This window comes from Medicago sativa, chromosome 7 (genome assembly GCF_051527215.1).
Source record: "Medicago sativa cultivar Bolivia chromosome 7, Bolivia_mono, whole genome shotgun sequence".
NCBI classification, from domain to species: Eukaryota; Viridiplantae; Streptophyta; class Magnoliopsida; order Fabales; family Fabaceae; genus Medicago; species Medicago sativa.
In genome coordinates, this window is record NC_140755.1 from 45,696,595 (window position 1) to 45,768,683 (window position 72,089).

A 72,089-nucleotide genomic window follows, 5' to 3' on the forward strand; every position below is an offset into this window, starting at 1 on the left:
TAGTCAAAAAATTTATGACAATTTATTTTTTTTGAACTCACATTTAAAAAAGTTAACTTTGGTCAAGATAATAACAATATTGTAATTATAGATATCCGATGAAAAATGAAAGGATAAAGTTCAAATGTCATATATGATATTTGTAAAATGACCACTAAAACAACAATTAATAATAATAATTTTCCATTGAGTAATTTTTTAATCAAATTATTTTAATTAAAATCCTAATTTTTTTAATGTTTTCATAAAAGAATTTTTTAGGCTTAATAAATCCCCCGGTTCCTTAACTTATATTAATTTCTCAGTTTGGTCACCTAACTATTAAGTGTTGTAATTTGGTCCCTTATGTCTTCTGCCGTTTACTATTTTGGTCCTCTCCGTTAGTTTTTAACCTTAAATATCTAACGTGAAACAACATTATGAGTAGTCCACCATAGACCTTATTAATTTTACGAAAATTTTAACCATTTGATCTTTTTTTTTTTAAAAGAGGACTGTTAAATCATTCAGATCTATTGTATGGTACAGTGAACTATCAACACTTAATTTTGTTTCCTTTTCTTCATCTTCTTCCATCATCTCTTCATCATCTTCAAAAACAACTTCATTAACCTTCATAAAAAATCCAGAAATTCATCACCTTCAAACACAAATTCAGAAATTCAATAAATCAAAAATAAGTGTAGGGTAAAACGAAATGAAGAAATATTTTGTAGCAACACTTTTACTAGGGTTGTTTGTGTAAGCTTTTCTTTGAAATATCGAAAAGTAGTTTACTTTCAGCTCTGTTTTGCTAAATAATTTTATACAATAATAAATTCACAATAAAATAGGTAGAAATTGAGACATTCATATAATGAAATGTATAAAAAGATCAAATACACATTATATTTGAAATTTTAATGAATAATCACTTCCTATTAATAAATAATATTTTAATTTAATACTTCATCAATTTGATTTGGTAATAAATTTTAGCTACAACACACAAGTGCTCCTAAACAGAAGGATGATCTGTCGAAACTCATCAAGTACACAAGGTAGTAATTTAACATAAATTATTGGTCAATCTCAAAATTGATTCGCATTAAAGTTATTTTCATCAAACTACACATGAATGAGTTGGTCGGTTAGTTCTTTGAATTTCGTCATTGTTCTTCAAATGAAAAAAAAAAAGAAAGCAGTTTCCACTTCTACTTGTTAAACCAGAAATAAAGCTAAATTGATAGCCGTACTCTAATTAGACACAAGACTTCCAAATTACATTAATCTCATACAATAAATCCTGACTAAATTTCCCTTTACTAACTCCATCTCTGTAAAATATAATCCTCTCAGGAATATTTACAATGTTTTTTCTTAATAATCCTATAGTACTCCATGCACAAGGGTATGAATCTTGAAATTTGTAAAACTAGGTCAATCAAATAAAAATCATGCAGGACGGCAAGTCGGTGTAAAAGAGCAATATTCAAGTTAAAAACCACATACTGAGTTTCAAATCTCAATTTCAAAAAAGATAATGTTTCAACCGTATTCATTTTGTCTTTCTATTTTCTTGTCTGTGCTTATATTTGCATGCACCCGTGCAATACCCCCAACTGAAAGGGACCAATGGACTTTTTCTACTGGTGAGATGGGGAGTAATTTTCCATGAGTTTAGCCAAGTCCTCTTCAGACTTCTTCTCCATCTCATCCTCTTCCACCCAATGCCTCTTCCTCATAGCAGCAAGGCTAATTTCACGGACTTGGCTGAATTTTTCCTTTTCTTCAACAAAGCTCTCCATTTCTTTGTCTTGGAGTTCCAAAAATTTAAGGGTATTTAGATGTTTTGCAAAGATCTTGGATAATTTCTTCAAGATGAAGCTAGGCAGAAAAAATTCCCCTACACTTTGTGACCAAGGACAATGCATGGATCCAATCAGTGCCCTATTGAAGGAAGAACCACTTCCGATTCAATTAAAAAACTATTTTGGTATTTCGTTGATTTGATGATAAGTTCTACGAGTTTTGATGCAAGTATAAGTAAGTGGAAGAAGAAATGAATTTGAAGGCTATATAAGCCCTCAAATACAACATAACGATAATATAACATGGGAAATGTTTATAAGAATTATGATTTTGAGAGATGTATTTATAGGCTTAACTCTACCATGTGTTTTGTTAAGATAACTTAACTCATAAGCATTGTTATTATGCAATATTTTTTCAACATGACTTAATTTATAAGTATTGTTTATATAAATACAAAACGAAATAAAAAACTAACTCTTATGAAAAAATTGGTCAAACTAAAAATTATATTTTTACAAAATTCAAAAAAATATTCTTTGGTCAATAAAGAATAGTTTTTAGTCAAAAAATTTATGACAATTTATTTTTTTTGAACTCACATTTAAAAAAGTTAACTTTGGTCAAGATAATAACAATATTGTAATTATAGATATCCGATGAAAAATGAAAGGATAAAGTTCAAATGTCATATATGATATTTGTAAAATGACCACTAAAACAACAATTAATAATAATAATTTTCCATTGAGTAATTTTTTAATCAAATTATTTTATTTAAAATCCTAATTTTTTTAATGTTTTCATAAAAGAATTTTTTAGGCTTAATAAATCCCCCGGTTCCTTAACTTATATTAATTTCTCAGTTTGGTCACCTAACTATTAAGTGTTGTAATTTGGTCCCTTATGTCTTCTGCCGTTTACTATTTTGGTCCTCTCCGTTAGTTTTTAACCTTAAATATCTAAGGTGAAACAACATTATGAAGTAGTCCACCATAGACCTTATTAATTTTACGAATTTTAACCATTTGATCTTTTTTTTTAAAAAGAGGACCGTTAAATCATTCAGATCTATTGTATGGTACAGTGAACTATCAACACTTAATTTTGTTTCCTTTTCTCCATCTTCTTCCATAATCTCTTCATCATCTTCAAAAACAACTTCATTAACCTTCATAAAAAATCCATAAATTCATCACCTTCAAACACAAATTCAGAAATTCAATAAATCAAAAATAAGTGTAGGGTAAAACGAAATGAAGAAATATTTTGTAGCAACACTTTTACTAGGATTGTTTGTGTAAGCTTTTCTTTGAAATATCGAAAAGTAGTTTACTTTCAGCTCTGTTTTGCTAAATAATTTTATACAATAATAAATTCACAATAAAATAGGTAGAAATTGAGACATTCATATAATGAAATGTATAAAAAGATCAAATACACATTATATTTGAAATTTTAATGAATAATCACTTCCTATTAATAAATAATATTTTAATTTAGTACTTCATCAATTTGATTTGGTAATAAATTTTAGCTACAACACCAAAAATCTAACAAGTGCTCCTAAACAGAAGGATGATCTGTCGAAACTCATCAAGTACACAAAGTAGTAATTTAACATAAATTATTGGTCAATCTCAAAATTGATTCGCATTGAAGTTATTTTCATCAAACTACACATGAATGAGTTGGTCGGTTAGTTCTTTGAATTTCGTCACTGTTCTTCAAATGAAAAAAAAAAAAAAAGAAAGCAGTTTCCACTTCTACTTGTTAAACCAGAAATAAAGCTAAATTGATAGTCGTACTCTAATTAGACACAAGACTTCCAAATTACATTAATTGTAACACCCATACCAGACGTATCTAGAAAGTCTGACACGTGCGTTAATATTAGTACTGGATACATTAAAATATACAACAATTAATACTTCGAATGAATAATATTTACAACAAGTTACGTTCGTATAAATAATAATACATCACAACTCATCCATACATAAAATTACATCCTTGATGTCTATAACGTCCTGCAACTTTACGAACGAACCCTTGAAGTAATATCCATCCGGCTCCGAACATGCATAAACATCCTGCTTATCTGAAACAAATAAGGATTGGGATGAGACATAATGTCTCAGTGAGTTCCCCTAAATCCTAGGCTATAGGCAACCTCAAGGGAAACCTACGGTCACCACGTGTCTACATTACAACCTGACGGTTGATTATACGTGTGTGGGGACTTGCATACTTAGACGGTAGTGCATACTAGAGCCGTCATAATCATATCATACTTGTTATAGGCTTCACTTCCTATACGTGTCATGGCGGCCGAGGGGGAGTCTAGGACCGCATTGCCAAGGATACGCTCTATGTATCAAGGCATAAGCATAACATGTCATGACACGAATCTAGACCGGACGATTAGGGGAAACCTAAGATCGTCACCGGTATCATAATCTTTACTTGCTCTATTCCATGTCTTATACTTGTCGTATAGCATCTAGTGCTCTTTTCTTGAACATAAACTTACATGGAATCATTCTTACATAATGATAGACATAATCATAAACATAACATGCATGGTCGTACATAAGTTCATTCATTAAGTTAGCGTTGAACAAACAATCATTATCTTGATTCATTTTACGGAGAGTCCCGGGTGGAGTAACCCCGAGAACAATCCCATCATGACCGATGTACGTACATCGGACTCCCTCAGTGTCGTGCGATCCCCTTACGGAGCCTTCCCCGTTCCCATCATGAGAACCCCTTGAATCCATACCTTCATGGATTGCAAGAGACACGAACACCTACATATTCATTACTCAGTACCATGTGATCCCCTTACGGAGCCTTCCCCGTTCTCATCATGAGAACCCCTTGAATCCATACCTTCATGGATTACAAGAGACATGGCACCTACACATTCATTAATCATAATCTTATGCATACATGAATGGTTAATCTATAACCTCTTGAGTTAATTTCCTGAACTCGGATCCTTAATCGATCCCTTGGGTAATAACATATAAGTTCATGAGCGTAGAAGAATATTCATCGCACTTTATCATACATATCAATTTCTGTTCAACATACTAAATCTCAACTTCTACGTCGAGGTTCTAATTCCATTCCCTTCCTTAGTTAATGCTTGCTACCCATACGATTCACGTACTAAACTCTTGTATGCCATGCTTATTATACGTTATGAATACTTGCTTAACTATCAAGAAACATTTTTAAAAGTCCAAGCCTTGGAGTCATGTATTGAGGGGTTTAGTACTATAAAAGCATGCTCGAAGAAACTGGACCAAAGTGCATTAAAAGGACCTGAAGCACGCAAACAGGGAGCTGGCACCCTGTCACTCGCCACTGCGAGTGCTTTACTCGCCACTGCGAGTAATCCTTACTCGCCACTGCGAGTTGTATGCGAGCTGGGGGCGAGTAACACCCCTCCTTCGACTTCCAGCTCGCCACTGCGAGTAGTTTACTCGCCACTGCGAGCTAGGACAGTCCAGACATCCAAAAATAGAGTTTTTGACCCAAAAACCTCAATACAAGTATCCCAATGCATGGCAAGTTGCTAAAGATCATATAGAACCTGTAAAATAGTCTCAAAACAAGTATTCACATGTACATTTATGCATGACACAAAAAGGGGTAACATATACATATAAAAACCCTAGAAAAGTTCATGGTTATCATACAATCATATATCACATAATCCCAAGGGTGGGAGCTATCTAAGGAACTCACCTAATCACTATCTTGAAGCAACTCCAAGCTCCAAGCATCAACATGCCCAAAACCTTAGTTTTGCTCCCTTTGCTTCCTTGCTCATACCATTCAAACCTATCATCCTTTTCTTGCAAACCAAGACACCATTTCAAGCTCAAAACCATACCTCAACATTACCCTCAAAACACATATTCAAAACATAATGTCAAAAGGAATTCTTGGTGAGGAAGGATAAAGATATTAACCCATTCAACCTTAACATTCTTACCTTGATCATGTAGAAACCATTCCTTGTACCAATTTGAATCCCTCTTCACCATACATCAAACCCTAGTTTTCCATACACTTCATCAAACAAATCTTAACTTGCCTTCTTGATTCCAAAACTCCAAGAATCACAATCCACACTTTAGTCCTTCAACCCAACCTCTAAACATCATCTATTCTCCTTCTTTAATCATAAAGGAACCACTTCAAGCACAACTTTATGTTTAAACTCCCAAACTACCAAAACCCTAACTTCTTGAAAGAGAGGAGAGTAGAGAAATTAAACCAAATTCAAGCTTTCCTTAACTTAAGAGATCTTGAGGAAACATAATCCAAAAACTTGCCATGAGAGGATGAAGATTTGGGAAGATTTGGTAGAGAGAAGAGAGGAAGAGGGCGTGTGGGAGAAGAGAGGAAGAAGAGAAAATTGCTTACTTCAACTTAGAGAGAGAAAGAAGATTACAAATGAGATATTTTGGGTGTCTTACCAAATAAATATCCTTCCCACATGAAATTACCATATTACCCTTGGTTATTGCGTGTTTAAAACGACTCTGATACTTTCCCCGTAAATAGCTGACATGTCATTTAAAATATTTCCAATAACTTACTTTCCATGAATTAAATTCATCTGACACGGTCAACGGGTAATATACCGATACTGTCAGGCGGGATATTACATTCTACCCCCCTTAAAAAAATTTCGTCCTCGAAATTTAGAGATCACCTACCGATCATCATAACAAAGACTTACCATTTATGGTCTGATCCATACATCTTCTATTCATACATATCCAAAAATTTTATCATTGCTTGTGTTTCATCTTGTTTCTCGATTCACATACATAAGCATATAGCTTTCTTGGTCTCAATATCACTTGAACTTGAAGTTATCTTAGTATATCATGTTTTGGAACCTATATTGCTACACATAAATTTATCGTCTCGGACTCATATCTTACCCGTTTAACTTAAACCATTCATACACAAATCCTATCATAAACATTAACACTCAGGATTTGCCTTTTAACTGGAATCCTACCGGAAACCAGGTTTGCCCTGCAGTGCTTACTTGTAACTTTAAAACATCTTTCCATGCATACATATTCTTATTGGGTAAACATATACTTCATACATCAATTTATTTACTGTACCTTGAGACACATGCCTCTTACCTGCATTACTCATATAAACGATTCCACGAATCTCTTATCTCTTTTCAGAGCCTTAGGAAATCTTCCGATTTCATTACAATCTCAATGCATTTTACCACACCCGAACTAATGGGTAAATCATATAACTTGACATAGAGGAGTGAAATCAACTTGCCACCTCATCTGACAATCTAATAACCAACGTTATGGTTCACAGGCTCTTGAAACTTTCTAGTAATTCCATGTGCTCTTACATTGCGCACTCTTAACCACGAATCCGTGTATTCCGTATAGTATTGGATTCATACAACATTGTCGTCTCCATAAACATGTGCATACTTTCAAATACCGCCTCTTATTAAATGATAACGATACGTGTTCTAGAATCTTTCTTAAAGAAATCTTCTTAAACTCTGGTATTAGGGTCCTTGGAACGTATAGATACATGACTGAAAAAGATTTTATCATTTCCTAAACTGATTTTGTAATGGTACCACAGAACCATCGAACGAGTTTCTATATTTTGAAAAAGGTTTAACATCTCGCTCCTAACTTGTCAACAACAAGTTGGTCCTGAAGTTCATACGTCTTAAGCGAGTTACTTAAAACGTATCTTATCAGCTTTGAAAATATATAATCTCATGAGGTTAGAAAAATAATCATCGTTTCCAAGTTCCATAATACCAATTTTAGCTTTAAAAGTTATAAAACTATGACTTGACATGTCTTAACAAGTATCGTTTTCATTCAACAAGCTTGCACACAAGGGTATGAAGCTCATTGCATAAAACTCAAGAGTTGTTTCTCCTTTCTTGATAACATGCTTAACTTCGTGAGTGGATTCGTCCATTATTAACTGATATACTTATTCGTATTACACTACCATAACCATATAAAATCCTTGAGCCCCTTGACATTAACTGGATTTTTCACATCATCCCATTCGTTTATCGCTTGAGCGTTAATACCTTTTCCGGAAACCGGTCATCATTCTTGATACTTTGATTCTTTACTTGAGTCGCAAGTCAAACCTTCTAAATCTTACATGTTTTCCATATTTCATGATTACCGATTAACTTTCATGGCGCTACTCTGATTCCCACCGGTTGGCTTAAACCATTACTCTAATCCGTTAAAGCAATTGAGACTTCAATTCATGCTTATCACTTGAATATTAACTTCTTGAATTATTTTCAAGATCTTCCATGGTGCATCCAACATCACAACCTTACATTATTGCTGGTTGCATTTACCTGTGGAGGTATACATAACATACTTGAACTTGGTTCCGATCAAACTTGAATTCCTTTAACAAACTCATCTAGCACTTGAACATATCTTTCTTGAACATCTAATCCTTGCATCCTCGCATTCTATATTTTGCTTAATCATACCAATGCTTGCTCGTCGATTTTTCTTTTAAAGAAAACTTCGCAAACTAGCGCACGGGTTATTGACGTTGAAAATCTTCTACTTTATATATAGATATTGAGTTTAGGCCCCGGTTGTTACTCTAAAATCATAGAACGAGTTGATAACACATGCGCGTCATCAAATCTAGATTTTTAATGAGTCTAGCTCGCTCTACGAGTATCGTAGCGAACCTGTTCATAGAAAATCTCATGAATTTTCAAAATGTCAACTTCAATTACCCATACGCGTAAATCTTTTTTTTTTTTTTTTTAAATAAACCTTATGATTCAACATCATATCGAGCATCAGCAAGTCTATTAAGCAAAACATAGGTTCGAGAGATACACCATAATTTCTCATAACTTTGCATCGCTTTAACTTCTTAATTCATACCTCATGCATAATCATCTGAGACTTTCCTTCTAAACGCTGGAACTTCTATACTCTCGATCTTGGCTCTTGACACATCAACCTCCAAAGCTACCTTAAACCGTATCGACTTCGTTGATGATTGCCCATGCCTTCTTCCTTGAAAATCTTAGGATATGATATGCATTCATTACTTGATATCGTAAAAGATTCTTGATCACATAAAATATTACGGTGAAGACATCTCCCCAATAGTTATTGCAAACCATAGGAACGAAATAGAAGATTTCATAAAAACGGAAAGTTTCGTCCCAGGCTTGCTATTGGTGAGCTTCTCCAACTCTATTTTTCATAAAACATTTATTGCATAAAATTCTTATTCTCAAGTACCCAATGCACATCATTCATTCCTATCATAGTAAAATATTTTATAACATATGCATGGCAACATCAACCTTTTCGATACAATTCTTGGCACGTCGGAAATCAATGCCTTAATCCTGATAACATAAACCTTTCTCTTGAATTCTTAACTTCCTTCACATATTGTTATTCCTGAGAACCTGCTGACTCTGTCATCATATGCCGACTTCTCACTATCTTGTAGCCTTATTCTGACATTCCATAATATCTTAACCTATACTGTCGGAACGTTCCTTCTTAACATATCTTACATTTTCGGAGGATTCACACTTCCACTTGTTTAGTTCACCGGCCACCTTTTGGCACGATCAACTACTTCATCACATACTTCATTCCTCCTGGGTCCTATTCAGCTCTCAGGCATCTATTCTAGTCGTCGAATGCTAAATTGAGTTGATCAGGCTCATCTAACAACAACAATTAGAACATTTACCCGGAACCCAATGGTCCCACTACCTTAGTTGTAATTTAATGACCCAAGGCACGGTCTGAATCGACCTGCTCTGATACCAAATGTAACACCCATACCAGACGTATCTAGAAAGTCTGACACGTGCGTTAATATTAGTACTGGATACATTAAAATATACAACAATTAATACTTCGAATGAATAATATTTACAACAAGTTACGTTCGTATAAATAATAATACATCACAACTCATCCATACATAAAATTACATCCTTGATGTCTATAACGTCCTGCAACTTTACGAACGAACCCTTGAAGTAATATCCATCCGGCTCCGAACATGCATAAACATCCTGCTTATCTGAAACAAATAAGGATTGGGATGAGACATAATGTCTCAGTGAGTTCCCCTAAATCCTAGGCTATAGGCAACCTCAAGGGAAACCTACGGTCACCACGTGTCTACATTACAACCTGACGGTTGATTATACGTGTGTGGGGACTTGCATACTTAGACGGTAGTGCATACTAGAGCCGTCATAATCATATCATACTTGTTATAGGCTTCACTTCCTATACGTGTCATGGCGGCCGAGGGGGAGTCTAGGACCGCATTGCCAAGGATACGCTCTATGTATCAAGGCATAAGCATAACATGTCATGACACGAATCTAGACCGGACGATTAGGGGAAACCTAAGATCGTCACCGGTATCATAATCTTTACTTGCTCTATTCCATGTCTTATACTTGTCGTATAGCATCTAGTGCTCTTTTCTTGAACATAAACTTACATGGAATCATTCTTACATAATGATAGACATAATCATAAACATAACATGCATGGTCGTACATAAGTTCATTCATTAAGTTAGCGTTGAACAAACAATCATTATCTTGATTCATTTTACGGAGAGTCCCGGGTGGAGTAACCCCGAGAACAATCCCATCATGACCGATGTACGTACATCGGACTCCCTCAGTGTCGTGCGATCCCCTTACGGAGCCTTCCCCGTTCCCATCATGAGAACCCCTTGAATCCATACCTTCATGGATTGCAAGAGACACGAACACCTACATATTCATTACTCAGTACCATGTGATCCCCTTACGGAGCCTTCCCCGTTCTCATCATGAGAACCCCTTGAATCCATACCTTCATGGATTACAAGAGACATGGCACCTACACATTCATTAATCATAATCTTATGCATACATGAATGGTTAATCTATAACCTCTTGAGTTAATTTCCTTAACTCGGATCCTTAATCGATCCCTTGGGTAATAACATATAAGTTCATGAGCGTAGAAGAATATTCATCGCACTTTATCATACATATCAATTTCTGTTCAACATACTAAATCTCAACTTCTACGTCGAGGTTCTAATTCCATTCCCTTCCTTAGTTAATGCTTGCTACCCATACGATTCACGTACTAAACTCTTGTATGCCATGCTTATTATACGTTATGAATACTTGCTTAACTATCAAGAAACATTTTTAAAAGTCCAAGCCTTGGAGTCATGTATTGAGGGGTTTAGTACTATAAAAGCATGCTCGAAGAAACTGGACCAAAGTGCATTAAAAGGACCTGAAGCACGCAAACAGGGAGCTGGCACCCTGTCACTCGCCACTGCGAGTGCTTTACTCGCCACTGCGAGTAATCCTTACTCGCCACTGCGAGTTGTATGCGAGCTGGGGGCGAGTAACACCCCTCCTTCGACTTCCAGCTCGCCACTGCGAGTAGTTTACTCGCCACTGCGAGCTAGGACAGTCCAGACATCCAAAAATAGAGTTTTTGACCCAAAAACCTCAATACAAGTATCCCAATGCATGGCAAGTTGCTAAAGATCATATAGAACCTGTAAAATAGTCTCAAAACAAGTATTCACATGTACATTTATGCATGACACAAAAAGGGGTAACATATACATATAAAAACCCTAGAAAAGTTCATGGTTATCATACAATCATATATCACATAATCCCAAGGGTGGGAGCTATCTAAGGAACTCACCTAATCACTATCTTGAAGCAACTCCAAGCTCCAAGCATCAACATGCCCAAAACCTTAGTTTTGCTCCCTTTGCTTCCTTGCTCATACCATTCAAACCTATCATCCTTTTCTTGCAAACCAAGACACCATTTCAAGCTCAAAACCATACCTCAACATTACCCTTAAAACACATATTCAAAACATAATGTCAAAAGGAATTCTTGGTGAGGAAGGATAAAGATATTAACCCATTCAACCTTAACATTCTTACCTTGATCATGTAGAAACCATTCCTTGTACCAATTTGAATCCCTCTTCACCATACATCAAACCCTAGTTTTCCATACACTTCATCAAACAAATCTTAACTTGCCTTCTTGATTCCAAAACTCCAAGAATCACAATCCACACTTTAGTCCTTCAACCCAACCTCTAAACATCATCTATTCTCCTTCTTTAATCATAAAGGAACCACTTCAAGCACAACTTTATGTTTAAACTCCCAAACTACCAAAACCCTAACTTCTTGAAAGAGAGGAGAGTAGAGAAATTAAACCAAATTCAAGCTTTCCTTAACTTAAGAGATCTTGAGGAAACATAATCCAAAAACTTGCCATGAGAGGATGAAGATTTGGGAAGATTTGGTAGAGAGAAGAGAGGAAGAGGGCGTGTGGGAGAAGAGAGGAAGAAGAGAAAATTGCTTACTTCAACTTAGAGAGAGAAAGAAGATTACAAATGAGATATTTTGGGTGTCTTACCAAATAAATATCCTTCCCACATGAAATTACCATATTACCCTTGGTTATTGCGTGTTTAAAACGACTCTGATACTTTCCCCGTAAATAGCTGACATGTCATTTAAAATATTTCCAATAACTTACTTTCCATGAATTAAATTCATCTGACACGGTCAACGGGTAATATACCGATACTGTCAGGCGGGATATTACATTAATCTCATGCAATAAATCCTGACTAAATTTCCCTTTACTAACTCCATCTCTGTAAAATATAATCCTCTCAGGAATATTTACAATGTTTTTTTTTTTTAATAATCCTGAAGTACTCCATGCACAAGGGTATGAAACTTGAAATTTGTAAAAATAGGTCAATCAAATAAAAATCTTGCAGGACGGCAAGTCGGCGTAAAAGAGCAATATTCAAGTTAAAAACCACATATTGAGTTCCAAATCTCAATTTCAAAAAAGATAATGTTTCAACAGTATTCATTTTGTCTTTCTATTTTCTTGTCTGTACTTATATTTGCATGCACCCGTGCAATACCCCCAACTGAAAGGGACCAATGGACTTTTTCTACTGGTGAGATGGGGAGTAATTTTCCATGAGTTTAGCCAAGTCCTCTTCAGACTTCTTCTCCATCTCATCCTCTTCCACCCAATGCCTCTTCCTCATAGCAGCAAGGCTAATTTCACGGACTTGGCTGAATTTCTCCTTTTCTTCAACAAAGCTCTCCATTTCTTTGTCTTGGAGTTCCACAAATTTAAGGGTATTTAGTTGTTTTACAAAGATCTTGGATAATTTCTTCAGGATGAAGCTAGGCAGAAAAAATTCTGTAACACCCATACTAGACGTATCTAGAAAGTCTAGCAAGTGCGTTAATTTAGTACTGGATACATTAAAATTTACAACAAATAAAACTTCGAATGAAAACATTATACAACTAAAAGTGTTCGTACACAAAATATAGCTCAACTTGATCAAAACATAAAAGAGGCAACCTTGAACGTCCATCTCATCCTTTAACGGTACGAACGAACACTTGTTGTATCTTCCATTCGGCATCTAGCTTGACGTCCCTCCTGTTAATCTGAAACAAATAAGGATTGGGATGAGACATAATGTCTCAGTGAGTTCCACCTAATCCTAGGCTATAGGCAACCACGGGGGAAAACCTAAGGTCACCACGTGTCTATTTTACAACATGACGGTTGATTATACGTGTGTGGGGACTTGCATGCTTAGACTGTGGTGCATACTAGGACCGTCATAAATCATTTTACTTGCTAAGGGCTTACTATAATCATATGTGTCATGGCGGTCGAGGGAACCTAAGACCACTATGCCAAGATACGGTAAATGCATCGAGGTCTTCATATAACATGTTCATGACACCATCCTAAGTCGGACGATTAGCGAAACCTAAGAACGTCATCGGCATCACATTCTTTACTTGTCCTAGTCTTGACTTGTACTTAACATTTCATACATAAGTTCATTCGTAATCATAATCATGTCATATCATAATCGCATCTAAGTTCATTAATCATTATGTTAGCGTTGAACAAACATTCTTATCTTGATTCATTTTACGGAAAGTCCCGGGTGGAGTAACCCGAGATCAATCCCATACATGACCGATGTACGTACATCGGACTCCCTCGGTGTCGTGCGGGTCCCTTGCGGCTTAAACTGTTCCCCTTAAGTCGAGAACCTCCCGTATCCCCCTGGCGTGGATAACAAGAGACACGAGCACCTACATCTTGTTAATTTCAGTGACATGCGGGTCCCTTACGGCTTGAATCGTTCTCATATTGAGAACCCCTTGTATCCCCCTGACGTGGATAGCAAGAGACATGCCACCTTCTTATACTTGTCATGGTCTTGTCGCTTATTTAGGTTAAACCTATTCATGCTTAAAGCTTACCTCGGAACCTTGATCGATCCGAATAGCGGTAAGTGTTCATACTTGTTCATTCATAACGTGGTGTAAAGATAACTATCTTGTCCACGACTTATGCATTGCTATATCTATCTTAATCATGTGCGAAGATAACATACTTCGCTCCTAATCATTCTAGTGATTCTTGCTATTATTCTAGTTCTCGACTACTATGTCGAGGCTCTAGTTTCCCTTTACTTAAGAAGTATCATGCTACCTGATTCTTATCGTATCATCTCTCGTGTACCATGCTTGAATACACTTGTCAAACACTTGCTTCATTTCTAAGGGAGTTTTCTTTCAAAGATTAACATTTAGGATCTTGGTTTGAGGGGTTCACTTTTGTAAAAAGATACTACGGAGAAAACCGCCTCGCGAAACGCCAAGCCTGCCAAAAGCAAGCAAAACAGTGAGTTTCCTCACTGTCTTACTCGCCATGGCGAGTAGATTTGCTGGGGAGGCGAGCAGGACCCTCTGTTCGGTCCTCTAACTCGCCGTGGCGATTAATAGCTCGCCGTGGCGAGTTGTGACAGTCCAGCAACCTCAAAATTGATATTTTTGACTTAAAAACCTCAATCCAAGCATCTCCAAATGTTATATGACCCTTAGAACCATTAGGAACCTTTAGAACATAAATTAAGCAAGTGTTCACAAGTCAAGCAAGCATGTCATACAATTGGGGTAATAATTTCTATGTATAAACAATAAATAACTACATGTTTTCTTGCAAGCATAATCACATAATTCCAAGGGTGGGAACTATCTAAGGAACTCACCTTGCAAGTTCTTAAAGCAACTCCATGCCTCAAGCTCAAGCAAGCATCATCCTCCACTTTCTATCTTCCAAAACCCTAGCTTGATCCTGTTGTGTCCTTAGCTCTTGCTATACAATCTCCATGTTACTTCTTCCTTTATGGTTCTTGACTTCAAGGAACCCAAAACCTAACCAAGCTACCACTTAACAATTAACAAACCCTAGATTCCCAAAATAACCTCAAAGCTTCATACCAAATCATAGTTGTTCTTGCTTGCTATGTTGTTAATAATTCATGCTTAGTTCTCTCACAATAACTTGAAAGAATTCTTGCTCCAAAGAAGAAAAGATGAAATGAACTTCATGGGAGAAAAGAAGAGATCCATCATAAAGCCCAGCTTCCACAACTTATAGTGACATGAGAGGGCAAGGGTGAATTCTTAACATGATAGGAGAAGAAATTTGGAAGGTTTGATGGAGAAGAGAAGAGAGGGTGGCGTGTGTAACACCCATACTAGACGTATCTAGAAAGTTTAGCATGTGCGTTGAATTTAGTACTGGATACATTAAAATTTACAACATAAAAACTTCGAATGAATTTATATACAACAAAACGCGTTCGTACAATATCAATACAACATAACTTGACTAATTTAGAATAAATGCATCCTTGGATTCCATATTCTTCATGCTTCGGGTACGAACGAGCTCTTGCTGAAAATCCATTCGGCTACTAGCTTGCCATCTCTCCTGTTTATCTGAAACAAATAAGGATTGGGATGAGACATAATGTCTCAGTGAGTTCCACCTAACCTTAGGCTATAGGCAACCTCGGGGGAAAACCTATAGTCGCCACGTGTCTACAATACAACCTGGCGGTTGATTATACGTGTGTGGAGTCTTGCTTTCCTAGACGGTAGTTCATCCTAAACCCGTCATAGGCTTATCTTACTTGTTATAGGCTTCTCATCTTACACGTGTCATGGCGGTTAAGGGGAAAACTAAAACCGCAATGCCAAGATACGATCTACGCATCAAGGCCTTCACTTGCTAAAGTCATGACACAACTCTAAACCGGACGATTAGGGGAAACCTATGATCGTCGTCGGTATAACTCTCTTAACTTGCTTACTTGAATATGTTGTATCTAACAACATATCATCTCTTGCCACAAAAGTGACTCTTTCTAGGTTGCTAGTTCTTGACTATTTACTTCTATATTCTTTCTAGTTCTTGACAGTCTATGCCAAGGCTCTATGACATAACACATAAATGTATGATGAATATGCATAGTCAGCTTCATTGATTATGTTAGCGTGTAACAAACAATTATCTTGGTTCATTTTATGGATTAGTCCCGAGTGGAGTAACCCCGGAAGATAATCCCTTACTACCGGTGAAATGCTTAGCAAGAGCGCACCGGACTCCCTTAGTGAACGTGCGGGTCCCTTATGGCTTACCCCATTCCCCTTGGAGAACCTTTTGTACCCAACCTTGGAAGGAATACAAAAGACACGACACCTTAACTTAGTGAAATGCGGCTCCCTTGCGGCTTAACCATTCCCCTTGGGGAACCCCTTGAATCCAATTTGGATAACAAGAGACATGACACTCTTTCTTTCTTAAAAGTCTTAGTCTTATGCATGAAAATTAACTTAAACATGCTAACTCTTTACCTCGGATCCCTAGACGATCCCACTAGAGGTAACTATATGCTTGCTCAACTTACTTTGTGAATGGATATAAAATCAATTCACGTCTTCCCATACTCGTATGGCACTTGCTTCTATGAGAAGATAATACTCTCATTACCTCGCGTCTATCAAGCATATTACTAATGCAAAGCATTCTATTCTTTCTAACTATTCTAGTTTTCGATAACTATACCGAGGCTCTAGTTCTTCCCTTTCCTTAAAGATTATCTTGCTACCCGAATCAACCTTCATACTCTCGCTTACCATGCTTTACCATACTTGCCAAACACTTGGTTCATTTAAAAGAAAGTCTCCTTTCAAAGCTTAACAATTAGGACCTTGGTTTGAGGGGTTTATTTCTCTTAAAAAGACTGCACAAGAAAAAACCGCTCGCGAAACGCCGAAACGACCTGAGGCGAACAAACAATGGGTTTCCCCACTGTGTAGCTCGCCTAGGCGAGTAAATTGGTGTGGGAGGCGAGCTCCTACTCGCCATGGCGAGTTGGGGGCGAGCAGGACCCCCTGTTCGGCCTCCTAGCTCGCCTCGCGAGCCATTTACTCGCCGTGGCGAGCTGTGACAGTCCTGCAACTTCAAAATTGATATTTTTGACTTAAAAACCTCAAACCAAGCATCTCCAAGTGCTATGTGACTCTTAGGATCATTAGAAACCTATAAAAACAGTCATGAAACAAGTGTATACAAGTATGACAAGCATGGTAAGAAAAGGGGCAACTAACTTATACTTTAAACCCTAGAATTCATATAGTTTCCTTACATGACTGAAACACATAAATCAAGGGTGGTAAGCTATCTAAGGAACTCACCTAAACAAGTTCTTGAAGCTTCACAAAGTTCCAAGCCCAAACAAGCTAAAACCCTAGTTTTGCTTCACATGCTCCCTTTGCCCAAACCATTGAATCTTGACAATTTTTCTTGCAATCCAAAGCACCATAATCTTTGCTTGATCATGAAGAAACCATAACTTGATTCATCTTGAACTTACCAAGTACCAACCCTAACTCTAGCTCTTGATTCCAACTTATAATCATCTCCTTTGCTCATGGAGGAACCACACCTTGCACAAGATCAAGCTTCCTCTTCCCACATAACCAAAACCCTAGATTTCAAACACTTATTCAAGAGAAGAAAATAGAAGAAAACAAACACAATACAAACTTCTCTTAGCTTGGAAGATCATGAGGAACATAACTTGGAAGCTTGGCAAGGACACAAGAAGTTTTGAGGAAAGTTTGATGAAGAGATGAGAGAAAAGGGTGTGGGAGAAGAGAAGAGAGAAGGGAGAGAAATGTTTTCCCAACTTAGAGAGAGAAAGGATAAGGGAAAATGAGATATTTTCCACCCAAAACATATAAATATCCTTTTCCGTGAAATTACCATTATGCCCTTGCCTTGAACGTGTTCAATACGACTCTGATACTTTAATCGTATTATGCTGACATGTCATAAAATATTTTCCATTACTTACCTTTCCATGAATTATTTCCTCTGGCACGATTAACGGGTAATATTTCCATTAGCTGACGAGCGGGATGTTACAGCGTGGATGAAGGGAAGAGAGAAGGAAGAGAAAGTTGTTCCCAAACCTAGAGAGAGAAAAGAATAAGACGAATGAAAATATCTTGCCCAAAAACACTTAAATATCCTTTATCCATGAAATTACTATTTTACCCCTGCCTTAAGCGTGTTAAATACGACTCTGAGACTTAGCTTGTATTTGACTGTAATCACTTAATAATATTCTCCATAAATTTACTTTCCTTTATATTAATCTTATGGCCCGATCAACGGTAATAGTCCGACACTGACAGGCGGGATATTACAAATTCCCCTACACTTTGTGACCAAGGACAATGCATGGATCCAATCAGTGCCCTATAGAAGGAAGAACCACTTCCAATTCAATTAAAAAACTATTTTGGTATTTCGTTGATTTGATGATAAGTTCTACGAGTTTTGATTCAAGTATAAGTAAGTGGAAGAAGAAATGAATTTGAAGGCTATATAAGCCCTCAAATACAACATAACGATAATATAACATGGGAAATGTTTATAAGAATTATGATTTTGAGAGATGTATTTATAGGCTTAACTCTACCATGTGTTTTGTTAAGATAACTTAACTCATAAGCATTGTTATTATGCAATATTTTTTCAACATGACTTAATTTATAAGCATTGTTTGTATAAATACAAAACCAAATAAAAACTAACTCTTATGAAAAAATTGGTCAAACTAAAAATTATATTTTTACTAAATTCAAAAAAATATTCTTTGGTCAATAAAGAATAGTTTTTAGTCAAAAAATTTGTGACAATTTATTTTTTTTGAACTCACATTTAAAAAAGTTAACTTTGGTCAAGATAATAACAATATTGTAATTATAGATATCCGATGAAAAATGAAAGGATAAAGTTCAAATGTCATATATGATATTTGTAAAATGACCACTAAAACAACAATTAATAATAATAATTTTCCATTGAGTAATTTTTTAATCAAATTATTTTATTTAAAATCCTAATTTTTTTAATGTTTTCATAAAAGAATTTTTTAGGCTTAATAAATCCCCCGGTTCCTTAACTTATATTAATTTCTCAGTTTGGTCACCTAACTATTAAGTGTTGTAATTTGGTCCCTTATGTCTTCTGCCGTTTACTATTTTGGTCCTCTCCGTTAGTTTTTAACCTTAAATATCTAAGGTGAAACAACATTAAGAGTAGTCCACCATAGACCTTATTAATTTTACGAAAATTTTAACCGTTTGATCTTTTTTTTTAAAAAGAGGACCGTTAAATCATTCAGATCTATTGTATGGTACAGTGAACTATCAACACTTAATTTTGTTTCCTTTTCTTCATCTTCTTCCATCATCTCTTCATCATCTTCAAAAACAACTTCATTAACCTTCATAAAAAATCCAGAAATTCATCACCTTCAAACACAAATTCAGAAATTCAATAAATCAAAAATAGTGTAGGGTAAAACGAAATGAAGAAATATTTTGTAGCAACACTTTTACTAGGGTTGTTTGTGTAAGCTTTTCTTTGAAATATCGAAAATTAGTTTACTTTCAGCTCTGTTTTGCTAAATAATTTTATACAATAATAAATTCACAATAAAATAGGTAGAAATTGAGACATTCATATAATGAAATGTATAAAAAGATCAAATACACATTATATTTGAAATTTTAATGAATAATCACTTCCTATTAATAAATAATATTTTAATTTAGTACTTCATCAATTTGATTTGGTAATAAATTTTAGCTACAACACCAAAAATCTAACAAGTGCTCCTAAACAGAAGGATGATCTGTCGAAACTCATCAAGTACACAAAGTAGTAATTTAACATAAATCATTGGTCAATCTCAAAATTGATTCGCATTGAAAGTTATTTTCATCAAACTACACATGAATGAGTTGGTCGGTTAGTTCTTTGAATTTCGTCACTGTTCTTCAAATGAAAAAAAAAAGAAAGCAGTTTCCACTTCTACTTGTTAAACCAGAAATAAAGCTAAATTGATAGTCGTACTCTAATTAGACACAAGACTTCCAAATTACATTAATCTCATACAATAAATCCTGACTAAATTTCCCTTTACTAACTCCATCTCTGTAAAATATAATCCTCTCAGGAATATTTACAATGTTTTTTTTTAATAATCCTATAGTACTCCATGCACAAGGGTATGAAACTTGAAATTTGTAAAAATAGGTCAATCAAATAAAAATCTTGCAGGACGGCAAGTCGGTGTAAAAGAGCAATATTCAGGTTAAAAACCACATACTGAGTTTCAAATCTTAATTTCAAAAAAGATAATGTTTCAACCGTATTCATTTTGTCTTTCTATTTTCTTGCCTCTGCTTATATTTGCATGCACCCGTGCAATACCCCCAACTGAAAGGGACCAATGGACTTTTTCTACTGGTGAGATGGGGAGTAATTTTCCATGAGTTTAGCCAAGTCCTCTTCAGACTTCTTCTCCATCTCATCCTCTTCCACCCAATGCCTCTTCCTCATAGCAGCAAGGCTAATTTCACGGACTTGGCTGAATTTCTCCTTTTCTTCAACAAAGCTCTCCATTTCTTTGTCTTGGAGTTCCAAAAATTTAAGGGTATTTAGTTGTTTTACAAAGATCTTGGATAATTTCTTCAAGATGAAGCTAGGCAGAAAAAATTCCCATACACTTTGTGACCAAGGACAATGCATGGATCCAATCAGTGCCCTATAGAAGGAAGAACCACTTCCGATTCAATTAAAAAACTATTTTGGTATTTCTTTGATTTGATGATAAGTTCTACGAGTTTTGATGCAAGTATAAGTAAGTGGAAGAAGAAATGAATTTGAAGGCTATATAAGCCCTCAAATACAACATAACGATAATATAACATGGGAAATGTTTATAAGAATTATGATTTTGAGAGATGTATTTATAGGCTTAACTCTACCATGTGTTTTGTTAAGATAACTTAACTCATAAGCATTGTTATTATGCCATATTTTATCAACATGACTTAATTTATAAGCATTGTTTGTATAAATACAAAACCAAATAAAAAACTAACTCTTATGAAAAAATTGGTCAAACTAAAAATTATATTTTTACTAAATTCAAAAAAATATTCTTTGGTCAATAAAGAATAGTTTTTAGTCAAAAAATTTATGACAATTTATTTTATTTGAACTCACATTTAAAAAAGTTAACTTTGGTCAAGATAATAACAATATTGTAATTATAGATATCCGATGAAATATGAAAGGATAAAGTTCAAATGTCATATATGATATTTGTAAAATGACCACTAAAACAACAATTAATAATAATAATTTTCCATTGAGTAATTTTTTAATCAAATTATTTTATTTAAAATCCTAATTTTTTTAATGTTTTCATAAAAGAATTTTTTAGGCTTAATAAATCCCGCGGTTCCTTAACTTATATTAATTTCTCAGTTTGGTCACCTAACTATTAAGTGTTGTAATTTGGTCCCTTATGTCTTCTGCCGTTTACTATTTTGGTCCTCTCCGTTAGTTTTTAACCTTAAATATCTAAGGTGAAACAACATTAAGAGTAGTCCACCATAGACCTTATTAATTTTACGAATTTTAACCATTTGATCTTTTTTTTAAAAAGAGGACCGTTAAATCATTCAGATCTATTGTATGGTACAATGAACTATCAACACTTAATTTTGTTTCCTTTTCTTCATCTTCTTCCATCATCTCTTCATCATCTTCAAAAACAACTTCATTAACCTTCATAAAAAATCCAGAAATTCATCACCTTCAAACACAAATTCAGAAATTCAATAAATCAAAAATAAGTGTAGGGTAAAACGAAATGAAGAAATATTTTGTAGCAACACTTTTACTAGGGTTGTTTGTGTAAGCTTTTCTTTGAAATATCGAAAAGTAGTTTACTTTCAGCTCTGTTTTGCTAAATAATTTTATACAATAATAAATTCACAATAAAATAGGTAGAAATTGAGACATTCATATAATGAAATGTATAAAAAGATCAAATACACATTATATTTGAAATTTTAATGAATAATCACTTCCTATTAATAAATAATATTTTAATTTAGTACTTCATCAATTTGATTTGGTAATAAATTTTAGCTACAACACCAAAAATCTAACAAGTGCTCCTAAACAGAAGGATGATCTGTCGAAACTCATCAAGTACACAAAGTAGTAATTTAACATAAATTATTGGTCAATCTCAAAATTGATTCGCATTGAAGTTATTTTCCTCAAACTACACATGAATGAGTTGGTCGGTTAGTTCTTTGAATTTCGTCACTGTTCTTCAAATGAAAAAAAAAGAAAGCAGTTTCCACTTCTACTTGTTAAACCAGAAATAAAGCTAAATTGATAGCCGTACTCTAATTAGACACAAGACTTCCAAATTACATTAATCTCATACAATAAATCCTGACTAAATTTCCCTTTACTAACTCCATCTCTGTAAAATATAATCCTCTCAGGAATATTTACAATGTTTTTTTTTAATAATCCTATAGTACTCCATGCACAAGGGTATGAAACTTGAAATTTGTAAAAATAGGTCAATCAAATAAAAATCTTGCAGGACGGCAAGTCGGTGTAAAAGAGCAATATTCAAGTTAAAAACCACATATTGAGTTCCAAATCTCAATTTCAAAAAAGATAATGTTTCAACAGTATTCATTTTGTCTTTCTATTTTCTTGTCTGTGCTTATATTTGCATGCACCCGTGCAATACCCCCAACTGAAAGGGACCAATGGACTTTTTCTACTGGTGAGATGGGGAGTAATTTTCCATGAGTTTAGCCAAGTCCTCTTCAGACTTCTTCTCCATCTCATCCTCTTCCACCCAATGCCTCTTCCTCATAGCAGCAAGGCTAATTTCACGGACTTGGCTGAATTTCTCCTTTTCTTCAACAAAGCTCTCCATTTCTTTGTCTTGGAGTTCCACAAATTTAAGGGTACTTAGTTGTTTTACAAAGATCTTGGATAATTTCTTCAAGATGAAGCTAGGCAGAAAAAATTCCCCTACACTTTGTGACCAAGGACAATGCATGGATCCAATCAGTGCCCTATAGAAGGAAGAACTACTTCCGATTCAATTAAAAAACTATTTTGGTATTTCTTTGATTTGATGATAAGTTCTACGAGTTTTGATGCAAGTATAAGTGGAAGAAGAAATGAATTTGAAGGCTATATAAGCCCTCAAATACAACATAACGATAATATAACATGGGAAATGTTTATAAGAATTATGATTTTGAGAGATGTATTTATAGGCTTAACTCTACCATGTGTTTTGTTAAGATAACTTAACTCATAAGCATTGTTATTATGCAATATTTTATCAACATGACTTAATTTATAAGCATTGTTTGTATAAATACAAAACCAAATAAAAAACTAACTCTTATGAAAAAATTGGTCAAACTAAAAATTATATTTTTACTAAATTCAAAAAAATATTCTTTGGTCAATAAAGAATAGTTTTTAGTCAAAAAATTTATGACAATTTATTTTATTTGAACTCACATTTAAAAAAGTTAACTTTGGTCAAGATAATAACAATATTGTAATTATAGATATCCGATGAAATATGAAAGGATAAAGTTCAAATGTCATATATGATATTTGTAAAATGACCACTAAAACAATTATTTTTCACTCTCCTTGCTTATCAAAAAAAAAAAACCACTAAAACAACAATTAATAATAATAATTTTCCATTGAGTAATTTTTTAATCAAATTATTTTATTTAAAATCCTAATTTTTTTAATGTTTTCATAAAAGAATTTTTTAGGCTTAATAAATCCCGCGGTTCCTTAACTTATATTAATTTCTCAGTTTGGTCACCTAACTATTAAGTGTTGTAATTTGGTCCCTTATGTCTTCTGCCGTTTACTATTTTGGTCCTCTCCGTTAGTTTTTAACCTTAAATATCTAAGGTGAAACAACATTAAGAGTAGTCCACCATAGACCTTATTAATTTTACGAATTTTAACCATTTGATCTTTTTTTTTAAAAAGAGGACCGTTAAATCATTCAGATCTATTGTATGGTACAGTGAACTATCAACACTTAATTTTGTTTCCTTTTCTTCATCTTCTTCCATCATCTCTTCATCATCTTCAAAAACAACTTCATTAACCTTCATAAAAAATCCAGAAATTCATCATGTAACATCCCGCTCATCAGCTGAAGGAAAATTTTATTAAACAAATGTATCAGAGGATTTAATTCATGGAAAGTAAGTATGGAAAATATTTATTATGTAATGTCAGCTAAGTACGATTCAAGTATCAGTGTCGTGTTAAACACGCTTGGAGCAAGGGCAAATTAGTAATTGCACGTTTAAGAGATATTTATTTGAATTGGGCTCAAAATATCTCACTTTCTCCTTTCCTCTCTCACTCTAGGTTTGGAAAAAGAGTTTATCCTCCTTCTCTCTACATCATCATCGCCCCTCTTCCTCTCTTTGGCACCAAATCATTTTGCTTGCAAGGCAAATCAAGGATTATGCAAGATCATTAAGGAGTTGGTGTTGTCTAAGAAAGAGGAAAGCTTGGAGTTAGTGCTTGGATCAAGATCAAAGCAAGTTAGGGTTTGAACTTTGGGGAGCTTGAAGCTTGAAGCAAACACAAGAAACAAGCTAGGTGAGTTCCATAGATAGATTACCCTCCTTTGGGATTGATTAATCTTGTAGAAAATCATGATTTATGCTAAGTTTAGTTTTTATGTAACTTTAGTACCCTAAGCCAATCCTAGGTGATTATAGGTTAAAATTGCCATGATATATGTTTAAATAAGTCTATACAAGTTGTTGGATGTGTTTGGTGCATTACAGGATCAAATTGGACGAGTTTTGGGTCGAAAATGGCGAAAACCCGCAGCCAAAATCACCGAAAACGCAAAATTCGCAGCGCTGCGCCTGTACAAGGGCGCTAGGCGCCCACACACAGAGAGGCCAGCGCTAGGCGCCCTCCCTCTGGCGCCAGGCGCCCCAGACAGGACAACGTTCGCGTTGTTCTGCGCTCGGGTGCTTGGGGGCAGTCGCGTGGGGGTCCGTAGCGATCGTTTCGGAGTGTTCTTTCACTGTTTTTACTTATCTTTCTACTGGAACAAGTTTGGCTTTATCAAATCATGAAATTTATAAACGGCTCGAAACTTGGGTTTATGGCATTTTCGGTCCTTAAAAAGTATTGAAAATTTGCACACATTGTCAATTGATCCTTGCATCATTAATCGTGGCAATCTTAGCATGTAACACGAGGATGGCTCAAGAGAGCTTAAGTATGATGGGGTAGTAATGAACTAAGAATGGGAATGTATTAGAGCCTCGACATAGTAGTCGAGAACTAGCATGTTTAACAAGAACTTCTAGGATGTTAAGACGCGAAGAATGTTATCTTCGCATATGAATAAGAATGATATGACAAGTATGTGAGCCATGGTTTGACTAGTTGATCTATCCACCATGATTAGGTATGTTTATGAACAAGTAAGAGTTTACCACTAATCGGTTCGATTAAGGTTCCGAGGTAAATACTCAAGTATGTATATGTTTAACTTATGCACGACAAGACCATGACTAATAAGTGTAGGTGACATGTCTCTTGATATCCACATCAGGGGGATACAAGGGGTTCTCATTATGAGAACGATTCAAGCCGCAAGGGACCCGCATGTCACTGAGTAACAAGACGTAGGTGCTCGTGTCTCTTGTTATCCACGCCAGGGGGATACAGGAGGTTCTCGACCTAAGGGGAACGGTTTAAGCCGCAAGGGACCCGCACGACACCGAGGGAGTCCGATGTACGTACATCGGTCATGTATGGGATTGATTTCGGGGTTACTCCACCCGGGACTATCCGTAAAATGAATCAAGATAATAACTGTTTGTTCAACGCTAACCCATGAATGAACTTAGACACGATTATGTTTATTATGATTATGATTATGTTATGTTTATGCTCATGATCGAGCCCATGTATGATATGTTTAAGAACAAGAATAAGAGCATAGAATGCTATTAGACGAGAGCAAGATATGTATAGAACAAGCTATGTACATGATACCGATGACGATCTTAGGTTCCTCTAATCGTCCGGTTTAGCATCGTGTCATGATTATGATATGTTTAGGCCTCGATACATAGAGTGTATTCTTGGCTATGCGGTTCTAGGTTCCCCTCGACCGCCATGACACGTATAGGTGAGAAGCATATAACACGTGAGATAGGACTATGACGGCCCTAGTATGCACTACCGTCTAAGTATGCAAGTCCCCACACACGTATAATCAACCGTCAGGTTGTAATGTAGACATGTGGTGACCGTAGGTTTCCCCTTGAGGTTGCCTATAGCCTAGGATTTAGGGGAACTCACTGAGACATTATGTCTCATCCCAATCCTTATTTGTTTCAGATAAGCAGGATGATTATGCATGTTCGGAGCCGGATGGATATTACTTCAAGGGTTCGTTCGTAAAGCTACAGGACATTATGGACACCAAGGATGTATTTTTATGTATGGATGAGTTGTGTTGTTTTATGATTTATACGAACGTAACTTGATGTAATTATTATTCATTCGAAGTTTTAATTGTTGTATATTTTAATGTATCCAGTACTAATATTAACGCACGTGCCAGACTTTCTAGATACGTCTGGTATGGGTGTTACAATTGGTATCAGAGCAGGTCGATTCAGACCGTGCCTTGGGTCATTAAATTACAACTAACATAGTGGGACCATTGGGTTCCGGGTAAATGTTCTAATTGTTGTTGTTAGTTGAGCCTGATCAACTCAAATTAGCATTCAACGATTAGAATAGGTGCCTGAGAGCTGAATAGGACCCAGGAGGAACGAAGTATGTGATGAAGAAGTTTGATCGTGCCAGAAGGTGGCCGGTGAACTAATCAAGCACCAGAGTGAATCCTCCAGTAATGTAAGGCATGTTAAGAAAGAACGTTCTGACAAATTCGAGTATGATGTTAGTGATACTTCATGTATCCGTAAGTGAAGAAATTAGATATATGTATCTAACCATGACCGAAAGTCTCAGTAAGAGTTGTTGTTGGAACAGGTTTATTGTATGCAAAGAGAATATATTCTGGGATGTAAGTACAAGACTACAAGTTAAGGATAAGTCGATATGTGATGATGGAGTTAGTAAGCTCTCAGGGATTGAGATACGAGAACAGAAGATTTATATGTTCAGTAAGAATAAGGTTCTAAGCAGTGAATGAATTAGCAGAGAAATAAGTTAAGTCGTTCGTGGTGAACGAAGTTGAAGTATTATGTGGAAGTTTTATGTTATGTGTTAAGATGAACAAGATATTAGTTTCTAATGTGTCGTGAATTGAATCGATTGATGTTAATGCTTGCCATGCAAAAGTTATAAAATTGTTTTAAGACGACTAGAGGGAATGATGTGCACTAGATTACTTGAGAAAAGGAGATTTTTATGTAAATTATGTTTTTCTGGAAAACTAATTTTTAGAAAATACTCCAATGGCGAAAATTTCACTAATAGCGAAAAATTGGGGCGAAAATTTTCAGTTTTTCCAAAAACTGTCATTTCATCTCTAGTGTTAGCAGTAGCTATTGGAGGTTGTTTTCACAATCTTTTATGTAACAAACACTCTCTATAACATCAAGTATCGAATGCACATCACTCCTATGATTTCTAAGGAAAAAAAAAAAGCATGGACAAGTATTAACAGAATCAATCCGGTTCAAGGTAACATTAGAAGTTAATGTGGCAAGAGCTGACAAAGAGCTTGGGTCAGAAGTTTAAGGTTCCGGCATATGAATGGATAAAGTGGATGCTCATGCATGAGATGAAAGGTAAGTGGTAAAGAATTATGCAAAGTCACGAGATTTTTCAGGTTTTATGAAGTCATGAGTACCCCCGGATCTATGTTTCGCTTGATTGACTTGCTAAGGCTCGTTATGATGATGAATTCTAAAGTTTGCCAAAATTTTGGAAATGAATACATGCATATGGGTGATTGGACATGGCGTTCATAGATTTAAAAGAAAATTTTTGCCAGTACCGGTTGTTACGACTCACGTAGAGTGGGCTAAACTCACCGAAATTAAGGTTGGATGACACAGTTGTGTTGTCAACTTATTCCGGGATTTTAGAGAAACGACTGGGGCCAAATTTATCACGTTTTTATATAAAGAGGAATCGTCAACGCCAATGACCCGTGTGTTAAAATTATGAGGTTTTCTTAAAGAAAGAAATTAACGAGCAAGCATTAGTTTGATTATGCAAAACATAGTACGCAAGAATACAAGAATGTATGAATTTATGATGAGTCTACCATGGGAATTCAAGATTTCTCAGAAACAAGTATAAGTGTATGTCATGAGGAGAATTCATCCAGTGAGAATATAAGAATCTATCCCCAATTAAAGTATTATGGTAATGTGACAAGTCTACCGTGAGATTCAATCTTGCAAGGTAATATGAGGTGCATGTTTATGGAAATGGTTGTCACATGAAAAGTTTTGAGAAAGGCTCAAGAAGATGATGTTTATATGGGAAAAAGAATGTGAAGTTCAGTCGTCTCAATGGATTGGAGTATTGGTTAAGGCCAACTGGTGGGAATCAGAGTGGCGCAACGAAAGTTAATTGGCTTAGTTGTTAACAGTAATTATGGAACATGGAATGAGATAGTAAGAGTCTTCGTTGGAAGCATTAAGAGACAAGTGAGAAGTTCTCAAAATATTAAGTAAGAAAGGAGACTTATGTAATTAGTCATGAAAAGGGATAAGGTATGTGGATGTGATTTCATCTAAGTATGATAGGGAAGGCTAGAGACACAACCAATGACGGATATGTACTATGATAAGGAAGATGCATGTAAGAATATGTGCTATTACAAGAGAAATACATGTAAGAGCGGAAGGATTCATTTTTGTGACTCGAAGTAGAGATTGAATTATTAAAGTATGTAACCGGTATTAAAGAAGAAATGTTATGCAGAATAAGGTAGTAATATGTGACCATAACCGGATATGATATTTTGAAGATTCAAGTTTATTGTTCTTAGAACGAGGAAATGGGATAATGTTACGAGGGTCAAGGATCCTATATGAATTATGTTATGCAATTATGCAAGTCTCCAAGATATGTATGTAAGTCAAGAAAGAAAGTATAAGAAAGAAGTTACTTTAAAGTTCAAGAATTTCATTCTGGATGAAGATATAAATCATGAGTTATGCACGATGAAGTGCATACCCTCTTATGTCAAATTTGTTAAATGATCACGATACTTGCTATGAAGATTTCGAACTATGATTTAAAAAAAAAAAAAAAAAAAAAAAACTCTTAAGTTTAAAATGGGTATTGAGGGACTTGGAAACGAAATTATTTAAACATGACAATTTTTCACAAAATACTTTTAAAAGATTATGTCTCTATTCGTCCCAAGGTTCCAAATACTCATGTTTAGAAAACTTTTAAAGTAATATGTTAGAACGAGTATCGTTATTATTTAACAAGAAGCGACATTTGAAAGTATGCGATTGTTATGGAGATTAAAAATGTGTTGATGTAGTCCACAAAGTTGTACGGGAAGTCTTATCAGATGCACAAGTATATGTTAAGAGTACACCAAACGCAAGAGGTTTAAGTCGGAAGTTTTCAGAGCGTGTAATTTACAAGATGGGTTGATGAATGTTATGAGTATAGGCGTAATTAATTTCACCTCTCTACGACAAGTTATATGATTCATCCGCGAATTTGGGTGCAATAAGAAAGGTAATGAGATCGAAAGATTTCTTAAGGCTCTGAATAGAGATAAGAGGTTCGTAGAATCGTTAAGATAAGTAAAGTAAGATAGAGGCACATGTCTCAAGGTACAATAAGTAAACTGATGTATGAATTATATGTTACCCGATAAGATTATGTATGCATGAAAAGATGTCTTAAAGTTACAAGTAAGCACTGCAGGGCAAACCTGGTTTCTGGTAGGATTCCAGTTAAAAGGCAAATCCTGAGTGTTCATGTTATGACAAGATACCATTAGGAATGGTGATGTTAAGCGGGTAAGATCCGAATTTGAGACAATAAGTTATGTGTAGCAAGGTAAGTTCTGAATCATGATATTAAGACCAAGAAGGCTATGCTCAGTTGCTTAAGGGTTAAGAAACAAGATGAGGACATGATATGACGAACCCTTTGGATGTGTATGAATGGAAAAATGCTTGACTCAGACCATAGATGATAAGTTTTATCATGATGATTGGTAGTTGATCTCTAAATTTCGAGGACGAAATTTTTTTTAAGGGGGGTAGAGTGTAACATCCCGCTCATCAGCTGAAGGAAAATTTTATTAAACAAATGTATCAGAGGATTTAATTCATGGAAAGTAAGTATGGAAAATATTTATTATGTAATGTCAGCTAAGTACGATTCAAGTATCAGTGTCGTGTTAAACACGCTTGGAGCAAGGGCAAATTAGTAATTGCACGTTTAAGAGATATTTATTTGAATTGGGCTCAAAATATCTCACTTTCTCCTTTCCTCTCTCACTCTAGGTTTGGAAAAAGAGTTTATCCTCCTTCTCTCTACATCATCATCGCCCCTCTTCCTCTCTTTGGCACCAAATCATTTTGCTTGCAAGGCAAATCAAGGATTATGCAAGATCATTAAGGAGTTGGTGTTGTCTAAGAAAGAGGAAAGCTTGGAGTTAGTGCTTGGATCAAGATCAAAGCAAGTTAGGGTTTGAACTTTGGGGAGCTTGAAGCTTGAAGCAAACACAAGAAACAAGCTAGGTGAGTTCCATAGATAGATTACCCTCCTTTGGGATTGATTAATCTTGTAGAAAATCATGATTTATGCTAAGTTTAGTTTTTATGTAACTTTAGTACCCTAAGCCAATCCTAGGTGATTATAGGTTAAAATTGCCATGATATATGTTTAAATAAGTCTATACAAGTTGTTGGATGTGTTTGGTGCATTACAGGATCAAATTGGACGAGTTTTGGGTCGAAAATGGCGAAAACCCGCAGCCAAAATCACCGAAAACGCAAAATTCGCAGCGCTGCGCCTGTACAAGGGCGCTAGGCGCCCACACACAGAGAGGCCAGCGCTAGGCGCCCTCCCTCTGGCGCCAGGCGCCCCAGACAGGACAACGTTCGCGTTGTTCTGCGCTCGGGTGCTTGGGGGCAGTCGCGTGGGGGTCCGTAGCGATCGTTTCAGAGTGTTCTTTCACTGTTTTTACTTATCTTTCTACTGGAACAAGTTTGGCTTTATCAAATCATGAAATTTATAAACGGCTCGAAACTTGGGTTTATGGCATTTTCGGTCCTTAAAAAGTATTGAAAATTTGCACACATCGTCAATTGATCCTTGCATCATTAATCGTGGCAATCTTAGCATGTAACACGAGGATGGCTCAAGAGAGCTTAAGTATGATGGGGTAGTAATGAACTAAGAATGGGAATGTATTAGAGCCTCGACATAGTAGTCGAGAACTAGCATGTTTAACAAGAACTTCTAGGATGTTAAGACGCGAAGAATGTTATCTTCGCATATGAATAAGAATGATATGACAAGTATGTGAGCCGTGGTTTGACTAGTTGATCTATCCACCATGATTAGGTATGTTTATGAACAAGTAAGAGTTTACCACTAATCGGTTCGATTAAGGTTCCGAGGTAAATACTCAAGTATGTATATGTTTAACTTATGCACGACAAGACCATGACTAATAAGTGTAGGTGACATGTCTCTTGATATCCACATCAGGGGGATACAAGGGGTTCTCATTATGAGAACGATTCAAGCCGCAAGGGACCCGCATGTCACTGAGTAACAAGACGTAGGTGCTCGTGTCTCTTGTTATCCACGCCAGGGGGATACAGGAGGTTCTCGACCTAAGGGGAACGGTTTAAGCCGCAAGGGACCCGCACGACACCGAGGGAGTCCGATGTACGTACATCGGTCATGTATGGGATTGATTTCGGGGTTACTCCACCCGGGACTATCCGTAAAATGAATCAAGATAATAACTGTTTGTTCAACGCTAACCCATGAATGAACTTAGACACGATTATGTTTATTATGATTATGATTATGTTATGTTTATGCTCATGATCGAGCCCATGTATGATATGTTTAAGAACAAGAATAAGAGCATAGAATGCTATTAGACGAGAGCAAGATATGTATAGAACAAGCTATGTACATGATACCGATGACGATCTTAGGTTCCCCTAATCGTCCGGTTTAGCATCGTGTCATGATTATGATATGTTTAGGCCTCGATACATAGAGTGTATTCTTGGCTATGCGGTTCTAGGTTCCCCTCGACCGCCATGACACGTATAGGTGAGAAGCATATAACACGTGAGATAGGACTATGACGGCCCTAGTATGCACTACCGTCTAAGTATGCAAGTCCCCACACACGTATAATCAACCGTCAGGTTGTAATGTAGACATGTGGTGACCGTAGGTTTCCCCTTGAGGTTGCCTATAGCCTAGGATTTAGGGGAACTCACTGAGACATTATGTCTCATCCCAATCCTTATTTGTTTCAGATAAGCAGGATGATTATGCATGTTCGGAGCCGGATGGATATTACTTCAAGGGTTCATTCGTAAAGCTACAGGACATTATGGACACCAAGGATGTATTTTTATGTATGGATGAGTTGTGTTGTTTTATGATTTATACGAACGTAACTTGATGTAATTATTATTCATTCGAAGTTTTAATTGTTGTATATTTTAATGTATCCAGTACTAATATTAACGCACGTGCCAGACTTTCTAGATACGTCTGGTATGGGTGTTACACATCACCTTCAAACACAAATTCAGAAATTCAATAAATCAAAAATAAGTGTAGGGTAAAACGAAATGAAGAAATATTTTGTAGCAACACTTTTACTAGGGTTGTTTGTGTAAGCTTTTCTTTGAAATATCGAAAAGTAGTTTACTTTCAGCTCTGTTTTGCTAAATAATTTTATACAATAATAAATTCACAATAAAATAGGTAGAAATTGAGACATTCATATAATGAAATGTATAAAAAGATCAAATACACATTATATTTGAAATTTTAATGAATAATCACTTCCTATTAATAAATAATATTTTAATTTAGTACTTCATCAATTTGATTTGGTAATAAATTTTAGCTACAACACCAAAAATCTAACAAGTGCTCCTAAACAGAAGGATGATCTGTCGAAACTCATCAAGTACACAAAGTAGTAATTTAACATAAATTATTGGTCAATCTCAAAATTGATTCGCATTGAAGTTATTTTCATCAAACTACACATGAATGAGTTGGTCAGTTAGTTCTTTGAATTTCGTCACTGTTCTTCAAATGAAAAAAAAAGAAAGCAGTTTCCACTTCTACTTGTTAAACCAGAAATAAAGCTAAATTGATAGCCGTACTCTAATTAGACACAAGACTTCCAAATTACATTAATCTCATACAATAAATCCTGACTAAATTTCCCTTTACTAACTCCATCTCTGTAAAATATAATCCTCTCAGGAATATTTACAATGTTTTTTTTTAATAATCCTATAGTACTCCATGCACAAGGGTATGAAACTTGAAATTTGTAAAAATAGGTCAATCAAATAAAAATCTTGCAGGACGGCAAGTCGGTGTAAAAGAGCAATATTCAAGTTAAAAACCACATATTGAGTTCCAAATCTCAATTTCAAAAAAGATAATGTTTCAACAGTATTCATTTTGTCTTTCTATTTTCTTGTCTGTGCTTATATTTGCATGCACCCGTGCAATACCCCCAACTGAAAGGGACCAATGGACTTTTTCTACTGGTGAGATGGGGAGTAATTTTCCATGAGTTTAGCCAAGTCCTCTTCAGACTTCTTCTCCATCTCATCCTCTTCCACCCAATGCCTCTTCCTCATAGCAGCAAGGCTAATTTCACGGACTTGGCTGAATTTCTCCTTTTCTTCAACAAAGCTCTCCATTTCTTTGTCTTGGAGTTCCACAAATTTAAGGGTATTTAGTTGTTTTACAAAGATCTTGGATAATTTCTTCAAGATGAAGCTAGGCAGAAAAAATTCCCCTACACTTTGTGACCAAGGACAATGCATGGATCCAATCAGTGCCCTATAGAAGGAAGAACCACTTCCGATTCAATTAAAAAACTATTTTGGTATTTCTTTGATTTGATGATAAGTTCTACGAGTTTTGATGCAAGTATAAGTAAGTGGAAGAAGAAATGAATTTGAAGGCTATATAAGCCCTCAAATACAACATAACGATAATATAACACGGGAAATGTTTATAAGAATTATGATTTTGAGAGATGTATTTATAGGCTTAACTCTACTATGTGTTTTGTTAAGATAACTTAACTCATAAGCATTGTTATTATGCAATATTTTATCAACATGACTTAATTTATAAGCATTGTTTGTATAAATACAAAACCAAATAAAAAACTAACTCTTATGAAAAAATTGGTCAAACTAAAAATTATATTTTTACTAAATTCAAAAAAATATTCTTTGGTCAATAAAGAATAGTTTTTAGTCAAAAAATTTATGACAATTTATTTTATTTGAACTCACATTTAAAAAAGTTAACTTTGGTCAAGATAATAACAATATTGTAATTATAGATATCCGATGAAATATGAAAGGATAAAGTTCAAATGTCATATATGATATTTGTAAAATGACCACTAAAACAATTATTTTTCACTCTCCTTGCTTATCAAAAAAAAAAAACCACTAAAACAACAATTAATAATAATAATTTTCCATTGAGTAATTTTTTAATCAAATTATTTTATTTAATATCCTAATTTTTTTAATGTTTTCATAAAAGAATTTTTTAGGCTTAATAAATCCCGCGGTTCCTTAACTTATATTAATTTCTCAGTTTGGTCACCTAACTATTAAGTGTTGTAATTTGGTCCCTTATGTCTTCTGCCGTTTACTATTTTGGTCCTCTCCGTTAGTTTTTAACCTTAAATATCTAAGGTGAAACAACATTAAGAGTAGTCCACCATAGACCTTATTAATTTTACGAATTTTAACCATTTGATCTTTTTTTTTAAAAAGAGGACCGTTAAATCATTCAGATCTATTGTATGGTACAGTGAACTATCAACACTTAATTTTGTTTCCTTTTCTTCATCTTCTTCCATCATCTCTTCATCATCTTCAAAAACAACTTCATTAACCTTCATAAAAAATCCAGAAATTCATCACCTTCAAACACAAATTCAGAAATTCAATAAATCAAAAATAAGTGTAGGGTAAAACGAAATGAAGAAATATTTTGTAGCAACACTTTTACTAGGGTTGTTTGTGTAAGCTTTTCTTTGAAATATCGAAAAGTAGTTTACTTTCAGCTCTGTTTTGCTAAATAATTTTATACAATAATAAATTCACAATAAAATAGGTAGAAATTGAGACATTCATATAATGAAATGTATAAAAAGATCAAATACACATTATATTTGAAATTTTAATGAATAATCACTTCCTATTAATAAATAATATTTTAATTTAGTACTTCATCAATTTGATTTGGTAATAAATTTTAGCTACAACACCAAAAATCTAACAAGTGCTCCTAAACAGAAGGATGATCTGTCGAAACTCATCAAGTACACAAAGTAGTAATTTAACATAAATTATTGGTCAATCTCAAAATTGATTCGCATTGAAGTTATTTTCATCAAACTACACATGAATGAGTTGGTCGGTTAGTTCTTTGAATTTCGTCACTGTTCTTCAAATGAAAAAAAAAGAAAGCAGTTTCCACTTCTACTTGTTAAACCAGAAATAAAGCTAAATTGATAGCCGTACTCTAATTAGACACAAGACTTCCAAATTACATTAATCTCATACAATAAATCCTGACTAAATTTCCCTTTACTAACTCCATCTCTGTAAAATATAATCCTCTCAGGAATATTTACAATGTTTTTTTTTAATAATCCTATAGTACTCCATGCACAAGGGTATGAAACTTGAAATTTGTAAAAATAGGTCAATCAAATAAAAATCTTGCAGGACGGCAAGTCGGTGTAAAAGAGCAATATTCAAGTTAAAAACCACATATTGAGTTCCAAATCTCAATTTCAAAAAAGATAATGTTTCAACAGTATTCATTTTGTCTTTCTATTTTCTTGTCTGTGCTTATATTTGCATGCACCCGTGCAATACCCCCAACTGAAAGGGACCAATGGACTTTTTCTACTGGTGAGATGGGGAGTAATTTTCCATGAGTTTAGCCAAGTCCTCTTCAGACTTCTTCTCCATCTCATCCTCTTCCACCCAATGCCTCTTCCTCATAGCAGCAAGGCTAATTTCACGGACTTGGCTGAATTTCTCCTTTTCTTCAACAAAGCTCTCCATTTCTTTGTCTTGGAGTTCCACAAATTTAAGGGTATTTAGTTGTTTTACAAAGATCTTGGATAATTTCTTCAAGATGAAGCTAGGCAGAAAAAATTCCCCTACACTTTGTGACCAAGGACAATGCATGGATCCAATCAGTGCCCTATAGAAGGAAGAACCACTTCCGATTCAATTAAAAAACTATTTTGGTATTTCTTTGATTTGATGATAAGTTCTACGAGTTTTGATGCAAGTATAAGTAAGTGGAAGAAGAAATGAATTTGAAGGCTATATAAGCCCTCAAATACAACATAACGATAATATAACATGGGAAATGTTTATAAGAATTATGATTTTGAGAGATGTATTTATAGGCTTAACTCTACCATGTGTTTTGTTAAGATAACTTAACTCATAAGCATTGTTATTATGCAATATTTTATCAACATGACTTAATTTATAAGCATTGTTTGTATAAATACAAAACCAAATAAAAAACTAACTCTTATGAAAAAATTGGTCAAACTAAAAATTATATTTTTACTAAATTCAAAAAAATATTCTTTGGTCAATAAAGAATAGTTTTTAGTCAAAAAATTTATGACAATTTATTTTATTTGAACTCACATTTAAAAAAGTTAACTTTGGTCAAGATAATAACAATATTGTAATTATAGATATCCGATGAAATATGAAAGGATAAAGTTCAAATGTCATATATGATATTTGTAAAATGACCACTAAAACAATTATTTTTCACTCTCCTTGCTTATCAAAAAAAAAAACCACTAAAACAACAATTAATAATAATAATTTTCCATTGAGTAATTTTTTAATCAAATTATTTTATTTAAAATCCTAATTTTTTTAATGTTTTCATAAAAGAATTTTTTAGGCTTAATAAATCCCGCGGTTCCTTAACTTATATTAATTTCTCAGTTTGGTCACCTCACTATTAAGTGTTGTAATTTGGTCCCTTATGTCTTCTGCCGTTTACTATTTTGGTCCTCTCCGTTAGTTTTTAACCTTAAATATCTAAGGTGAAACAACATTAAGAGTAGTCCACCATAGACCTTATTAATTTTACGAATTTTAACCATTTGATCTTTTTTTTTAAAAAGAGGACCGTTAAATCATTCAGATCTATTGTATGGTACAGTGAACTATCAACACTTAATTTTGTTTCCTTTTCTTCATCTTCTTCCATCATCTCTTCATCATCTTCAAAAACAACTTCATTAACCTTCATAAAAAATCCAGAAATTCATCACCTTCAAACACAAATTCAGAAATTCAATAAATCAAAAATAAGTGTAGGGTAAAACGAAATGAAGAAATATTTTGTAGCAACACTTTTACTAGGGTTGTTTGTGTAAGCTTTTCTTTGAAATATCGAAAAGTAGTTTACTTTCAGCTCTGTTTTGCTAAATAATTTTATACAATAATAAATTCACAATAAAATAGGTAGAAATTGAGACATTCATATAATGAAATGTATAAAAAGATCAAATACACATTATATTTGAAATTTTAATGAATAATCACTTCCTATTAATAAATAATATTTTAATTTAGTACTTCATCAATTTGATTTGGTAATAAATTTTAGCTACAACACCAAAAATCTAACAAGTGCTCCTAAACAGAAGGATGATCTGTCGAAACTCATCAAGTACACAAAGTAGTAATTTAACATAAATTATTGGTCAATCTCAAAATTGATTCGCATTGAAGTTATTTTCATCAAACTACACATGAATGAGTTGGTCGGTTAGTTCTTTGAATTTCGTCACTGTTCTTCAAATGAAAAAAAAAGAAAGCAGTTTCCACTTCTACTTGTTAAACCAGAAATAAAGCTAAATTGATAGCCGTACTCTAATTAGACACAAGACTTCCAAATTACATTAATCTCATACAATAAATCCTGACTAAATTTCCCTTTACTAACTCCATCTCTGTAAAATATAATCCTCTCAGGAATATTTACAATGTTTTTTTTTAATAATCCTATAGTACTCCATGCACAAGGGTATGAAACTTGAAATTTGTAAAAATAGGTCAATCAAATAAAAATCTTGCAGGACGGCAAGTCGGTGTAAAAGAGCAATATTCAAGTTAAAAACCACATATTGAGTTCCAAATCTCAATTTCAAAAAAGATAATGTTTCAACAGTATTCATTTTGTCTTTCTATTTTCTTGTCTGTGCTTATATTTGCATGCACCCGTGCAATACCCCCAACTGAAAGGGACCAATGGACTTTTTCTACTGGTGAGATGGGGAGTAATTTTCCATGAGTTTAGCCAAGTCCTCTTCAGACTTCTTCTCCATCTCATCCTCTTCCACCCAATGCCTCTTCCTCATAGCAGCAAGGCTAATTTCACGGACTTGGCTGAATTTCTCCTTTTCTTCAACAAAGCTCTCCATTTCTTTGTCTTGGAGTTCCACAAATTTAAGGGTATTTAGTTGTTTTACAAAGATCTTGGATAATTTCTTCAAGATGAAGCTAGGCAGAAAAAATTCCCCTACACTTTGTGACCAAGGACAATGCATGGATCCAATTAGTGCCCTATAGAAGGAAGAACCACTTCCGATTCAATTAAAAAACTATTTTGGTATTTCTTTGATTTGATGATAAGTTCTACGAGTTTTGATGCAAGTATAAGTAAGTGGAAGAAGAAATGAATTTGAAGGCTATATAAGCCCTCAAATACAACATAACGATAATATAACATGGGAAATGTTTATAAGAATTATGATTTTGAGAGATGTATTTATAGGCTTAACTCTACCATGTGTTTTGTTAAGATAACTTAACTCATAAGCATTGTTATTATGCAATATTTTATCAACATGACTTAATTTATAAGCATTGTTTGTATAAATACAAAACCAAATAAAAAACTAACTCTTATGAAAAAATTGGTCAAACTAAAAATTATATTTTTACTAAATTCAAAAAAATATTCTTTGGTCAATAAAGAATAGTTTTTAGTCAAAAAATTTATGACAATTTATTTTATTTGAACTCACATTTAAAAAAGTTAACTTTGGTCAAGATAATAACAATATTGTAATTATAGATATCCGATGAAATATGAAAGGATAAAGTTCAAATGTCATATATGATATTTGTAAAATGACCACTAAAACAACAATTAATAATAATAATTTTCCATTGAGTAATTTTTTAATCAAATTATTTTATTTAAAATCCTAATTTTTTTAATGTTTTCATAAAAGAATTTTTTAGGCTTAATAAATCCCGCGGTTCCTTAACTTATATTAATTTCTCAGTTTGGTCACCTAACTATTAAGTGTTGTAATTTGGTCCCTTATGTCTTCTGCCGTTTACTATTTTGGTCCTCTCCGTTAGTTTTTAACCTTAAATATCTAAGGTGAAACAACATTAAGAGTAGTCCACCATAGACCTTATTAATTTTACGAATTTTAACCATTTGATCTTTTTTTTTAAAAAGAGGACCGTTAAATCATTCAGATCTATTGTATGGTACAGTGAACTATCAACACTTAATTTTGTTTCCTTTTCTTCATCTTCTTCCATCATCTCTTCATCATCTTCAAAAACAACTTCATTAACCTTCATAAAAAATCCAGAAATTCATCACCTTCAAACACAAATTCAGAAATTCAATAAATCAAAAATAAGTGTAGTGTAAAACGAAATGAAGAAATATTTTGTAGCAACACTTTTACTAGGGTTGTTTGTGTAAGCTTTTCTTTGAAATATCGAAAAGTAGTTTACTTTCAGCTCTGTTTTGCTAAATAATTTTATACAATAATAAATTCACAATAAAATAGGTAGAAATTGAGACATTCATATAATGAAATGTATAAAAAGATCAAATACACATTATATTTGAAATTTTAATGAATAATCACTTCCTATTAATAAATAATATTTTAATTTAGTACTTCATCAATTTGATTTGGTAATAAATTTTAGCTACAACACCAAAAATCTAACAAGTGCTCCTAAACAGAAGGATGATCTGTCGAAACTCATCAAGTACACAAAGTAGTAATTTAACATAAATTATTGGTCAATCTCAAAATTGATTCGCATTGAAGTTATTTTCATCAAACTACACATGAATGAGTTGGTCGGTTAGTTCTTTGAATTTCGTAACTGTTCTTCAAATGAAAAAAAAAGAAAGCAGTTTCCACTTCTACTTGTTAAACCAGAAATAAAGCTAAATTGATAGCCGTACTCTAATTAGACACAAGACTTCCAAATTACATTAATCTCATACAATAAATCCTGACTAAATTTCCCTTTACTAACTCCATCTCTGTAAAATATAATCCTCTCAGGAATATTTACAATGTTTTTTTTTTATAATCCTATAGTACTCCATGCACAAGGGTATGAAACTTGAAATTTGTAAAAATAGGTCAATCAAATAAAAATCTTGCAGGACGGCAAGTCGGTGTAAAAGAGCAATATTCAAGTTAAAAACCACATATTGAGTTCCAAATCTCAATTTCAAAAAAGATAATGTTTCAACAGTATTCATTTTGTCTTTCTATTTTCTTGTCTGTGCTTATATTTGCATGCACCCGTGCAATACCCCCAACTGAAAGGGACCAATGGACTTTTTCTACTGGTGAGATGGGGAGTAATTTTCCATGACTTTAGCCAAGTCCTCTTCAGACTTCTTCTCCATCTCATCCTCTTCCACCCAATGCCTCTTCCTCATAGCAGCAAGGCTAATTTCACGGACTTGGCTGAATTTCTCCTTTTCTTCAAGAAAGCTCTCCATTTCTTTGTCTTGGAGTTCCACAAATTTAAGGGTATTTAGTTGTTTTACAAAGATCTTGGATAATTTCTTCAAGATGAAGCTAGGCAGAAAAAATTCCCCTACACTTTGTGACCAAGGACAATGCATGGATCCAATTAGTGCCCTATAGAAGGAAGAACCACTTCCGATTCAATTAAAAAACTATTTTGGTATTTCTTTGATTTGATGATAAGTTCTACGAGTTTTGATGCAAGTATAAGTAAGTGGAAGAAGAAATGAATTTGAAGGCTATATAAGCCCTCAAATACAACATAACGATAATATAACATGGGAAATGTTTATAAGAATTATGATTTTGAGAGATGTATTTATAGGCTTAACTCTACCATGTGTTTTGTTAAGATAACTTAACTCATAAGCATTGTTATTATGCAATATTTTTTCAACATGACTTAATTTATAAGCATTGTTTGTATAAATACAAAACCAAATAAAAAACTAACTCTTATGAAAAAATTGGTCAAACTAAAAATTATATTTTTACTAAATTCAAAAAAATATTCTTTGGTCAATAAAGAATAGTTTTTAGTCAAAAAATTTATGACAATTTATTTTATTTGAACTCACATTTAAAAAAGTTAACTTTGGTCAAGATAATAACAATATTGTAATTATAGATATCCGATGAAATATGAAAGGATAAAGTTCAAATGTCATATATGATATTTGTAAAATGACCACTAAAACAACAATTAATAATAATAATTTTCCATTGAGTAATTTTTTAATCATATTATTTTATTTAAAATCCTAATTTTTTTAATGTTTTCATAAAAGAATTTTTTAGGCTTAATAAATCCCGCGGTTCCTTAACTTATATTAATTTCTCAGTTTGGTCACCTAACTATTAAGTGTTGTAATTTGGTCCCTTATGTCTTCTGCCGTTTACTATTTTGGTCCTCTCCGTTAGTTTTTAACCTTAAATATCTAAGGTGAAACAACATTAAGAGTAGTCCACCATAGACCTTATTAATTTTACGAATTTTAACCATTTGATCTTTTTTTTTAAAAAGAGGACCGTTAAATCATTCAGATCTATTGTATGGTACAGTGAACTATCAACACTTAATTTTGTTTCCTTTTCTTCATCTTCTTCCATCATCTCTTCATCATCTTCAAAAACAACTTCATTAACCTTCATAAAAAATCCAGAAATTCATCACCTTCAAACACAAATTCAGAAATTCAATAAATCAAAAATAAGTGTAGTGTAAAACGAAATGAAGAAATATTTTGTAGCAACACTTTTACTAGGGTTGTTTGTGTAAGCTTTTCTTTGAAATATCGAAAAGTAGTTTACTTTCAGCTCTGTTTTGCTAAATAATTTTATACAATAATAAATTCACAATAAAATAGGTAGAAATTGAGACATTCATATAATGAAATGTATAAAAAGATCAAATACACATTATATTTGAAATTTTAATGAATAATCACTTCCTATTAATAAATAATATTTTAATTTAGTACTTCATCAATTTGATTTGGTAATAAATTTTAGCTACAACACCAAAAATCTAACAAGTGCTCCTAAACAGAAGGATGATCTGTCGAAACTCATCAAGTACACAAAGTAGTAATTTAACATAAATTATTGGTCAATCTCAAAATTGATTCGCATTGAAGTTATTTTCATCAAACTACACATGAATGAGTTGGTCGGTTAGTTCTTTGAATTTCGTAACTGTTCTTCAAATGAAAAAAAAAGAAAGCAGTTTCCACTTCTACTTGTTAAACCAGAAATAAAGCTAAATTGATAGCCGTACTCTAATTAGACACAAGACTTCCAAATTACATTAATCTCATACAATAAATCCTGACTAAATTTCCCTTTACTAACTCCATCTCTGTAAAATATAATCCTCTCAGGAATATTTACAATGTTTTTTTTTTTATAATCCTATAGTACTCCATGCACAAGGGTATGAAACTTGAAATTTGTAAAAATAGGTCAATCAAATAAAAATCTTGCAGGACGGCAAGTCGGTGTAAAAGAGCAATATTCAAGTTAAAAACCACATATTGAGTTCCAAATCTCAATTTCAAAAAAGATAATGTTTCAACAGTATTCATTTTGTCTTTCTATTTTCTTGTCTGTGCTTATATTTGCATGCACCCGTGCAATACCCCCAACTGAAAGGGACCAATGGACTTTTTCTACTGGTGAGATGGGGAGTAATTTTCCATGACTTTAGCCAAGTCCTCTTCAGACTTCTTCTCCATCTCATCCTCTTCCACCCAATGCCTCTTCCTCATAGCAGCAAGGCTAATTTCACGGACTTGGCTGAATTTCTCCTTTTCTTCAAGAAAGCTCTCCATTTCTTTGTCTTGGAGTTCCACAAATTTAAGGGTATTTAGTTGTTTTACAAAGATCTTGGATAATTTCTTCAAGATGAAGCTAGGCAGAAAAAATTCCCCTACACTTTGTGACCAAGGACAATGCATGGATCCAATTAGTGCCCTATAGAAGGAAGAACCACTTCCGATTCAATTAAAAAACTATTTTGGTATTTCTTTGATTTGATGATAAGTTCTACGAGTTTTGATGCAAGTATAAGTAAGTGGAAGAAGAAATGAATTTGAAGGCTATATAAGCCCTCAAATACAACATAACGATAATATAACATGGGAAATGTTTATAAGAATTATGATTTTGAGAGATGTATTTATAGGCTTAACTCTACCATGTGTTTTGTTAAGATAACTTAACTCATAAGCATTGTTATTATGCAATATTTTTTCAACATGACTTAATTTATAAGCATTGTTTGTATAAATACAAAACCAAATAAAAAACTAACTCTTATGAAAAAATTGGTCAAACTAAAAATTATATTTTTACTAAATTCAAAAAAATATTCTTTGGTCAATAAAGAATAGTTTTTAGTCAAAAAATTTATGACAATTTATTTTATTTGAACTCACATTTAAAAAAGTTAACTTTGGTCAAGATAATAACAATATTGTAATTATAGATATCCGATGAAATATGAAAGGATAAAGTTCAAATGTCATATATGATATTTGTAAAATGACCACTAAAACAACAATTAATAATAATAATTTTCCATTGAGTAATTTTTTAATCATATTATTTTATTTAAAATCCTAATTTTTTTAATGTTTTCATAAAAGAATTTTTTAGGCTTAATAAATCCCGCGGTTCCTTAACTTATATTAATTTCTCAGTTTGGTCACCTAACTATTAAGTGTTGTAATTTGGTCCCTTATGTCTTCTGCCGTTTACTATTTTGGTCCTCTCCGTTAGTTTTTAACCTTAAATATCTAAGGTGAAACAACATTAAGAGTAGTCCACCATAGACCTTATTAATTTTACGAATTTTAACCATTTGATCTTTTTTTTTAAAAAGAGGACCGTTAAATCATTCAGATCTATTGTATGGTACAGTGAACTATCAACACTTAATTTTGTTTCCTTTTCTTCATCTTCTTCCATCATCTCACTACAAAAAAACGCGTGTTTTCCGGCGGCTAAAAAATGTATGTTCCGGCGGTTTTAGCCGCCACTATGTACAATTGTGGCATTTTAAAAAATGCCGAAATTTTGCATGCCACAATGTTTAAAGCGGCAGTTTTTACGTAACCGCCATGTTGTCCGCCGTTTTGTACTTGGTTTAAAGTGGCGGTTATTTAATTGTATTTAACGGCAGTTTCAAACGCCATTATTTACATTATTGTGACAAAGCCAATAGGTGTTTCTGGCATTTTTGACCGCCGTAATATGCAGAAAGTACCGGCGGTTTTAACCGCCAGAAATTACTCCCGAGACCTCTGCATGTAGTGGCATGTCCAACTGCCAAAATTTACTTCTGATATTTAATCATTTAGCTGCCACAATTGACATATAAAATGCCACAATGCTCAGAAAATTGAAATTATTTTATTTATAATATTATTATTTCATAGGAATATATAATTGTACATTTCTATTTTTTGAACAAAATTAAAGGACAAACAAATTTTGAACATTGTCATTGATATAGTTATAATTCAACTCAAGTGGAGTTTGATACAAATACCCATACTCAAAATAAACCCATTCTCAAAATAAACAAGTCTCAAAATAAACAAGTCTCCAAACATAAAGTTACACAAACCATTGCTACCATCTTTAGCTATTCTCAAAATAACAAGTTTCAAAACATGAAAATGACTACACTACTGCTGTCACTAAAATTAGGACTCTCGTGCTCCACGTGCGTTGCTTTCATCTGATGATCTAGATATGTCATTAGGTGTTGGAGATTCACTTCCTACGTTTGATGCCTGCAAAAAAATATTATAATTGTTAACTCATATTGAGCAAGATATTATTGCCAATTCAACAACCTAAGCAAAGTAAAAGTTATTATCAAAGTAAAAGCTTGAAAGACAGTATTATCCAAAATCAATTTTTCATAATTGATGAATTTAAAGATTGATGATGAAAAACTTAAAGAAATTAATGCATTTAATTGATAAAAAAATTAGCAGTATTTATTTCATTAGCCCAATAGCATTAAGATCCATTTTGTAAAATATCATCAAATAATATCAATGCTTCCAAAGCTTAATGTAGCGCCGGTAATAGTGGTAGTGGTATAGAAATTTTGAAATCATATTACATAACAACATTTGGTCCGTAACCCTTAAAACTTTCATTTATTCTCGTCAGTTTCATGTTACATAATATCTTTTTCCACAAAATTGCGTTTTACTGATCATGTCTGAACGTGATGGATTAGTCATTATCAACTCTTGGTTATCTTCACTTATTTTATAACTTGGGCCTTTTGGATTCTACGCAACTAGAAATGCATCTCTATATATTTAGCAATGAGGAAGGTTGTAGGCTACTACTCCAGAAAGACACATGCACAAAATCATAAATGCATTGAGTAGTTGTTATACCTGTTGTGTATCATTGGGAAATAAGGCAGCAGCTAACTCTGGAGGTAGTGAACCACCTTCCTTCGCTTTAATGTAGCCAACAAGTGCTGCCATTTGAGCCTCCATAGTTGCAAGTTTTTGGTTCACCAATGCAGAACTGCCGCTTGAAGTACTACCTCGAAAAGAGCCAAACTCCATACCGCTAAGTCGTGTGGTAGTATGCTTAAAAGCAATAGTAGGAACCATTCCCATTCCCATGGAGGGCGATTGTATGGGATAAGAACCACCGGCCAAATGCTGTAGTTTGAACTCATAACTCCAAAAGGGTTAAAGCCATCGGTGGATAGGCCAAGTCGTACATTTCGAGGATCTGCTGCAAATTCAGGATGAAGTAAGTCAAACGTTTTCCATGCCTCGGAATCTTTAGGATGTCGCATCAGCCCATCTTGGTTACCATCCAATGCATGCCAACTCATAGACTCTGCGGTTTTGGAACCCATAAATAGCCTCTGCAATCTTGGCTTTAGTGGAAAGTAGCGCAATATCTTTGCAGGCTGTTTCTTCTTGTTATCCTTCCACTTAGATATCTTGCATATTTTGCATTCTTCCAATTCTTGATTTTCTTCACCCCAATATAACATACAATCATTTGGGCAAGCAGGTATCTTAATATAACCAAGACCAAGTTTGTTGATGATTTTCTTAGCCTCGTAGAATGAATTAGGAATCTTTGCATCTACGAACACGTCTTTTAACAATTCCAGAATCATAGTCATGGCTTTGTCACTCATTCTACACAAGCACTTTATATGATACAATTTAACTATAAATGACAATTTTGAATACTTTGTACACCCTTCATATAATTCTTCATTTGCGTCCTTTAACAACGCATAAATCTCGACATCGTCAGCATCACGTGTCGAGTTATGCCCTTCATTGTTATGCACAGAGGATGGAACAGCATCGTCCAGGTTGTTTCGACCAATTCCAAATGCATCATTGACCATGTTTTCCATTGGATTTTGTGGTTGAAAAGTATCTTCTGCAACACAGGTTCTTTGAACTGCCTCAGACGCGATTACATTTGGTCTTTCACCATGCCAAGTCCAAATTTTGTAATTTTTCGGAAAAGGTCTATTTTTTAGGTGTATGTAAACTTCATCCCATGTTCCCCCCTTCTTGAAACCACATTTTGAACACGGACACTTAATTGTAAGTACATCAGCAGGTTGATGTTCAAATGCAAAATTCAAAAAGTGAATTATCCCATTTTCATATTCAGGTGTGCTTAGTGGTTTGCAAATCCATGATTTATCAATTGACATGACTACAAAAAAAATATATTAAAGCATTGCATCTTAAGATTCATAACTACCAAATTTTAATAATCACTGATGATGAATTAAGATATAGAATTATATAGACAATGTATAAAGGTACAAGGAACGCATCTCATACCTCCTCCACAGTTTTGAGATTTCAGACGGCAATTTTGGTGCAACGGCAATTGATGTGCTGACAGTTAAAGCAGTTCTATGGGACAAACAGAAAATGAAGTGTTAAAAGTATAGTACAGAATGAATTGAAGTATATTTGAATCACAAGGAAACTAAAATCAATGATTTGGCAAGCAAAAAATCATGTATTTGATTTTTTATGTTATCCAGAAAAGCCAAAAAAAAATAATAATAATAATATCCACTGTTATCTATCTGCAGATTATGGCAGCAAGCCAACAATCCACCATAAAACATGGTGCTGTGGTCTATGTTAGATATAATAGGTGTTGTGGCCTATGGCAGCTGCCACAGGACAATGGTGGTGCTCATCTAATTTTACAATATGAAAAGTGTAGTTTGAGAAAATGTTTGAAAAATGCAAATGAAATTTATAACAAAAATGTAATTATTTGAAGAATCAGACCACTATATATTGACTAGATTTGGATGCCGAACTCCCACATAATTGACTTGATTTTAAACTAATCAGAGCATCAATACAAGAGATCAAACAAACAATTATAGAAGACTACAATGACTAGCTTTATTTGTATATGCATTAAATTATTTCTTATAAAACTAGAAATTCAGCAAGTTTTGAATTGCGCAAGAAACAAAAGTATAGAAATATTAAAACTAATATATATAATGGATAAGATCTATGTAACTTCAGTTAGTTGAATTGTATGTGACAAAATAAGTCATTGAGAAACTGTTGCACTTCTAGAAGTAGACTCTAGAGGAAGGAAAAATTTTCTGGAGGAGGAGGAGGCAACAAGTATAAAGTATAAACATACTTTGGCTACAATTAATTTGGCTTATGACAGAAAGCTCAGCTACGAAGGATATGCTTTTTTTTACAATACTCAATGATCATCTCCATCCTTGTATTCTCTACCTAACCAAATAGCTAACTAACTACTCAAACAAGTAACAAATCTTAACTACTCTTTTTTCCCTTTATTTTATCCCTTATCAACTACAGAAGTTGTAGCAACTGCACACATCAGCTGTTACACAACTTACTATCATGCCTAAAACACCAAAAAAATCACATACAAGGACCCAAAATGCAATCCAAGCCACAACAAAGACACACCATAGCAGAAAAACAACAGAGGCCTGCCACTTCTGCTGGACCAGCAGCCAAACAGCACCACCCAGACACCAAAAACAGGCACAAACAGAGACGAAAAAACTCCACTACCTCCTCTTAACTACTCTTATTTTCCCTTTATTCTATCCCTTATCAACTCCTAACTACTAAGATAAGAACAATGATACTCTATCATTTGATTATACAGTAGAAAGGTTCCACCAACAAACTAAAATGAAGTAATAAGTATAGTTGAGCGGTTCCCACTTATCAATGACTATGAGCCATGCTCAACACAAACAGGAAACAAATATATATACAAAACAAACACCAATTGTTGAGGAGAAAAGTAGGGTGGTTTGATCATGTTGAAAGAATTTCAATTAAGGCTCCGGTAAGAAAAGTAGATCAAAGAAAACTTTAGGAGAAACGATTAAACAAGGCCATAGGATAAACAATTTAACCGAAAATTTTGACTTTTCTAGAGTCAAATGGCATCAATTCAGAAGATCTTTATAGGCAAAAAAAATTAAGGTTACAAGTATGTTTGAACTCATCTCACACAAATTGAAACCATTTAAGGTACACAAATTGGAAAAAAATCACCTTAGTTCATTGGTCATCTAAAGTTGTTATGACATCCCAAAAAAAAAAATAGAACTCAACCAAAATTAAAATAACCAAGCTAGAGAGTAATTATTCAACAAAACATAAAAAAAAAATGGAAATAAAATAAACATAAAACAAAACAAAAAAATCATAAACGTGTTATTTGATGGAACATATTGTATAAACATAAAAAGTGAAACACATAAAACAACAGTAATAAAAAACATGTTATTTGAAAGGATCCTTTTCACAAACCTCTAGATCCTCCTGATTTGGCAGCAAACCCCCTCAAATAATCAAAATCTCTAGCTTAATCAAAACCTCCTCAAATAATCAACAGTAGATCTGCTTGTTTCTTGTCACAAACCTGAGTTTTTCTACCAGTAAAAGAAAAACAAAAAAATCAATAACGAAAACAACAACAAATTCCAACAGCATAAAGTCTTAATCATATAATCAAAATTGAACCTTATAATCAAAATTGAACCTTGTTAACCAACTAAAATCAAGAATAATACAAAGATGAGGGTTTGGGTATTTCAGACTAAGCAATCTTCAAACTCACCAAGTTGAGAGAAGACTTCGACAGGGACCAAAGATGAGGGTTTCAGAAATCGGTTGAAGATTGGGTTTGAGGGAATCGAATGGGTTGGGTGTTTGAGGGTTCTGTAATGAATTGAAAAAGATTGAGGAATCAGTGAAGAAAAGGACGGGAATCAAAGAAACATTGAGGAAGAAAGGGTTAGTTATAGTTTAGAAGAGATGGAAACGTGTTTGAGGGTTTTTGGAACATGGAGAAGGTTTGGAAAAAGATATAAGAGAGAAGGTTTGGAAAAAGATATAAGTTTTGTTATAAAATAGTTTTGTTATAAAATAGTTTATGTCAACAGAAAAGGACAAAAGAAAAGGATGGAGGGATTTTCTAAAAAATTGGGAAAAAAAAGAGGGAAGTTAGTGCGCCAAATATTGTGAGGTTAGGAAAGTTAAAATGGTTGATTTCGGCAGTCAAAAATGCCATAATATATAATGTAAATTATGCAACAAAATTTTGTTAATACTGGCGGTCAAAACCGCCGCAATGTACTGTAGATAGCGGCGGCTAGAAAAACGGCCGCAATACACCGGATATAGTGGCGGGTTACAGGGACCGCCAGTACAAAACCGCCGCAATTAACGCGTTTTTTTGTAGTGTCTCTTCATCATCTTCAAAAACAACTTCATTAACCTTCATAAAAAATCCAGAAATTCATCACCTTCAAACACAAATTCAGAAATTCAATAAATCAAAAATAAGTGTAGGGTAAAACGAAATGAAGAAATATTTTGTAGCAACACTTTTACTAGGGTTGTTTGTGTAAGCTTTTCTTTGAAATATCGAAAAGTAGTTTACTTTCAGCTCTGTTTTGCTAAATAATTTTATACAATAATAAATTCACAATAAAATAGGTAGAAATTGAGACATTCATATAATGAAATGTATAAAAAGATCAAATACACATTATATTTGAAATTTTAATGAATAATCACTTCCTATTAATAAATAATATTTTAATTTAGTACTTCATCAATTTGATTTGGTAATAAATTTTAGCTACAACACCAAAAATCTAACAAGTGCTCCTAAACAGAAGGATGATCTGTCGAAACTCATCAAGTACACAAAGTAGTAATTTAACATAAATTATTGGTCAATCTCAAAATTGATTCGCATTGAAGTTATTTTCATCAAACTACACATGAATGAGTTGGTCGGTTAGTTCTTTGAATTTCGTAACTGTTCTTCAAATGAAAAAAAAAGAAAGCAGTTTCCACTTCTACTTGTTAAACCAGAAATAAAGCTAAATTGATAGCCGTACTCTAATTAGACACAAGACTTCCAAATTACATTAATCTCATACAATAAATCCTGACTAAATTTCCCTTTACTAACTCCATCTCTGTAAAATATAATCCTCTCAGGAATATTTACAATGTTTTTTTTTTATAATCCTATAGTACTCCATGCACAAGGGTATGAAACTTGAAATTTATAAAAATAGGTCAATCAAATAAAAATCTTGCAGGACGGCAAGTCGGTGTAAAAGAGCAATATTCAAGTTAAAAACCACATATTGAGTTCCAAATCTCAATTTCAAAAAAGATAATGTTTCAACAGTATTCATTTTGTCTTTCTATTTTCTTGTCTGTGCTTATATTTGCATGCACCCGTGCAATACCCCCAACTGAAAGGGACCAACGGACTTTTTCTACTGGTGAGATGGGGAGTAATTTTCCATGACTTTAGCCAAGTCCTCTTCAGACTTCTTCTCCATCTCATCCTCTTCCACCCAATGCCTCTTCCTCATAGCAGCAAGGCTAATTTCACGGACTTGGCTGAATTTCTCCTTTTCTTCAAGAAAGCTCTCCATCTCTTTGTCTTGGAGTTCCACAAATTTAAGGGTATTTAGTTGTTTTACAAAGATCTTGGATAATTTCTTCAAGATGAAGCTAGGCAGAAAAAATTCCCCTACACTTTGTGACCAAGGACAATGCATGGATCCAATCAGTGCCCTATAGAAGGAAGAACCACTTCCGATTCAATTAAAAAACTATTTTGGTATTTCTTTGATTTGATGATAAGTTCTACGAGTTTTGATGCAAGTATAAGTAAGTGGAAGAAGAAATGAATTTGAAGGCTATATAAGCCCTCAAATACAACATAACGATAATATAACATGGGAAATGTTTATAAGAATTATGATTTTGAGAGATGTATTTATAGGCTTAACTCTACCATGTGTTTTGTTAAGATAACTTAACTCATAAGCATTGTTATTATGCAATATTTTTTCAACATGACTTAATTTATAAGCATTGTTTGTATAAATACAAAACCAAATAAAAAACTAACTCTTATGAAAAAATTGGTCAAACTAAAAATTATATTTTTACTAAATTCAAAAAAATATTCTTTGGTCAATAAAGAATAGTTTTTAGTCAAAAAATTTATGACAATTTATTTTATTTGAACTCACATTTAAAAAAGTTAACTTTGGTCAAGATAATAACAATATTGTAATTATAGATATCCGATGAAATATGAAAGGATAAAGTTCAAATGTCATATATGATATTTGTAAAATGACCACTAAAACAACAATTAATAATAATAATTTTCCATTGAGTAATTTTTTAATCAAATTATTTTATTTAAAATCCTAATTTTTTTAATGTTTTCATAAAAGAATTTTTTAGGCTTAATAAATCCCGCGGTTCCTTAACTTATATTAATTTCTCAGTTTGGTCACCTAACTATTAAGTGTTGTAATTTGGTCCCTTATGTCTTCTGCCGTTTACTATTTTGGTCCTCTCCGTTAGTTTTTAACCTTAAATATCTAAGGTGAAACAACATTAAGAGTAGTCCACCATAGACCTTATTAATTTTACGAATTTTAACCATTTGATCTTTTTTTGTAAAAAGAGGACCGTTAAATCATTCAGATCTATTGTATGGTACAGTGAACTATCAACACTTAATTTTGTTTCCTTTTCTTCATCTTCTTCCATCATCTCTTCATCATCTTCAAAAACAACTTCATTAACCTTCATAAAAAATCCAGAAATTCATCACCTTCAAACACAAATTCAGAAATTCAATAAATCAAAAATAAGTGTAGGGTAAAACGAAATGAAGAAATATTTTTAGCAACACTTTTACTAGGGTTGTTTGTGTAAGCTTTTCTTTGAAATATCGAAAAGTAGTTTACTTTCAGCTCTGTTTTGCTAAATAATTTTATACAATAATAAATTCACAATAAAATAGGTAGAAATTGAGACATTCATATAATGAAATGTATAAAAAGATCAAATACACATTATATTTGAAATTTTAATGAATAATCACTTCCTATTAATAAATAATATTTTAATTTAGTACTTCATCAATTTGATTTGGTAATAAATTTTAGCTACAACACCAAAAATCTAACAAGTGCTCCTAAACAGAAGGATGATCTGTCGAAACTCATCAAGTACACAAAGTAGTAATTTAACATAAATTATTGGTCAATCTCAAAATTGATTCGCATTGAAGTTATTTTCATCAAACTACACATGAATGAGTTGGTCGGTTAATTCTTTGAATTTCGTCACTGTTCTTCAAATGAAAAAAAAAGAAAGCAGTTTCCACTTCTACTTGTTAAACCAGAAATAAAGCTAAATTGATAGCCGTACTCTATTTAGACACAAGACTTCCAAATTACATTAATCTCATACAATAAATCCTGACTAAATTTCCCTTTACTAACTCCATCTCTGTAAAATATAATCCTCTCAGGAATATTTACAATGTTTTTTTTTAACAATCCTATAGTACTCCATGCACAAGGGTATGAAACTTGAAATTTGTAAAAATAGGTCAATCAAATAAAAATCTTGCAGGACGGCAAGTCGGTGTAAAAGAGCAATATTCAAGTTAAAAACCACATATTGAGTTCCAAATCTCAATTTCAAAAAAGATAATGTTTCAACAGTATTCATTTTGTCTTTCTATTTTCTTGTCTGTGCTTATATTTGCATGCACCCGTGCAATACCCCCAACTGAAAGGGACCAATGGACTTTTTCTACTGGTGAGATGGGGAGTAATTTTCCATGAGTTTAGCCAAGTCCTCTTCAGACTTCTTCTCCATCTCATCCTCTTCCACCCAATGCCTCTTCCTCATAGCAGCAAGGCTAATTTCACGGACTTGGCTGAATTTTTCCTTTTCTTCAACAAAGCTCTCCATTTCTTTGTCTTGGAGTTCCACAAATTTAAGGGTATTTAGTTGTTTTACAAAGATCTTGGATAATTTCTTCAAGATGAAGCTAGGCAGAAAAAATTCCCCTACACTTTGTGACCAAGGACAATGCATGGATCCAATCAGTGCCCTATAGAAGGAAGAACCACTTCCGATTCAATTAAAAAACTATTTTGGTATTTCGTTGATTTGATGATAAGTTCTACGAGTTTTGATGCAAGTATAAGTAAGTGGAAGAAGAAATGAATTTGAAGGCTATATAAGCCCTCAAATACAACATAACGATAATATAACATGGGAAATGTTTATCAGAATTATGATTTTGAGAGATGTATTTATAGGCTTAACTCTACCATGTGTTTTGTTAAGATAACTTAACTCATAAGCATTGTTATTATGCAATATTTTTTCAACATGACTTAATTTATAAGCATTGTTTGTATAAATACAAAACCAAATAAAAAACTAACTCTTATGAAAAAATTGGTCAAACTAAAAATTATATTTTTACTAAATTCAAAAAAATATTCTTTGGTCAATAAAGAATAGTTTTTAGTCAAAAAATTTATGACAATTTATTTTTTTTGAACTCACATTTAAAAAAGTTAACTTTGGTCAAGATAATAACAATATTGTAATTATAGATATATGTTATACCCTAATTTTGGACCTAAAAATACTTGTTTAATTCTTCTTTTCTTGCATTTCAAGTCATTTGATATGTCTCTGATCAATTACATCTTTCTCTGCATTTTATTTCAATATTACTTGCAAAACTCACATAAAAGGGTATTTTAGTCATTTCCTATGTTAAAATTTCTTTCAATCTTTGAAAATTGTTTGAGTCTTTTCAACTGGTTTGAATAAGTCCTTATTTCAATTCTATGTCAAAATCCATTTTTAAAAATTGCATTGGAAGTCACTTTGAGTCAGTTTTGCCCCTAGGGGCATTTTAGTCTTTTCATGTGTTAAAGCTCTGTTTAATCTCTTAAAATTGTCTCTGAGTCTTTTAATTCGTTTAAATAAACTCTTGCTTTAATTCCTTGTTAAAAATCACTTTAAAATTGCATTTGAGTCGTTTCGAGTCGTTTTAGTCCCTAGGGGCATTTTGGTCATTTCACACAAAATTTCTGATTCATTTTTGTTGTTTTTAATCGTTTAACTTTACGTTATTTTCAAATTACTTTTTTTTACCAATTTTATTTTAATTACATTTTAGTCCTTTTGTTATTTTGCATTTTTAGTCCTTAAAGTTTTGTTATTTGCATTTTAATCCCTTTTTAAGTTTGTTAGAGTCAAAGTCAAGGTTTGTTACAAGTCAAGTGCCACATGTCATCACATCATTGGTCTAAGCATTCCCACATCACCTATAAATAAGTCAAAGTCATGGTCAAGGTTCATATACACTAATCATTTTTACACCAATTTTATTTTTTAATCATTTTTACACAAAATCACAAAATTCATAATTATTTTTCCCCCACTTTCTCTCTCCTCCAACTAACTTCATCTTCAACCTCCATAACCACCACATCTCCACCATAACCACCTTCAACCACCACCTTCAACCTCCAAAAACCACCATAACAACCTCCATAACCTCCCAATTACATCACAAACCCTAATTCTCTTATATTTCCTCAATTTGAAAATCAAACACTCAAAATCCTCAAGAACAAGCACGAATATCACTGACATTTTCCAGATCCATTAAAAACCCTCATCAACAGAAAATTTCCAGCAACCTTTTCCTTTGATTTCAAAGAACAATCGCATAAACCGTTGCATTACCACTGTTTATCTTTCATCACTAGCTCGTTTTTTCAAACTGAGCAACAATAACGTTGAAGCAACAAACCGTTCATTACCATACAAGACCGAACCGGCCAAAATGTAACCGGAATCAAGCAAGAACGAACCGAATCTGAATCGAGAGCACATAAGATTCTTCCAATCTCATCGATAGCGAAACCTCAATACTCCAAGGTTCATCGTTGATTCAATTCAACCAATACCGGATTCAGATTTATCCATGGCGATTGAAGCAAATGCTGTGACTGAGATTGATCTATGCGAAGATGATGATGAGTTCGAAGAGTTTGAAATCAATGAAGAGTGGGATGACATGGAGGAGGGGAAAGAAGTAACTCAACAATAAGAGGAATGAGTTTAGGTCCGATGAAGATTGCCGCCGGTGATGGCGATTACTCCGTCGACGGTGAATCGAAAGAAGGCTTGTTTTGTGAAACTGCAAGAAAGTTGGGAAGAAAATCGAAGAAAAACGATTTGCAAGCCGAATTCGAATTCAGATTCAGTTAATTCTGCAGTTCGGAAGAAGAAAGATGATGACGAGAAGAGAGTGATGATGGGGGAAGAAGGTGGTTCTGTTTGTTAGGTTTTGGAATTTTGCTAAAGAGGAGGAAGAAGATGCTGCGTGGGCCTGGGCTTGGTTCTTACACATTGCTACATTTTTTGCTACCTGCACCCTCCTTCTTGCCAAATAGGCCTCTGTTTGCCTCAAATTGCTTGGTAAGATTCCTAAAACTTTTCTCGTTGTTCTTCTTGATGATTTTATTAACTCTTGATGCGTTTTACATATTAGAATAGCTTAGGAAAATATATGTGTAAAGCGTAATTGATATCGTTACCTTTTTTAGTTCTTGATAAATGTTTTGTTAAAATGTAGATAAAAGGTCCATATGCTTTGTTCCTTTTGATTGTCCCTTGATCATTTTTAGGATTGAATCTCGTTCTTGAAAACATAAAAAATGTGTATGCTATCTCTTGTAAGTTTCAATTTTCTTTGCAAGTTGTTAATAATGGTTCTTTTTTACTTGCACTTTGTTCGATTTTTCTTGCCTATGAAAAATGCCCCAAAAAAATAGACACTACGCCTTGTAAATTTGTCCTACCTTTTACTTGTGATTTGGTTAATTTTTCTACACTTGAAAATGATCCTAAAAGTGTGTTATGATGGAATTTTTTCTACCCTATGTTTTTGGTACTTTTTCGTGCCTTAAAAATGCTTCAAACATGTACTTGATTGCAATTCTCTTGTTCTATGACTTGGTTGAAATTTTTGCTTCCAAGATGTGTGAAATGCCATATGTGAATTTGCCTCTTGTATTTTCAATGTTTCTATGCTCTTTGTCATTTCTTTTATGCCACATTTCCATCATTTCATGCATTTTTGTTCACTAACCCCTCTATTTCCATCTTGTGTCTTTAAGCTTTACTTTCCTTGCCATTTAAGTTTTCTTGCAAAAGACTTAGCATGTATAACCTAGGGTTCTTGTATTTTATTTTATGCAATTTTAATTTCTTGCAAGACCATAGAATGTATCTAGGCCGATGATGTAAAGGACAATGGACTCTAATAATGTACACCGACACAAGCACCGACACATGCACACACCTCACTCTAGATGTATGGCTAGGATATGCATGTTTAGATGTATGTTTAGGATTGTATGTTTAGATGAATGCTTAGGATTTATACTTAGAAAAATCAACTTTCCAAAAAATATAAACAACATCACTCAAATACTTTTCTTAATAAACCTTGGGATCAAAATCCCATTGAATTTTCCTTTTCTTTTCTTAAATAAAAACTTAATGAATTCTAATCATACTTGACCTTTTTTGCAAATAACTAATTCCACCTCACATTTTCACAATCTCATGCCTTTGAGGCCTCTCAATCTCCATTCTTCAAAATTCCAATTTTCAAACTTAAAATCAACAAACAAAAACAAAAACATTTTTTGGAAGAGAACTACGGTGGATTTGATCCCTTAAACGGGTACGTAGGCAAGGAATCAAAATTCCTTCAATTCAAATAAAACAAAAATTCAAGCATTCTTCTCCCTCCAATTCTTCACTTAGAAACTCTTAGGTTTAAATAAATACTTTCAAATAGCATTTAAAAATAAAGCGCGCGCGTAGAAATTAAAGACGGTTCCTATAGGATACTATAGTCGTTATGGGTGCCTAACACCTTCCCGTAGCGAAAACAACTCCCGGACCTCGATTCTCAAGGGTTTTGCTTACTTTTTCCCTTCCCAAGAAAAAATGAGATATCACCGGTTAAAAAGGTTCAAACGTAATCAATGTTTGACACCCGAAAACCAAGATAAAACAGCTGGCGACTTCACTGGGGAGATTCGAGAGTTACGCCTAGTCTTTATTTCCACGCTTGCGCTTTCGTTTTTACTTGCTTCTTTTTTGCTTTCCTATGTGCATAAATGTTTAATTTCTTGCAAACGTGTGGGGTGAGAATATCAAAAGTCCTGCACCCGGGCTGAGTGAACTTAGGATTTAGGAGGGATATAATCGACAATTCATTCCGGGGGTTGCCTCGTGTTTTGGATTATGCGATCAATCCCACATAGCTAAGGCATTTTGGAGGTGATGTTGTCGGCGCGTGTTGTCGCGTTTAGGCACTTTACTTCTAATTGTTCTATGACGCTATGAACCATAGATAACCGAACCCATCCATGGCCATTTTCTAGGATGTAGTGCGGAGGCTAAACCGAGTGTTGTCTCGAGTTTTAGTCGTCACGCGATACTACACTCAAGTTAGACCTTCTTATGTATAATCATGGAGCGAGTGTTGTCTCGTGACACCGTGATATACGTCGGAGAGGTTGCAACTTGGGAACCTTTTTAGAACCCGGTTACTATTATCCTAAAGCCCTAGATTCACCGGACACCGTGTCCACCCATGACTCCTTGACTTTGAACTTCAACCCACTATGTTTTCTCCGACCTTGAACATAATCATGCATTCATGCATACATGCATAAACTTTTTCCATGCATTGTTATCGAAGGGCTTAGACAAATTGAATTTGTAAACATTGTAGGAATGGGAAAGACTAAGTCCTACAAGTTCAAGGAAGTGGATTTGGCTAGTTTGAGAGATTTGGCACTCAAGATTGAGGATCCGACTGGTTTCCGACATCGTTACGGGGCGTTACTTACTCTCCTCCAGACTAATGTGGATGAGAAGCTTGTGCACACTCTAGTGCAATTCTATGATCGGGAGTATCGGTGCTTTACTTTTCCTAACTTTCAGTTGGTGCCTACTCTAGAGGCTTATGCCCACTTGATAGGTCTATCTATTGATAAGGGGGTACCCTTTGCGGGACTTGAGAATCCTCCTACTCCATTGGTTATTGCTAAAGATCTCTATCTCAAGACCACTGATGTCTCCAAGAATCTTGTCACTAAGGCCCGTATTCGAGGGTTCACTTCAGAGTATCTTCTTGAGAAAGCCAAGCTCAATACCACTTGTCAGGACACTCTCGAGGCTATTCTTGCACTTCTCATCTATGGGCTTATTCTCTTTCCAAATCTTGACGACTTCGTGGATATGAATGCTATTATGATCTTCCACTCCAAGAATCCGGTTCCTACTTTGCTAGCTGACACATACCATGCTATTCACGATCGATCCGGCAAGGGTCGTGGATACATTCTTTGTTGTATGCCTCTCCTCTATAGGTGGTTTATTTCGCACCTTCCGAAGTCTTTCCACGACTATCCGGAGAATTGGTCTATTTCACAGAGGATTATGGCTCTCACTCCTAATGAAGTGGTTTGGCTCACTCCCGCTTCTAGAGTTAAGGAAATTATCTTTGGTGGTGGAAAGTTTCTTAATGTACCTCTTCTTGGTACCAGGGGTGGAATCAACTATAACCCGGAACTCGCCTTGCGACAATTTGGTTTCCCGATGAAAGAAAAGCCCATCAATCTTGCTACAGCTCCTTACTTCTTTCACTACTCTAATGCTCCCACGGGAATAAGAGAGGATTTCATAGGAGCTTGGTCCAAACTCCGGAAGAAAGAGGTGAAGCATATGGGTATAAGGTCCGGTGTTGCTCATGAGGCATATACACAGTGGGTGATAAACCAAGCTGAGGAGATTGGTATGCCTTACCCCTCTATGAGGTATGTGTCTGCATCTATTCCTACCATGCCTTTACCTCTACTCCCACCTACCCAGGAGATGTATCAGGAGCATCTAGCTATGGAGAGTCGGGAGAAGCATCAGTGGAAGACTAGATACTATGAGGCTGAGAACTTGATCATGACTTTGGATGGAAAGGATGAGCAGAAAACTCATGAGGTCTTGACACTGAAGAAAGAGTTAGCTAAGGCTAGGGGAGAGATTGAAGAGAAAGATAGGTTGCTTATGAGAGACTCCAAGAGGGCTAGGAGTGCCCATAACTTCTATGCCCGATATTGCAGCTATGAGTCTGGGTCTGAGTCTGAGGATGATGCTGCCACTTCCTATGCTTGAGGATCTCCATTTCCAGTTGTTATTTCCATTTGTTTATGTTGTTTTACATTTCAAAGTCTACCCCTTGGCTTAGCATTTCAAAGGGAATCGTCCTGTAAAACTATATGTTGGTTGTTTGTTTCCCGTTTATGTTAATCGTTGTTTAGTAATGTTCACAAACTTCTCATTTGTCTAAAACCCTTCGATAACACAAAAAAAAAGAGTCTTTTTGCATATGCATTAACACATTTCATGCATCATATGCATTCATTGGTCACAAAAAACTTCTCTCGTGCTCATTGCCTCCTGGTTTTGTCCGCCGCAGTCTGAAAAGTGGCTTGTGTTCGCAAGGTTTACCAGCCAGATAGAGTTCATCAAACAAGATTTCACAAGAGAAGGATTTTGGCTAACTTTGAAGAAGAAAATGCTCAGCTCCGTGCCGAATTGGCTGCTATGAAAGAAGACTTGGCTAAGGCTCATGACACTATGTCTGCTCTGATGGCTGCACAAGAACAACCAGCCACATCTGTCCCAGCTTCTACCGAAGCGATTCCATTTATCCCACTGTCTACTGTGGCTACCGATGCTCGGTTTGTTATGCCCAATGGGCGTCCTTATGGGCTCTCAGCTTACTATTCTCCTAATACTGCTGCTGGTGTCTCTGGTTTTGCTGGTCAAGGACAGATTCCTGTATCCGCCACTATGCCTCAGGTGACTACTGTTACCGATCCTATTGTCCACACTGTGCAACAAGTGATTGATGTCGATACTCCGCGTGGACAAGATCCTGCAATGGAAGCTATGAAAAGACAGTTAAGGGAGTTGGCTGGAGAACTTCGTGAGGTCAAAGCTAGCCGTGGAAACAATGTCTCTGCTAAGGCTCGTGATCTATGTTTGGTATCCCGATTTGAGATTCCTAAGAAGTTCAAAGTGCCAGATTTTGACAAATACAATGGATCTTCCTGTCCACATAGCCATGTCATTCGGTACGTCCGAAAGATGGCCAATTATGCAGATAATGATGCACTAATGATACACTGCTTCCAAGACAGCCTAGCAGAAGATGCAGCTGATTGGTACACTGGTTTGAGCAAAGACAATATCCATACTTTTGAGGAACTTGCTGCTGCTTTTGAAAGTCATTATGAATTCAATACCCGTCTGAAGCCAAACAGGGACTCTCTTAAGTCCTTGTCTCAGAAATCAGATGAAACTTTCCGTGAATATGCCCAGAGATGGAGAGGGGCAGCTGCCCGGGTTTCTCCTCGGCTTGATGAGGAAGAATTAACACAGACGTTCCTGAAGACTCTGAAGAAGGAATATAAGGAAAGAATGATAGTCTCTGCTCCAAACAATTTCTCTGACATGGTTACTATGGGAACTCGTCTAGAAGAGGCCGTTAGAGAGGGTATCATTGTTCTTGAAAAGGGTGAATCTTCAGCCAGTGCACCAAAGAAGTAAGGTAATGGCCACCATAAGCGGAAAGAATCCGAAGTAGGGATGGTATCGGGTAATCAGTCTACACCTGTTAATGCTACTCAATTACCTCTGCCCTATCAATACATGCAGTACTCTCAACATCCTTTTTTCCTGCCATTCTATCAGCAATATCCTCTGCCACCGGGTCAACCACCAGTGCCCGTTAATGCCATTGCTCAGCAAGTACAACAGCAACCTCCTGCTCAACAGCAGCAGCAGCAACAACAGGGTCCTCGGCCCAAGACTTATTTTCCACCAATACCAATGCGGTATGCTGAGCTGCTCCCAACTCTACTTGCTAAGGGGCACTGTGTCACTAGACCAGGCAAGCCTCCACCTAATCCTATGCCTCCCAGGTTCCGACAGGATCTCACATGTGAATTCCATCAGGGTGCTCAAGGCCACGATGTTGAAGGCTGCTATGCTCTGAAGTATATTGTAAAAGACCTGATGGAAAAAGGACGGTTGACTTTTGAAAATAGTGTTCCTCATGTTCTTGACAATCCACTTCCAAACCATGCTGCTGTTAACATGATTGAAGCTTTTGAAAGGATCCCCGTTCCTCAAGAGGATCCCATGTTGGATGTCCGCAATGTTGCTACTCCCTTGATACCGCTACATGTCAAACTCTGCCAGGCTTCTTTGTTCAATCACGATCATGCTTCTTGTTCAGAATGTCTGCAAAATCCCATGGGTTGTTGTGTGGTGCAAGATGATATACAGAGTCTGATGGATGACAAACACTTGATTGTCAGTGATGTATGTGTGATTGTGCCAGTGTTTCACGACTCTCCTGCTGAAGGTACATCTCAGACAAGGAATGTTGAACCTTTGGTGATCAGGTTACCTGGTCCTGTATCTTATGCCTCTACGAAAGCAATCCCTTACAAGTACAATGCAACCATGATTGAGAATGGAGTAGAAGTTCCTCTGGTATCCCCAGCAACAGTTGATAATGTTGCAGGAGAAATTACAGCCCTGAGAAGCGGAAAAGTCCGTCCACCCTTGTTCCAAAAGAAGGTGGTTACACCTATTGCCACAATAACTCCACCAGTTGCTCCTCCTGTTGACAAGAGCCCCGACCCATCAGGCCAGTCTCTTGAAGAGTCTAATCTGGATGAAATTCTGAGGCTTATCAAAAAGAGTGACTATAAAGTTGTTGACCAGCTGCTGCAAACTCCGTCAAAGATATCCATCTTGTCTCTGCTCATGAGCTCAGAGGCTCACAGGAAAGTGTTGACGAAAGTACTGGAACAAGCTTATGTTGATCATGAAGTCTCTGTGGATCAGTTTGATGGGATAGTGGGTAACATCACTGCTTGCAATAACTTGGGGTTTGGTGATGATGAACTCCCCGAAGCAGGAAAACACCACAACCTGGCTCTGCATATCTCAGTACACTATAAGTCTGACATGATATCCAATGTGCTGGTGGACACTGGATCATCCTTGAATGTAATGCCTGAGTCTACACTAAGACAGTTGAGTCATCATGGAATTTCTCTGAGGGGAAGTAGCTATCTGGTTAAGGCTTTCGACGGATCTCGCAAGGATGTTCTTGGGGAAGTAGACTTGCCAATTACCATTGGTCCTGAGACATTTCAGATTACTTTCCAGGTCATGGACATCAATGCTTCTTACAGTTGTCTCCTCGGAAGACCGTGGATTCACGACGCTGGGGCAGTCACTTCTACTTTGTATCAAAAGCTCAAGTTTGTGAGGAATGGTAAGATTGTCACTGTACATGGTGAAGAAGCATATCTAGTTAGCCAAGTGTCATCTTTCTCTTGTGTTGAAGCAGGGTCCGCTGAAGGGACATCATTTCAAGGCTTGACTGTTGAAGGGGCAGAACCCCGGAGGGCTAGTGCTAGCATGGCTTCATTGAAAGATGCCCAGAAGGCTGTTCAGGAAGGACAAGCTGCCGGCTGGGGCAAAGTGATTCAGATTTTGGAAAACAAGCGTAAAGAGGGCCTTGGATTCTCCCCAACCTCTGGCGTTTCAACAGGAACTTTCTACAGTGCTGGGTTTATCAATTCTATTGCTGAAGATGCTGCTGAGAGTAGTTATGTGCCTACATTTGTTGTACGAGGAGGCACTGTGAGAAATTGGGAGGCCATTGATGTTCCTTTAGTCATGCATGCTTCCATGTAATGTGTCTTGTTGCTCATGTTTTTCTTTGTTTTCAAAATAACAATCCTTTCGCTCTGCCCAAGGCGAAAGTGATATCATTGTAAGGGCATGTTTGTTTCGGCATTGCCGTTATCAATAAAAGTTGTCGTCTTTCCCGCGACTCTTTGTTTTTTACTTTTTAGTGCCTTTTTTCTTGGAAATAATGGTAATGCCAGAAAAAACCAAAACATATGTATTTTTCTTATTAATTTCAAAAATCTGCATAAAAAACATTTTTTTCTAAAATCATCGCAATCATATTATGCAGATTGAACCATAATAAACCCGTTGAACACAGTGACCCTATGGTTCCTCCAAATTTTGAATTCTCTGTATATGAAGCTGAAGATGAGGAAGGTGATGAAGAGATACCGTATGAGATCACTCGACTGCTTGAGCAAGAAAGAAGAGCCATTCAGCCTCACCAGGAAGAGATTGAGCTTATCAACCTGGGTACTGAAGAGAACAAGCGAGAGATCAAGATCGGTGCAGCACTTGAGCCAGAAGTGAAAAGGAAAATTACTCAGCTTCTCCATGACTATCCAGATGTCTTTGCATGGTCCTATGAAGATATGCCGGGTCTAGATCCCAAGATTGTGGAGCACCGAATACCGACAAGACCTGAATGTCCTCCTGTTAAACAGAAATTGAGAAGGTCTTGTCCAGACATGGCTCTTAAAATCAAGGTTGAGGTGCAGAAGCAAATTGATGCGGGTTTCCTCGTGACAGCTGAATATCCCGAGTGGATTGCCAATATTGTACCAGTACCAAAGAAAGATGGGAAAGTTCGAATGTGTGTTGATTACAGAGATTTGAATAAAGCCAGTCCCAAAGACAACTTCCCATTGCCTCATATTGACGTGTTTGTTGACAGTACTGCTCAGTCTAAAGTGTTCTCTTTTATGGATGGTTTCTCTGGTTATAACCAGATACGGATGTCTCCTGAGGATAGAGAAAAGACGTCCTTCATCACTCCATGGGGAACGTTCTGTTATAAAGTGATGTCGTTCGGCTTGATAGATGCTGGTGCTACCTATCAAAGGGGTATGACCACTCTGTTTCATGATATGATTCACAAAGAGATTGAAGTATATGTTGATGATATGATTGTGAAATCAAGTGATGAAGAGCAGCATGTCGTGTATTTGAAAAAGATGTTTGAAAGATTGAGAAAGTACAAGCTGCGGTTGAATCCTAACAAGTGTACATTCGGTGTAAGATCTGGAAAGTTGCTAGGCTTCATTGTCAGCCAAAGAGGCATTGAAGTTGATCCCGACAAAGTCCGAGCCATCAGCGAGATGCCAGCTCCTCAAACTGAAAAGCAAGTCAGAGGTTTCCTCGGACGTCTGAATTATATTTCAAGATTCATATCTCACATAACTACTACTTGTGGCCCAATTTTCAAGTTGCTCAGAAAGAATCAGCCTGTTGTATGGAATGATGAATGTCAGGAAGCTTTTGATAGCATTAAAGAATACTTGTTGGAACCACCTATCCTTGTCCCGCCAGTGGAAGGAAGGCCTTCGATTATGTATCTGTCAGTGTTAGATGATTTCGTGGGTTGTGTTCTCGGCCAACAAGACGAGACTGGAAAGAAAGAACATGCTATCTACTATCTGAGCAAGAAGTTCACCGACTGTGAGACTCGGTATACAATGCTTGAAAAGACTTGTTGTGCTTTAGCCTGGGCTGCCAAACGCCTGCGTCATTATATGGTGAATCATACAACTTGGTTGAAATCCCGAATGGATCCAATCAAGTACATCTTTGAGAAGCCTGCTGTTACTGGAAAGATCGCGCGTTGGCAAATGTTGTTGTCTGAATATGATATTGTGTACAAAGCTCAGAAAGCAATCAAAGGAAGCATCCTTGCTGAGCATCTTGCTTGTCAACCTCTTGATGATTACCAGCCGATTAAGTTTGATTTCCCTGATGAAGAGATTATGTATTTGAAAGCGAAAGACTGTGAAGAACCACTGATCAATGAAGGGCCGGACCCCAATAGCAAGTGGGGATTGGTGTTTGATGGTGCTGTTAATGCTTATGGTAAAGGAATTGGGGCCATCATTGTAACTCCACAGGGGCACCACATTCCTTTCACTGCTCGAATAACCTTTGAATGCACAAATAACATAGCTGAATATGAAGCATGCATCTTGGGCATTGAAGAAGCCATTGACTTGAGAATTAAGCACCTTAACATTTATGGTGATTCCGCACTCGTTATTAATCAGATAAAGGGTGAATGGGAGACTCATCATGAGAAGCTGATCCCTTACCGTGACTATGCAAGACGTCTGTTGACATACTTTACCAAGGTTGAGCTACACCACATCCCTCGGGATGAAAATCAGATGGATGATGCTCTTGCTACTTTGTCTTCCATGTTTCGTGTGAACCATTGGAATGACGTGCCCGTAATCAAAGTGCAGCGTCTTGATAGACCCGCTCATGTGTTTACTATTGAAAATGTACCAGATCAGGCTGATGAAGATGTGAATGACAAAAGGCCTTGGTATCACAACATCAAACAATTCTTGCAGAATCATGAATATCCACCTGGTGCTTCTAACAGGGATAAAAAGACTTTGAGAAGATGGGCTAGTAGTTTCCTTCTGGACGGAGAAATCCTATACAAGAGGAACATTGACATGGTCTTGTTGAGGTGTGTTGACAAACAAGAAGCCGAGAAATTAATGCATGATGTACATGACGGTACTTTTGGGACCCATGCTTCGAGTCACACCATGTCAAGGAAATTGTTAAGAGCCGGCTATTACTGGATAACTATGGAACGTGACTACCACAAACATGCTAAGAGATGCCACAAATGTCAAATTTATGCTGACAAGATTCATGTACCTCCACATGCCCTCAATGTTATCTCTTCCCCATGGCCTTTCTCTATGTGGGGCATTGACATGATTGGAAGAATTAAACCAAAGGCTTCCAACGGACATCGTTTCATTCTAGTGGCAATTGACTACTTCACCAAGTGGGTTGAAGCGGCCTCCTATGCAAACGTGACTAAGCAAGTGGTTGTCAAGTTTATCAAGAATAACATCATCTGTCGATATGGTGTTCCCAACAAGATCATCACTGACAATGGTTCCAATCTGAACAATAGCATGATGCAAGCTTTATGTGAAGAATTCAAAATTGAACATCACAACTCTTCTCCTTATAGACCTCAGATGAATGGTGCAGTTGAGGCCGCTAACAAGAACATCAAGAAGATTGTTCAGAAGATGGTCACTACTTACAAAGACTGGCATGAGATGCTACCGTTTGCCTTGCATGGTTACCGTACTACGGTGCGCAGTTCAACTGGGGCAACCCCTTTCTCTTTGGTATATGGCATGGAAGCAGTCCTCCCTCTGGAAGTGGAGATTCCATCTCTTCGAGTGATCATGGAAGCAAAATTAACTGAGGCTGAATGGTGTCAAAGTCGGTACGACCAATTGAATCTGATTGAAGAGAAACGTATGGATGCTATGGCTCATGGACAGTTGTACCAAGTATGAATGAAGAATGCTTTTGACAAGAAAGTCCGACCTCGAGAATTCAAGGAAGGCGAACTTGTATTGAAAAGAAGGATAAGTCAGCAACCCGACCCAAGGGGCAAGTGGACACCTAACTATGAAGGTCCTTATGTTGTCAAGAAGGCTTTCTCTGGTGGTGCTTTGATTCTTACACACATGGATGGTGTTGAACTCCCAAATCCTGTTAATGCCGATATAGTCAAGAAATACTTTGTCTAAAAAGGAAAAGAACAGCGTGGTAGGTCGAAAACCCGAAAGGGCGGCCTAGGCAAAAATGCGCTTCCCGGTGGATCGAAAACCCGACAGGGCGATCCAGGCAAAAGTTAGGGACAAAAAAAATGAATATGAAAAAGCTCGCTGAGATTGTACGCAACTCAGGCAAGAATGAGCGCCTCGATGAGCCAAAAACCCGAAAGGGCGGTTCATGCAAAAATGAGGTTGACAATAAAAGACAAGTAACTATATCTGGCAAATCACCATCACTCCTTGGGGCATCTGCAACGGTCAATGGTTTTCTTCACCAGAAGCTTCTGTACTTGTGAATTCAAAATTTCTATGAAATGTAGCGGTCATCGTGTTCAATGTATCACCAACCAATAAAATTACCATTTTACAAGCTTTGTAAATCCGTGAAGTCATGCCTTTGGCTGACTCTCACTCTTCTACATCAATTTGAGCCTTTGCTATTGTTTGAAACTCTATTTTTCTTTCCATTTGCAATGCTATATACAAAACATTTTTTTTCTATTTGATGATGTCAATGTCTGAAACAAACATTTTTGAAAATTGAAATCTCTTTTTCCTGTCTATTTTGAAAGCAAACCTGAGCAATAGGGTACATTTCAATGAAACATGCATGGATAAATGAGTGTCAATGTCTATTTCAATACATGTTACAAGCAGGTTACTCCCCAGGATGATCTGTGGTCAATGGCAAGAATGAAAAAACAGAATGAAAATGAAAAATTCGAAAAAATACAAATTAAAAGCTCGCTAAGTTGAAAACTCGAAAGGGCGGCTTAGGCAAAAATGAGCACCCCGCTGATTGACAACCTATGAAGGCAATTCAGGCAAAAATGGGGCAACAAAAAGAACTTTACTCCCCGATGAATCGAAAACCCGAAGGGGCGGTTCAGGCAAAAATGGGACTGAAAAATGAAAGAATGAAATAATGAAAAGCATTGACCACAGATGCGAGTATCCAATGTTTACCCAGCACTGACACGCCTAACAACGGCGACCTGTACCCAAGAATCTTCCAAGAATCCCTCCTCTATAAGTTTTTATTGCCCTCAGCCATGGTTTCGATACGTCTTCCAAACGACGGTCTCTCCAAAAAGGTTTTTCCCCTGTGAATATGTTGCAGCACGAGCCACTACGTGCCCAATCTTCCAATGTCTCATATGCCTCTGTGAAACTCCTTTGTCAAGCTACAAACCAATCATGCATTTCAATCATTCATACATGCATAAACATGCATCTTATGTGCCCATACATTTAATAATCTTGTTATACCATACATACATGTTGCATTTCCAATTTCAACTTTCAATCTAAATCAGTTTCCACTTCCAATTTCAATTCAATCTCCCCTTTCAATTTCAATCCCCAATTTCAATCACAATTTCAATTCCAACTTTCCAACTCAATTCAATTTCCAATATTAATTCAAATCTCAATTTCAATTCAATTCAATTTCAACTGTCAAATTCGATGCAATCTCAACTCTCCAATCTCAATTTCAAATCATTTCAAATCTCAAATTCGATGCAATCTCAACTCTCAAACCTCAATTTCAATTCAATCCAATCTCAATTTCAGTTTCAACTCAATTCCAATTTCAATTGTCAAATTCAATCCAATTTCAACCTTCAATCCAATTTCAAATGTCAAATTCAATTCAATCTCAATTTTCAATCCAATTTCAATGTCAATTTAATTCAATTCAATTTCAATTTCCAATTCAATTTAAATTCAATCTCCAATTCAATTCAATTTCAAACTCTCAATCCAGTGTCTATGTCTGTATCTCTGACCAATCTCAACTTTCAATCCCTCTTTCAATGTCAACTTTCAATTCAATTCAAATCAATGTTAATCCACTCTCAGTTTGCTTCTGGGCCAACAAAATGGTCATGTCAGTCTCCAAATCAAATCAATATCAACTTACTCTCAATTTGTATCTTTCCAAATCAAACTTCCAATCCATATCTTGTTATCGGTCAAGTGACTGGTTCAATCCAAAGAACAACTTGTACCTGCTTATATACCTATACTTCCGGACAAACGACAAGTTCGATCCAAAGAACAGTTTGTACCCAGCTTATGCTTTATTATCAGTCAAACGACAAGTTCGACCCAAAAGAACAGTTTGCGCCTACCCGCATGATGTGGTGATGATCCAACGGCAAGTTCGATCCCAAAGGACAGTTTGTATCTACCCTTTTGTCTATATCTCCAGTCAAACAGCCAGTTCCATCCAAAGAACAGTTTGTACCTGTCTATCTGTTTGTATCTTCAATCAAGTGTCAAGTTCGATCCAAAGAACAACTTGTATCTGCCTATATGTCTGTGTTTCCGGTCAAGTGCCAAGTTCGATCCCAAGAACAGCTTGCACCTATCTCTTGTTTTGTATTCCTTGGTCAGGCAACAAGTTCGATCCAAAGAACAGCTTGTACCTCACTTTCTATTCCCTGGTTTGTCTACCCTGTCAATGTCTACTTGGATCCCCAGTGACACGACATGCTCCATAGACTCCAGTTTGTTGGTCTTGCATTCATAATCAAAAGTATTGCATGACATTCATGATTTTGAAAATCTGAAAACGTATTTTTATGTCCAAAAGCAGTGCAAATGTTAATATTTAAGTATCTTCGTCCCGTCAACTCATAGACTTCGTCTCTTGACTCTCCGGACAAAGAAACTTAAATAGGGGCAGCTGTTATACCCTAATTTTGGACCTAAAAATACTTGTTTAATTCTTCTTTTCTTGCATTTCAAGTCATTTGATATGTCTCTGATCAATTACATCTTTCTCTGCATTTTATTTCAATATTACTTGCAAAACTCACATAAAAGGGTATTTTAGTCATTTCCTATGTTAAAATTTCTTTCAATCTTTGAAAATTGTTTGAGTCTTTTCAACTGGTTTGAATAAGTCCTTATTTCAATTCTATGTCAAAATCCATTTTTAAAAATTGCATTGGAAGTCACTTTGAGTCAGTTTTGCCCCTAGGGGCATTTTAGTCTTTTCATGTGTTAAAGCTCTGTTTAATCTCTTAAAATTGTCTCTGAGTCTTTTAATTCGTTTAAATAAACTCTTGCTTTAATTCCTTGTTAAAAATCACTTTAAAATTGCATTTGAGTCGTTTCGAGTCGTTTTAGTCCCTAGGGGCATTTTGGTCATTTCACACAAAATTTCTGATTCATTTTTGTTGTTTTTAATCGTTTCACTTTACGTTATTTTCAAATTACTTTTTTTTACCAATTTTATTTTAATTACATTTTAGTCCTTTTGTTATTTTGCATTTTTAGTCCTTAAAGTTTTGTTATTTGCATTTTAATCCCTTTTTAAGTTTGTTAGAGTCAAAGTCAAGGTTTGTTACAAGTCAAGTGCCACATGTCATCACATCATTGGTCCAAGCATTCCCACATCACCTATAAATAAGTCAAAGTCATGGTCAAGGTTCATATACACTAATCATTTTTACACCAATTTTATTTTTTAATCATTTTTACACAAAATCACAAAATTCATAATTATTTTTCCCCCACTTTCTCTCTCCTCCAACTAACTTCATCTTCAACCTCCATAACCACCACATCTCCACCATAACCACCTTCAACCTCCAAAAACCACCATAACAACCTCCATAACCTCCCAATTACATCACAAACCCTAATTCTCTTATATTTCCTCAATTTGAAAATCAAACACTCAAAATCCTCAAGAACAAGCACGAATATCACTGACATTTTCCAGATCCATTAAAAACCCTCATCAACAGAAAATTTCCAGCAACCTTTTCCTTTGATTTCAAAGAACAATCGCATAAACCATTGCATTACCACTATTTATCTTTCATCACTAGCTCGTTTTTTCAGACTCAGCAACAATAACGTTGAAGCAACAAACCGTTCATTACCATACAAGACCGAACCGGCCAAAATGTAACCGGAATCAAGCAAGAACGAACCGAATCTGAATCGAGAGCACATAAGATTCTTCCAATCTCATCGATAGCGAAACCTCAATACTCCAAGGTTCATCGTTGATTCAATTCAACCAATACCAGATTCAGATTTATCCATGGCGATTGAAGCAAATG

General features: G+C 35.1%; 1 protein-coding gene and 1 long non-coding RNA gene across 4 annotated transcripts; one reads left to right on the forward strand and one right to left on the reverse strand.

Moving 5' to 3' along the window:
* The first annotated feature begins 24,413 nt into the window (after positions 1 to 24,413).
* LOC146906181 (uncharacterized) lies at positions 24,414 to 32,987 on the forward strand. The gene is made up of 3 exons (XR_015018125.1): positions 24,414 to 24,886; positions 26,657 to 31,020; positions 32,791 to 32,987. It is a non-coding gene; the product is annotated as an uncharacterized LOC146906181 (long non-coding RNA).
* Positions 32,988 to 45,380: 12,393 nt separating this feature from the next.
* LOC146906182 (uncharacterized) lies at positions 45,381 to 50,357 on the reverse strand. Of its 3 annotated transcripts, XM_085727069.1 has the most exons (5): positions 50,079 to 50,356; positions 49,769 to 49,890; positions 47,768 to 47,842; positions 46,328 to 47,636; positions 45,381 to 45,703 (listed from the first exon to the last, which is right to left on the reverse strand). In XM_085727069.1, the coding sequence occupies exon 4, from the start codon at positions 47,632 to 47,634 to the stop codon at positions 46,450 to 46,452; it is 1,185 nt and encodes a 394-aa protein (XP_085583195.1). In that variant the 5' UTR covers positions 47,635 to 47,636; positions 47,768 to 47,842; positions 49,769 to 49,890; positions 50,079 to 50,356; the 3' UTR covers positions 45,381 to 45,703; positions 46,328 to 46,449. The 3 variants fall into 3 exon arrangements, with proteins under 3 accessions (XP_085583195.1, XP_085583196.1, XP_085583197.1); XM_085727070.1 differs by having other exon boundaries at positions 46,328 to 47,842; positions 50,079 to 50,357; XM_085727071.1 differs by lacking the exons at positions 47,768 to 47,842; positions 49,769 to 49,890; positions 50,079 to 50,356 and having other exon boundaries at positions 46,328 to 46,692.
* Positions 50,358 to 72,089: the final 21,732 nt, after the last annotated feature.

What these genes read in the sequence shown, in the direction of transcription:
- LOC146906182 (XM_085727070.1), bottom strand. Translation starts at nt 47,634, where the DNA reads ATGTCAATTGATAAATCATGGATTTGCAAACCACTAAGCACACCTGAA.